We start from the raw sequence: 72,089 nt of genomic DNA on the forward strand, positions 1-72,089 counted from the left end.
GCTAAGGCTTTGATACTATAAAAGGTTTTAATTAATCATATATTTCATTAATCACAAAATTGTATTCATACAATGATTTTAGAGGCAAAATAAATACAACACCAATAAATGACTAATACAATCCCATACATAACAGACTAATACAATCCCATACATAATAGACTTACTTCTCTTCGCAATGCACAAGCCAAAACAATTAAGATGTTCAATTTGAGTCTTAATTTTTTTATTTTAAATTCATTCAATTGTTTGCATTTGTAAAATCAAATCGTTTAATGGTTCACTTAAAAACCTATTAATCAAGTTATTTTAGTGTGTACTAGAGAAACTAAATAAAATAAATATTTAAAATTATATAAATTAAATAATATATATAATTAAAATTATATGACTGAATAATATAAATATTTAAATTAATTAATGATTTTTAATAAAAAATAAAAAGTTTTATTGTATAAAGTTTTATTAGATAAAAAAATGTAAACATTTAGTTTCATTTACATTTATATTTAAAATTTAAAATTTTAGATAATAAAATTAAATATTTTCAATTTGTCATAATTATATTTAAGAGCGATGTTTTAAATTTAAAAAAATTAATGGTAAATTATAATTCAAAAATTAAAATTTTATATTAATAAAATTTAAAGTTCCTTAATTTAAATTTCATATTGAAATTAAATATGTTATATATTTTATATAATAAATATTATTACAAATGAATTCCTATTAAATAAAATATCACTTATTCATACTATATATTAAAGTATTTCATTAACCATTTATACACAATGATATAAAATATGTGTATTTTCATATATAAAAAACTCTATTTCATATCAATAATATTAAATAAAAAATATTATATATTTTAGTCTATAAAGTTTCTATTTCACATTTTAAATTTTCATAAATTTATGATATATATATATATATATATAAGTGAGAATGAAAGGTAAACAATAGGATTGATAAGAGGCATTGTTGAAAAAATTATATGTATTTTAAGTATTATTTTATTAGTTAAACAAAATTTTATGAATTATATTATAATTTATTATTAACTTTTTTAAATTCAATTCTGCATTTTAGCTATGTTCATGACAAATTGAAAATTTTTTATCTTATTATTCAATATTTAAAATTTTGAATATATAAATGGATATAAATATTTAAATTTTTTTCAATATATCTTTTATAAAATATAAAAGGATTTAATTAAATAATTTTGAATCAAACTCTATACGAAAAATCGAATACGAAAGAATAGAGCGAAAAAGAGAACATAAAAAAGGCAAGTGGCACATGTTTGTCGCTAGCCGGCAGAGAGGAGGTTTCGCCTTTGCGTCTTCTCTCCGTCTAGTGTTGTATGATTTTGTTAATTATTCAGTCGAAGTGTGTTTTAGTTACAATATATGGTTGTGTTTTGTTCTCAGTTGGATTTTTAGATTTGGATTTTCAAAGGTCATTCTTGTTCATGAGACTCGAAACCTCACTGGTGCATTCAGTGAATAATGTTCCCGTAACTTTGATAAGCAATGGGCTCTAGCGCATCTCCTCCCCTATGGTGTATGCGTGATTTTTTGGGTTTCAAGCTTTCCCTTAAATACTATTTAGGTATGTTTGGCTGTTGGGTGGGTGGTTTCTGAGTTTAGCTTGCAGATTTCTTGCTCATGCTCTTGTTGCTTCTTAGTATAGAGTTGGATGTTGATTTTAGTGGTGCCTTAGTAATTTGTTTTGTAGATTGATTTTGACATGCTATAAATCTTTGCTTTTTTTCTCCCGCGATGGCTGTTGAGGCTGTGCTAACGATGCTTTGCTTTGAGATCTGATGGCTGTGGAAAACGGTTAAGAGGTGCTATGAGTTGTGGGCTTGATTTGGGTATGGATTAGCGGTTTGGACTTATTTCGTTAGATTTAGGATTCTCTATTCAGTCTGCTCGATCTTAAATCGAAATTAAAATTAAAAGAACTTCTTTACTTTAACCGAATCAAATTAAGTGTCAAAATAATGAAACTGATTTCAGTTCATTAAGAGTAGATTTCATTAAAAAAATCAAATTCAATATACCCCACTCCCCATCCATTAAATTTAATTTTGAATCGAACCAAATCAAATAAATTAAAAATTAAAATTTAAATATTTATAAAAATCAAACTAAACTAATTTTAATTAAAATTCAAATTAAATCAATCTAATTCAATTCGATTTAATCAATTTTAATTTTTAATAAATTTTTTATTTTCTTCACTTTATTTTTAATATTTTAAAATTTAATTAAAATATTTTAATTTTACTATAATTTAATTTATTTATAAAAAATATATATTATTATTAATAATCGATTTAATTTTTAATTTTTTAATTTTTTTTAATTAAAATCAAATTAAATTAAAATAATTAAAATTTTTAAAATTAAAAATTTAACCTAATCAAAATAAATAAAAAATAAAATGAATTTTTAAATTAATTATTGCATAATTTTTCAATTTGAAGATAATACTGCTCAACCTACCCCATGCATTCCACTCCTATATCCAGAACTTCCGAAGAGCCGATATACCAATTAGCAGTAAAGTGCTCACAAAATGAATCAAAACGCAAAATAATCAAAACTCAAAGAATACATACCAAGAAACATTTCACAAATAAAATCTTAAACATCAAACCCAATATACCCAGTAATGCAATTAACAGTAAATTACTCACAAAATGAATCAAAACGTAAAACAAATTAAAGCTCAAAGAATCCAGATCAAGAAACATTATACAAATAAAATCTAAAATAACAAATTTCAATGATGCAAACTCAACTCAATACCAAAGAAATTTCTCTACACAAATATACAACTACCATAAGAAAACTCGTAATTGGAACAGATTTGGAGAAAAAACAAGAAGCATGTGCTAGTGAGAAGACCCAAAAACGACATCAGGTTCTATGGTTGCAGGAGTGAAACTAACCATCCTATATCATTTATGTTCTGAATCGCAATAGTTGAGAAGAAGAAGAAGATGAAACGAGGTCTGTCTCATTTACGCTCTCAATGGATTGTGGGATGGCCATGAGGAGGGAGAAAGCAAAATGGGACATGTACAAAGAATGATTGTGAGATTGGAGGGTTTGCAGAACATAAGAGAGAGAAGAGAAGAAGAAGAAGAAGAAGAAGAAGAAGAAGAAGGGGGAGGGGGAGGAGGAGGAGGAGGGAGAAAGCAAAATGGTAGAATGTACAAAGAATGATTGTGAGATTGGAGGGTTAGCAGAACATAAGAGAGAGAAAATAACGCTAGGGATTTGAGGGAGAAGGCCAAAAGGCAAAATGGGAGGGCGGCTCGGTTTCGGTTTGGTTTTGCCATTAATTTTAATTAATAAATCAAACCGAATTAAAAATTAAAAAAAAATTTAAAATAATAACCGAACAAAATTGACTATACTTAAAAATCAAATTAAAATAAAAAATCAGTTTAATTTATTTTAATTTTTTTATTGAAATTAAAAACTGTTCAATCCTTCTACTCCTTCCATCCTCAATTCCCAATTAAAAAAAAAAAAAAAAACAAGAAAAATATATTTTGTGGTCCATTTTGAGCAACCAGAAACAGCAATTCAGATTTCTGTGTTCTTCCGGAAGGTGAGGAAGCCGATCTCATTGGATTCTCATTTCTCAAGAAAGGTAAGTTAGAACTTATAACTCTAACCCCATACTGAGAAGGGAAATAAAAAGAAATTAAAGAGTAAAAATAAAAGAAAATAATAGAATAAAAATTTAATTTAAATAAAAGAAAATAATAGAATAAAAATTTAATTTACTTTCTTTTATTTAAATGAATTCTTAAAATAAAGGGAGAAATATAATTTCTCTTTTGAATAAAAATATATTAAATGATTATTATATTTTTATAAATAAAAAAAATTTAGAAAATGAAGGTATTTTTTTAATACTCATTTCTCTCCAATTCTCATCTCTCCAAGAGAGATGTTTTGGGTTAAAAATGATTTGAGAAATATAAATTAGTAAAATATATATTTTTGTATTCATATTTTAATATTTTTATTTTTTAGATATTTTAATTTTATTAAAGACCTAATAAACACTTAAATCATAAAAGAAATATTACTTTTAAATTTTAAATATTTAAAATTTTTAAAAAACATTATTTTAAATCTCTAAACTGTAAAAATATATATTTTTAAATACAACTTTAAAATTATAAATTTAAAAATTACTTTAAAATATAATTTTAAAATTATAAATTTAATTATTAATTTGAAATTTTTTTTAAACACAACTGTAAAATATTGAATTTAGTAAAATTATATTTAAAAAATAATATTTTTTTAATTTAAATATTTATTAAGTCAAATGTTTATAACGTCAATTCCTCTCCTTTCGATCCATTTCTCTCATTTATTTATGTCCAAATAAGATAATTTCTTTTCTTTTCTCTTCTATGCATTTTCCTCTGTCCAAACGGAAGCGTAAAGGCCAAAGTCGAAGGCCAGAGTCTAATCCCTTAACGAAATTTGAACAAATGGGTTTTGCCGCCCTCGCATCCGCACCCACCGTCACCCAATTCACTCCACATTCCAACACCAGACCAATACCGCCGCCGTTACACCTAATCCCAGGTCAAAATCCCGTTAATCCGACCTCGAAACCTAATTTTCCCCTTAAACAGCAATCCGATAAAAGTATTGACCTCACTGTTGCATGGACGAACTCCATTTCCCGCCATTGCCGCAACGGCCAGCTGCCAGAAGCGGCTTCACAGTTCACCCAAATGCTTCTCGCTGGCGTTGAACCCAATCACATCACATTCACGACTCTTCTGTCTGGCTGTGCGGATTTTCCCTCACATGGCAAATCTTTGGGCCCTTTGATTCACTCGTATGTACGGAAACGTGGGTTTGATACGCGTAATGTGATGGTGGGTACTGCTGTTGTTGATATGTATGCAAAGTGTGGTCAGGTAGAACTAGCAAGGTTGTGCTTTGATGAGCTAAAGATCAAGAATTCAGTGTCTTGGAACACAATGATGGATGGATACATGAGGAATGGGGAGATAGAAGATGCGATTGAGTTGTTTGATGAAATGCCTGAGAGGGATGCAATTTCTTGGACGGTGTTCATTGATGGATTTGTTAAGAAGGGTCTTTTTGAGCAAGGATTGGAATGGTTTAGAGAAATGCAGGTTTCTATGATGGAGCCTGATTATGTAACCATTATTGCAGTTCTATCTGCCTGCGCAAATTTGGGTGCGCTTGGTTTAGGCTTGTGGATACATCGATATGTGTTGAAGCAAGAGTTTAGGGACAATATTAGGATAAGTAATTCATTGATTGTTATGTATTCTCGATGTGGATGCATTGAAATAGCTCGTCAAGTGTTTCACAAAATGTTGAAGAGAACTTTGGTTTCATGGAACTCCATTATTGTGGGTTTTGCTACTAATGGGTTTGCAGAGGAAGCATTAGAGTACTTTGTGCTCATGCAAAAAGAAGGATTCAAGCCAGATGGAGTCAGTTTCACTGGAGCACTTACTGCTTGTAGCCATGCTGGTTTGGTGGATAAAGGGCTCAAGTATTTTGATGTCATGAAGAAAGTGTACAAACTCTCCCCCAGAATTGAACACTATGGATGCATAGTAGATCTTTACAGCCGTGCTGGGAGGTTAGAAGATGCATGGAGTGTAATAGAAAATATGGCCATGAAGCCAAATGAGGTTATCCTGGGATCATTGTTGGCTGCTTGTAGGACTGGTGAAAATGTTGAATTAGCTGAAAGGTTAATGAACTATCTTGCTGATTTAGATCCTGGTGTTGACTCCAATTTCGTGCTGCTTGCAAATATATATGCAGCAGTTGGAAGATGGGATGGGGCAGGCAAGGTTAGGAGGAGAATGAAGGCCCTTGGTATCCAGAAGAAGCCAGGGATTAGTTCAATTGAGGTTGGATGTAGCATTCATGAATTCGTCGCTGGGGATAAATCTCACTACGAAACTGAGCATATTTATGAAACGCTACAGCTTTTGTACCATGACTTGAAATTATGTGGCTATGTTCCTGACACCATAAATGATGTGTATGAAAATGATTGAAACACTATCACTTTCTCACTGAGCTTGCGAGAAAGTTTTATCAATAGTTGTTCTGGCAATAGGGAATATATTAATATTTATAGATTCACCTCCCATCAACAATGGTGATAAAAAAAAAAAAAAAACTGAAGATTTTCAATCATACAATAATATCTTATTGGTTTCTATTAATGGGGACTGCCAAAGTATGCGAACTCAATTGAAGCAATTCTTCGGTGACAACCAAAAAAACATAATGATAGTGCAGAAAAATCCTTTATCAATGGATGAAAATAAAATAATAATATATATTAAATCATATATGTTTTAAATAATTATAGTATTTTAAATTATAAAGAGTTAATCTTATTGAATATAAAATTATATTTTCAATGAAAATAAAATTAATCTAAAAAAAATTAAAAGTATAAATAATTGTTTGAGAATAAAATTAAAAAATTTAAAAATTATACATATATATTTTATAGAAATAAATAAAATTAGTTTTAATTAAATAAAATTATTAGTTCAATAGAGAAAAATTCATTATCAAAAGTTTTAGAATACAACATTGGCTAAATGTAATTTTGTTTAGCGACAATTGTATCATCGCTAACTTTATTAGCAACCAGTTCAAATTTAATTATATATTTGCAACTAATTAGATATTTGTAGATTACATAATATATAAAATTTTTAAATATTAACATTTATTAAATTTAATGAATAATGTTTAGTATAATGAGTAATTTAATTCTACTAAATTTAAAATTAATAACATTAAATACTAAATTCACTTGTATAATATTATAAATATTTTTTTACTCTAAATATAGATTATAATAAAAAATTACTATGAATATTAAATAAATTATTTTTATAATTATTAAATATCATATATTATAAAATAAAATATATAAAATTTATCGTAATTATTAATTGGAGCTATATTAGTATTTATATTATTTTTAATTTCCTTATTTTTCGACATAATATAAAGAAAATTTAAATAAAAATTAAAAATATTCTCTTTTAATTCAATTTTATTATATTATATTATGTAATATATTATTTCTCTCCAGATAAAATTTTTTTATAACACTCGAAAAAAATCATAGATAAAAATATCCATCTACATAAATATAATATAATCTTTTTATTACAATTTTTAAACTCTTAAAAGCTTCTAATAAAATTTTTAAAAACTTTACTGCAATATTTTTACAAAAATTAAACTCTAATTAAACAAATTAATTAATTTTAATAAGTTTATATAAGAACAATAATAATTACATAATATTTAAATTTATTTTTTACTTTTTAAAAATAATCACAATTAATTTAATTTAATTTATTTATAATTTTATCAAATTATATTTTATCGATATATATAATTTAGTTAATGATTATATATATATAAAAATAATAATAACATATATATATACATAAGAACAATAATAACAATTACAAATATATACATATACATATAATTAATTTTAATAATTTATGTTTATAAATTTTATTAATATGAAAATAATAAACTTTTAACACAGTTGATCATCTTTCGAAGTGGAAGAAAACTCAAGCTCCTGACAAAATAAAAAATCAACAATATTCACACCTTCTGAATTTTATCCTGGGAAGAATCAGATTACATAGACAATCTAAAATTAATACATCAGCCAAACAGAGTACATTCTCAGATGGTAGGTCGAAACCGATTCATATTTTGAGCTACATTTATCATTTTAAAAAACGGCTCGCTAAATGATAGAGAAGAGAGCTATGTACAGCATTTACAAAATGTCATCCACCACTTCACTCATGCATCATTACCACAACCTTTGCCAGCTGAAAATCCCATCCCACACAAATGGCAAAATACCGGGGGAAAAGAAAAGAAAGAAGGGGAAAATAAACATAAGAAGAAAATGAGAAGTAATGTGAATACTGGTTTTCTATCGGCTACTTGATATGGAAGAGAACATGTAGCTGTACAGGTCATCAGATGCAGATTTGAATGTTACATGAAGGATATCCCTAATTTAGTGAACATGATCGCAAATGGGGCCTTCCACTGCACTAATAACTGTACAACCACTGAACATCAGAGGCGGGAAACATAACCATTAGATCTGGCCTGGAAAGAAGACTCCAAAATTCCTGCAAAAATTTCCATCATTTGAGCGTATATTTGGCTAAGATTGTTTCTACAACACAGTAGATAATCACAGTTGTTGGGGATACAGAAGAGCAAAATACAGGGCAGATCAAACCTCCCAAGTAACAACTAATCCTATTTTTCCAAATTGTATTAACAAACAGCAAGAAATGTGCAACTCTCCGTAAGCCTCAAACCAGAGCTTCAAAATCCCAATTGGCCAATTCTGTGCTGTGATTTAGCAATAATCAACACTACAATCAGGATCTGTTGCCTGTTTATATTTTGAATTCAAGTAAGAATAGTAAGAGCAGGAAGCCGATATGCATAGTTTCGGGGAACCAAGCTTGGGATAGGAAGTAGAAATAGATCCATGAAATCCTAAAAACTAGATGTGCTTACAGGCTTGTCTAGCTGTAGGAAAGCACTAATGTCATAATGATCGCTATTGCACAGTAGGAACATAGGAAACACATGGAACAACGGGTGGTAATATAATTTGCAGGACATACCATATCAAGGAAATAAATTAAAAATCTTTTCAGCATTTTGTTTTTGTCCAAAAGTGGAACTAAACTAGTTTTATTTTAGCTTTGTATGGCGTGAAGACTCCAAACTCCAATGCCTCACACACAGCAAAGAAGGAATAAATAAACTATAACACCTTCGAAAAAAAATTCTGCAATGCAGGTTCACGGTTTCACAGGCAACTCATAACACAGATCATTGCACAAATAGGGAAGAACATTTGGGATAATATCTACTCCAATTTACTCGAACAGATATTCCATTGACACTCCCCTTTCTATCAATTTTAGCTTATCACTTTTGCACTTTGCTACTAGATTTTTTAAATTCCCTTTGTATATATTTCTTCAAAGGTTATTTTGTCAACATGGTAAAAGAATTGTTAAGAAAAAGATGAAAAAAGGGAATCACCAACACAAAAAAAAAATAAATAAAAACAACTAGAGCAACCATAAAACAGTGTACTACCTGCAAATTTAACTGAATGAACTGCTGCTTACCCAACCTTAACAAACAACAGCTTAGTCCAAGATTCTAACACATTCAGCCCAATCAAAGGTCAGCTTTTTGGCACTTGCAGAAGATTCTTCATACAGACCTGAGTGGAAAATTATCCACTAAATGAAAGATCCACATGAAATACTCAGCACCTTAACAAAAAACTAAGCATTACAAGCGAAGATGAGAACAAAGAGGTGGCACAACAACCTTGAAGAACATCTACCAAACTACACCGAGAAGATAGAACCAATGGTAGTTTGTCCAAGGACTTTAGAACTTCGATCAAGGCCATGAGAAGCAACCTAACAAACATAATTATTAAATTAATCAATTTAAACTTCTTTTCTTCAGTAGGCTGGGTGGTTTTTTTTTTTTTTCTGGCTTGCTGGGGGAGAAGGGGCATGGGATATTAAAAATGCCAAAATCTCTCCCTCACCATGTATGTTAGAGCAGCATAACGCTCCTCATTCAGATACAGTGGCTTTCCTCTATGCATTTCAATATCCTGCAAGAAAGCATCATGTATCAGACATTAGAGTAACAAAATGAAAATCCTTAAAACACCAATATAAAATATAATAATACACTGCCTATACCAGAAGTGCTCCTCAACATTGGTTGGCAGTCTTGCATATAAATAAACGATCCACTGGATTTCTTTTTCTATTTTCCTATTTCATCTAGAATTTAGGCTTTCCTATTTTACCTAGATTTTCCTAATGCATTTCGATTTGTTTTCTAGACAGCAGATATATTTTCCCAGTTAGTTTAGGGGTCTCAACTCCATAACACCCAACTAGTTTTATGTAATAAACAATTTCTCTCGAACACTAATGTCTGTTGTGTATTTTTCAATGTTATCAGGGCAAGCGATACTAAGGCAATGGAGTACCCTATGGAGGATACAAGAGGCGAGAGGTGTGTATGTCTGTGTGTGTTTGCACGGGCGTGTGAATACACAAGTATGTATAGATATGTATGCATGCATATAATTATAGATATTGTATTACTTCTTAATTAGTTAGCATAGTTATAATATTTGCCAAATGAAACAAAACCCACAAGTATGCAGTTTCAGTCAATCAAGCAAACCCTAAAAAAAAAGTGAAAAAAAAAGAAGCTTTGCATACATAGAGATATTTAACTTCATAGAGATAGCACCCAAGCTTCATTATTAAACTCTTTGCATGCGTCAAGCTAATATGACCAAGACTAGCACCAACCAAATACCAAGGAATCTCACACAACAGAGCAGAGAAATTGATTCATGCATAGGACCATCCATTCGTTTTATGTTGTGCAGCCACATTTATATCAGTCAAGATTACTGGGATGGTTAAAAAAAAAATCTAAAACACACAAAAGCATGGAAAACTCCATGTTCATGCTCACACCTTTAGCAAAGTAGAAAAATTAATATACCTCTTCACCAAATGCATCCAAGTAAGGAGATGGCCAAGGAGCCTGTCGTGCACATCTTTGTAGCAGAACTGTAGTTCTCTGCAATGACAAAACTATTATTGTTCTCCACTTCTAATAGTAACTAGCACAAAATAAATAAATAAATTGAGTAAAATACACCAACTGAATAGAGCTTGCCAGAATAGAGATATACCTTGATCAACAAAAATACACATATCCCAGCACCACAAGCCATTGCATGAGGTTGGCATCCACTTTCCCTTTGATAAGAAGCAAAAGGATTATTGTATTAGACGACTCAACTTGTCGTTAAAATTAGAAGACATCTAGTCTACCATGTGATGAAGATCCAATTAGAAATTCCTGTAGTTTTAAGTCTTTCAGTTTACACAACAAAGGAAGAGGAGAAATGGACAACACATATGCAAGCTAATGAAAAGGATCATAGCTATCCTCCAAGTGATGTAGAACCACAAGAAAAATCAATGGGAAAACCACAGAACTCCCAAATTTTGATTAATTCTTAATTGTCAAATGTCAATAATAATAGTTTCCCCAAGATACCTAGATTATTTTATAATATCCTAAAATAAGAAGCTACCCTTCGACACAAACATCTAAGTAAGTAAAATACTACTCTACTGAATTTTCCATACTCCTTCCTAAAATACATAGGCTAAATATGCAGCAGAAGGTCCCACTCCCACGTCAATAAGAATGTAGGTGAAATATACATATATGATCTCCTTTGAGTTTGTTCATTTCTTTCTCTTTACAACTATTGACTTATTTGCCGATTCTAGGTTTCAATTCGTCCAACAATCTCTGCAACTATAGGAGTTCACAAACACCTTGTGCCATCGCTCTATATTCCGCCTCAGCATTTGATTGAATAACAACACTTTGATTTTTACTTCTCCAAGTGATAAGATTTCCTCCCACAAGTGTATAAAAACCACTAGTCGACCTTCTATCATCAACTAATCCAATCTGCATCTGTGAATCCATGTATGCAGAGATGACCGTGTTTAGAGAATAAGAGACCTTTTCCAGGAGCAGATTTCAAATATCGCAAAGTGTGAAAAACAACTTGCATGTGAGATTCACGATGCATAAACTGACTGCATATGCTGCTGTCTGGTCGAGTATACGAAAGATAAATCAGTCTGCCTACCAACCTCTGATATCTCCCAATATTCACTGATTCACTGATCCTTACTCGTAACTTGTAATTGCTCTAACAATGAGACTTTATGCTGGTTTACAGCCTAACATATCAGCTTCTTTCAAAAGATCCAGAATGTATTTTCTCTAAGAAATAAATATTCCCTTTCTTTAATCTGACAACCTCAATTCCCAGAAAATATTGAAGTTTTCCCAAATTTTTAATTTCAAACTCTCGAACCAAAAGGTTTTTCAGCCTAATCATCTCTTCAATATCAACCCCGGTCATTATTATGCTATCAACACAGACTATAAAAAGAGTAATTTTACTTTTAAGATCTCTAATAAATAGAGTATGGTCAGCATTGCTCTATTGATAGGCAAAAAAAATCATAGCTCTACTAAATCGACCAAACTAAGCTCTGGGTGATTGCTCCAACCCGTACAAAGCGCTTTTTAACTTACACACCTTTCCTTGTATTTTTTCATCAGCAAATCTATAAGCTATTTCTATATACACTTCCTCCAAATTTCCATAAAGAAATGTATTTTTCACATCAAATTGTTGTAAGTCCCAATCAAGATTGAGAGCACAAGATAGCACTACTCTGATTGAGTTCATTTTAGCAATAGGGGCAAATGTCTCTGGTAATCCACTCCATAAGTTTGAGTGTATCCCTTGGCAATTAGTCTGACCTTAAATCTTTCTATTGATCCATTTGCTTTGTATTTCACAGTGAACACCCACTCATTTGCAGCCAACTGGTTTTTTTCAGATGGAAGAGAGATCAACTCCCAGGTCTAATTTTTAGTCAAGCCTTTCATTTCTTCAATCATTGCTCCCTTCCAATTAGAATTTTTGAGAGCTTCATTCCAGTCCTGTGACATAGACACAGGAAAAAGACAAGGCAAAAACTCTATAGGATGAAGACAAAGGACCACAAGAGAGAAAAATAGAAATAGAGTGCTTTGTGCAAGATGTAACTCCTTTTCTTTGAGCAATTGATTTATTTAGATCGTCAATGGACTCAAGATTTAAGGATGACTCACCAGATAGAGAAGAGGAAGATTCATGACATTTGAGTAGGCTGCAGAATAGCTTTTTCTGCTTCTGTTGTGTCTCTTCTTGAGCATCTCCTTAAATCTGGTTTATCCAAATGCCCAATTATCTTTTTCTGATCACCAATAGTCTCTCCCTATATAGTAGTCTCCTCTAAATTAAAACGCACTAAAATTATAGAATTAGAAATCATCACTTTTCTCTCATTGTTCTTTCCCTGAAGAGGTGATGGGATAGTATTAAAATAAGGTTCAGACTCTCTAAAGTATTTTCTAAAGCATTTTCTAAATGGAGGGCGGTAACATTTGTAATCCTTCTGTGTGAGAGAATACCTAACAAACATACATTTAAGAGCCCTCGGATCGAGCTTTCCACCTGTCGTAATATGAATAAAGCACGTGCATCCAAACACCTTTAGTAAAACAGTATAAGCATTTTCCCTGTAGCACCTCTAAAGGGCTTTAAAGACAAACTTTGAGAGGCATTTTATTAACGAGATAAACTGCGGCTAAGACTGCATCTTCTAATAGGTTTTTGGAAGGTTCATGGTGAAAAGAAGAAATCAGCCTACTTCCAATAGGTGCCTATTTTTTCTTAGCAACACCATTTTAGACACTAGTGTAAGGACAACTAGTTTGATGCAGTATCCCATTGGACTCCAGATAAACTAAAAAACGGTCATCCCTGTACTCTATACCATTATCAGTTCTCAAAACTTTTATCTTAGCATCAAATTAAGTATAAAGCATCTTGTGAAAAGATTAAAAGCAAGAAACCACATTACTCTTTATCTTTATCAAATAAACTCAAGTCATGCGAATACAACAATCAATATAAGTAACAAACCAACGATTACCAGATAGTGAGACTGTTTGAGTAAGTTCCCAAACGTCATAATAGATGATTACAAAAGGGACCGTACTCTAATTGTTACCGAAAGGATAAGAGGTTTTTGTATACTTAGCATACTCACAAGCATCACAAACTAAAGAATCACATTGAACTTCAGAAAATAAATTAAGATAAAGTTTCTCTAAAATAAAAAATGATGGATGTCCTAACTATCTATGTCATTGTATGATTTCCTAGTTGACATCATGATTTTTTCCAAAAAGAGCCAGGTGAATTCAAACCCAGATTCCCTTTCGACATATATAAGTCATTGTGTAGTCTATCATAGTCAATCCTCTTTCTAGTTTGAAGGTCCTGAATAACACAATAGTCAGAAAAAAAACTCAATTTTACCATTAAAGATTTTGGTAAAAACACTGACAAATAAAAGATTAAATTAGCAGAAAAATGAAAAACATGGAGAACAGAAGTAGCTTAATATTGAAAATACAATCGATCGATCTTGTTCCAGAGATAGGAATAAAAGAAACATCAACTATTCTAACTGTATAGACATGGAAGGTAATTAAGGAAGCTTTTAGAGGAACCTGTCATGTATCTATTTGCACTAGAATCAATAATCTATGGAACAGTATAAAAAACACATACATCACCTCCATTAATGCCTTTCTTATCTGACATTTTAAAGGTAAACAGGGGCTAGCAACACAAAGACAGGAACAACCAAGTTATTGTTAAAACACCTGGAAAAAGGCCAGTCAGAAGCGCAACATGCTGGAAAGAGGGCCGAAAAGGAGCGTCGAGGGAAAAGGATGCCGGAGAAAGGCTCAAGTGTCGACGCGTGTAAAGAGATGCAGAATGTTGTGGCGTCGCATGAGGACATTCACGTGCTCGGAGAAGGGTCGCGTCTCGGTGATAGGCTGAAAATTCGATGAGCTTTTCTTGGTACAGGTAGTGTCAAACAACACCCTTGATATAGTCACCTAGAAGCTTGACCTATTAGTTAACCTAACTTTTTGTAACAGATTTGAAATCTATGCCAATTCAAGTGGCAAGGCTCCGACACCAGAAAGAATTTTGGGAGGAATTTTAAATTTTATTCCAATTGAATTGATCTTTACAAAGTTTGAGTATTTATACACAAAAAATCAATCTAAATTAGGAATATTTATAATAAAAATAAAATCTCTAATATCAAACCCTATAATCAAACCTAATTAGGATTATATCTGAATCCTCCTAATTAGGAACTTTCTATGTTGGTCAACACTGTGACCAAGTTAATTAAATGTTACCACTCTCTCCTTGGTACACATCTGCCAGCCTGATTGAGAACAACTATGTTGCTGTTGAGAGCAAATATATCTCCAAAATAATCAAGTAGATTTGAATAGAAGGATATATTTAAACAAAAATAAAATAAAATACCCAAAAAGCTACTGTAGAAGAGAGAACCAAATGAAAACGCATGTACGACATTAATATAATCCTGCATTTACCTTGTTGTTCCTAGTCATTTCTATTTCACTTCTCCAATTATTTCACCTCTATGTTTGATTCAATGACTTCTGTGTACTTCATCATCTACTCTTCAATATTCGGTTTATTCAAAATTACCTTGGCTTTAAACACTAGCTTAAAGTTAAAATGACATCAATCCAATATCATTATCAAAAGTGTCCCTAAAAAAATGTTGTTGGAACAACCAAGAAAGTCATTACATATTAACATATGTATATTGCACAACAAATTCTTGTTAGACTTCTCGAAGTTAAGAAACAATTCAACATAATTCAAATATCCACACAAAGCATAGGGAGCAAGTCGTAGTCAAAGTGAAACTAAGCAGTAATATGAACCTGCAGCACATCTTCCAGTTCGGGGAGCATAATCTACCACATAACAGGCATAGAGCAGGTTCATCAATGATAGTCTTGCAGTCAGCACAACGTTGTTTTATATACCTGAATGAAGCGCACATATGATTCAAATCAACTGCAATTTCTATGAAGAAAAACGTCCTAACTTTGATGTCACTGAAAAGTATAAAAATCATTACGAACCTCTCAAGTAGATCCTGGTATACATGAGGAAGCTGCATCAATTTGAATGGAACTACAGGTGTGGAATGCAAAACAGATTGAAAACCAAAGAATTCATATTCCTTCTGAAAGTGACGTAACCATTTCATAACTAAAGATCGTATTCCATGGTCCTTGAAAACAACATCCAGTGGTGGAATCTTGAAGATCTTTTCTAGTTTCTGAACTTCATTGAGCTCAACTATGCCATCATCCATGTAGTCCACTGTGTCATCATCGAGGGCATGCAGCACATGATCCCCATTATGGAATGGTTCTGAGAAAGAAGTGCCTAACAATTTCCAAAGCAATGCACACCTCCTCAAATAAGGGAAACTCAATCTACGAATTGCATCTATGGTATTGGAATATGTATCCATATACTTTGAAACAAAATACTGCTGGATCCATCCAGATTCTTCTAAAACTCTGGTGATGTCAGAAATCAGGCAATCATTCAAACCTGGTTCCCTTGTATATTGATGCTGCCCACAACAAGTAAGTATACCCTGCATTCCAATGAACATCAATTAGAAAGTTAGTAGTAATGGTATGTCAAATTAATAAAGCACAAAAGTGAAGGTATCATACCTGAGTTATAGAGACTATATAGAAGATATGGACAAGGGATAACAAAGATTCCTCGCATGAAAAAAATGGGTGTGGAAGACAGAAGAGAACCCACATCAACGACGAAAAAGCATCATGACTAAGGATGGGATCAGATGCTCGCTTCCAAAATTGCATGTCAGGATATGGTACTTCTTTCTCGACATGTTTCAAAATGGATGACATATCACCTATACAGCAAACAAAAAAATTGATAAATTAGTGTTTCAAAAATTTGAAAATTAACCTAGTGGTCTCCTAAATCCTCAACATTTTGCATCTTTTCAATCATATCCCATTTGATTCATTAGTATCTGAAATTTTTTTCAAATCACGTGCCTCTGTTGATCTAGGGAAGAAAATAGTAGGATTATGTGGACATCGTATCAGCCAAAAAGGCACAAAACATCCTTGTCTATACTTATGTCCCCTTCCCAAACTGAAAAACTGTTGATACTCCCTACTTCACTCAAGTTGTTCGTCTCCCTCACCAATACCACCACCTGGAAAAACAGACTCTAGATCTTTTTCTATGATTAAGGAATCTGTTAAAAACATATGGTTAGGGAATTAAAAAAAAAAAAAAAAAAAAAACAGATGCTCTGCAAAGAGCAAGTACTGAATGTCCAAAAAATTCAATGGATACAATTGAAATTTTTTTATACTCACAAACCAAAATGATTAGGTTAAAAGATTAGAATATAATTGAGAAAATAAAAGATTTATGAGATCAAGAGGCATTCAAAAATATTTAAAGAAAAAGAATACAAATACATTGTTTTTACACCTAACCCAAGCTGGGCATTAAGTATAAGTGACGAATTACATGCCATCTAATAGATATTAGGCTAATCAATACAATATTGCTTGATTCATCCACTGTGATTCAGAGATCAGTTTATTACTATTACATCCATATTGGCTGAACATGACATGTTGGAAGAAAAGGGGGTAGGAAGAAATTGCCATTCAAAGTCATTTTGGCTTGGGGAATGACAGATGTACTCAAAATATAAAAAGCTTGCTTATATTTTTGGACAGCACGAGCTTTTGGTGGATAAAAGGAAGGTTTAATTCACGTGCCTACTATTATTATTGTTAAATTTGGGACAGGCTTAACTCATCCAAAAAAGCTAGTTCAAGGGATAGGAGTGCCTATAGCACATATAAGGGGGCATATTACCCCTTTCTACAACCAACGTGGGATTCAACACACCCCCTCACGCCCAAAATTTTACTGGTGTACATATTTATAGGAGGTCCAGCATCGGATGGAGAGGCTCTGATACCATGATAAATTTGGAATAGGCCTAACTCACTCCAAAAGCTAGCTTAAGGGAAAGGAGTGCCTATGGCCCATATAAGGGGCACATTACCCTTTCCACAACCGATGTAGGATTCAACAATTATCACTTTGGATAGCTGGTAACTTTGAAGAAACTAACCCACTGGCAGCTCTACCTGCAACTTCTCTTTTCTTTTTTTCTCACTTCGTAAACTGTATAATTTTTTTATACTCATGCAAATAAATATTTATTTCTCTAATATCTTGAGTATTTTGCTTGATTCCTTGATATTTGACGTCCATATTTTGAATTTTAGGTATAATATTTTAATTTACTTAATTGAAGTCTTGATTTAGGATAAATTAATGACAGATGGTTATGGATATTTATATAAAAATATTTTGCAAGTCATAAGTCTTCTACAATACGGATGAACTTAAGGTTTTGTTGGAAGTTCCATCAGTGTTGTCGCCTTGGTGCCTCTCATTGAGGCGCTTGCCTTGCCTCGCAAGACAAGGCAAGGCAAGCGAGGCGTTGCCTGGTGCCACATCTTTTTTTTAAAAAAAATTTAAGGGTTTTCAAATTAAAACCCTTCCAGCCAAGAGTCCCAATATCTGCTGCCTTCTCCAAACAGCAGCAGCCGACTGACACCACAGGTATGTGTCGCGTCTTGTCTCCTCTTTCTTCTTTTTCCTTCTCCTCCCTTCCTTCCTCTACACTCTGTCGACCGAGTCTCCTTCTGATCTTCTCCCGATCTCCTCCCTTCCTTCCCTCTCATTATTCTCCTCTCCACATCATTGTCTTCACTCTCCACTCTCTAGCCTGTCTCTAAACAGAATAGGTATTGTTGTGAATCTTGTGATGAATAAATGTTTATTTAGAAATTAGTTATAATGAGTGTTGTTGATTTATGATTTGTCGTTCATTTATTTGTGAGAATTTTTGTTTATTTATTGAGAACAACATTGAATGGGTCATGGGTGTTATTGATTTTAAATTGTTGCTTATTCATAATTTTGACGGTGTTGAAGTTGAAGTTAGTTGAAGAGATATGAATAATAAATATGACTAATTGACTATGTGAATATTTTGTTGATGTTGAAGTTATCTTTGAAAGTTTGATGAGTATTGAGTAATAAATTAGGCTAGTAATTCTACCTTGATAACTCTGAGTTCCATAATAATAGAGTATTCTATAATTTACTGAAATAAATTAATTATATTTATTTAAATAATTAAATTCTTACTATCAAGTTCAGATTTACAACAATAATAAATTTCAAAATCAGTTCTAACTTTTTAGCTGTATCATTAAGTTTGGAAATGTATTTAATTATAACTTTGTAAGTAACATTTGATACTACGTCTATTTGGGTGTCTATTGATTTGACATGTTGCATATTTAGTTCTATCACCGTGTTACTAAAGATTTTAGCAATTTTGCTAATGGTCCGTTAAAAAAAGCAAAAAGGTCCAATTCTGTTATAACATTTCAAGTCTAGCTAAAATCGGTCAAAAATATAATATGTTTCATCATTTTAAGAAACCTTTGTGATACTATTTTTGTCTTTGTAAATTGGTCATGCAGATTTATCAAGATTCCAGATGTTCCGAAAAATTCATAATCCATAGTTCATAATCAGTGCCTACATTATAATGAGTTATTCAAATCAAATAAAACTAGCCCAAAAATAATTTGAAAGCTAAGAAGAGAACAGAACCTATAAATACAAGAACAATAGAAGCTCTTGAGAAAGCAAAAAGCATCAGTCGTATACTGAGTGCATAAAAGCCACAAGGTAACAACTCACCTCCACATCCATAAGCACTATCAGCATGGTCCATCTCAACTCCCGAACAAATGGACTCAGCAAAGATCTGAATGCCTCTAAATCTTTGAAGCACATGAAGAGAGCTCTTACTTCTCAAACTATTCACAATCTTTAGCAACAATGAAAATATAAATCCATCAGTAGCTTCAAGTTCCTTGTACAAGCCATTAAGACTGTAACTTGGAGTCATACAAGTCCTACCACAACGAGCAGCGATCTCCATAGATTTAAGGGAATATGTAAGTGTGTCCCACATAATTACATAATGGTTTGCCTTCTTGGATCTTGAGAACTTGTCCTGCCTGCTTGGAAAGTACATTTTGCAGAGAACATGAGAAATTGAATTAAGACTTTGCTTCATTCTTTCATTTCTTTGCAGGGGAAAAATCTTCCAAATATCTCTCTTCTCCACATAGTTTGCAGCAGATCTTAAGAGAGCCAAGGCCTGTTGCAGCCAAAGCAAATTACTTCCCTCAATTGATGTAGCTAAATGTCCTACAGCATTTGTTGAAGTAACAGTTGATATCTTAGGCTCCGTCCAAACCCTCTGGAAATCCCCAGGCAATGAAGGCAAGACAGAATTGGCAAGCCGACGGCACACAGGGCAGAGAAATTCACCCTTGAAAAAGAAAGTAAAGTACAAGTGAGTTTTCTTTCAGTGGAAAGAATACCACATCAACAGTACAGAACCTTCAAAAAAATGATGTTAGTACCTGATCAGGGTCAACAATATGCCCTCCTTCAAAAATAATTCTTCTTGCATATCTGTATAAACAATATAAAGACATTATCTTAATCCTGTTCATTTTCAAGAAGTATGTACATCTAATAGCTTTACAGGCATTATATTAGTGAGACATTTATAAAGAATGGATAATCAGCAGAAAAAGAACAAAAGCATCCCAGATAACTTGAGTATAGTTATTAAAGGCGCGTCTCAAGCATGCCTCAAGCTCAGGCTCACCGGACTCCAATCCTAATGCCTTAAGCACCTAGGCTTGCACCTTGATCCAGGTGCCAGGCTCTAGGAAGACAACGCACCTATATTTCCACCTTTGGCAAGCACTTCCAATAACAAAAAACCTTCTTGACTTAAAGATTTGCCAATCTATCAAAAGCAAATATTAATGACCGCAATGTTTTCGGACTTAGTATTACTAGTGAGTAGTGATAACTAGTCGCTTTTAATTTCTCCACATATGTTGCTTTCAATATAATCTTATCATCCTTCTCATCTTAATTGCTTGTAATACTCCTTTATTTATACTTTATTTAAAATTATCCTTTTTAAATATCAATGGCAACACTATAGGAGTAATTCAAAATAGTATTATGATATTGCTTCCTTTTTTTTTTTTTTTTTTTTTTTATAAACAAGACATGTCATTTAGGTCCTATGCGTCTTGGTTATTGGTTATCTAAAATTGCTATTTTATTATTATTATTTTTTTTTTTGTGCATCACTTCGTTCATGTAGGCGACTGCCCTTTGCACCATGCGTGCAGGCCCGAAGATTCCTGAGCATCATAGTGCACCTTGAGCCTTTAATAACCATGAACTTGAGAGTCTAAAGCAATCTCTTTGATACTTGTAATATAAGGGATAATGAGATCTTCCCCCTGCCAAATGGCAAGATAATTACAAAATGCTATCAGGCAACTGCCTTGACCAGCCAAAACAGACGGTTAAACCACGAATAGGTTGCACTAGTTTTGGGTTCAATGAAAGATACAGAAGATAGCACAATCGCTAAGTGAGAAGCTGAACCAAGCTCCTTAGGTTCAGATAGTTGAACTGACCACCACCAAGCCGCTAGGATAACTGTGATTTCATTGCATCTTATATTTAAGAGTACAAGATATTCAAAAATTAAAAAGATTACATTATGGATTATCAAAATGCTTATATTCTATTATATTTTATAAATATATGATAAACATATATTTATTGCGACCCCAATTGAATCCTAGTTTCATCCTGATTAAACCTTTTGACCATCAAGCTTATGCCTTATCTCGTTCTATGATTAGGCCAGTTTCTCAAATATTGATTAAAACTAAAAATTAAATAAGATCTGACCGTTAATCTCTACATTTTCTTACCAATGGCACTTACCTTTCCTTCAATGAAGATAAATATCGATCAAGGCAGCCCTGGTGCACAGCATGTCCACAGGAAGACAAGTAAACCCCATCACAATCAGCTGGTCCAAGTCCATAAGACGTGGAAACCTGAGAAGTGGAATCCACCCTAGCAATGTCATCAAGAGTATCTTCAGAAGATGAAGGGTGCTCTGTCCTCTCTCTCGAAAAGGCAGCTATGTATTTTCCAAGCAACACAGAATCAGAACCCTTGCTGCCTCTAATGTAACCTTCATCTGCTGAAAATTCTGCATTCTTGACTCCAGAACCGGAAAGTAGAATATTATCACTCATCTCTTTACGAATGGCTTTGTACATATCTTGTTCTAGTGTCTCTAGGGTACATGCAGTTCTATCAACTCCATTCTTCAATGAGCTAGGGGTTGCAGCATTCCTGAATGATGGAAACTGAGCTTTCACAAATTCTAGAAAATTACTTATTTCCCCAGGTTGAGCATAATCAGCAAACTCATTAATTGCATTTTGAACCAGCCGCGCTAATTGATTAGATGAAATCACTCCTGTACCGCTTGAAGAAGAGTTTGAGCCAGCTTGATCACCTACTTTGTTTGTAGCTAGATTCAGAACAGCTTGCTCCTTATCAGACGGCCAATCTTGATCCCAAGATGGGGGACCTTTGTCAATTAAGCTCAAAAGCTTTGATTTCTTTATGAAAAAAGGTAAAAACATATGTGGAAAATCAGTTGTTGCAAGTGAACAATATAAATGTTTCAGCACTAGAGTCAATGACTCAGAACAATATATACACAAATGACTTGCTTACCTGAAGAAGAATCAAGAAGGACACAGGACTTTTGGAATTAGGATCATGGCAAAGGGAACAAATATCTTGTGCAGACTCTTCTAGATCTTCCCTATCCTTGTTGCTTTCATCTAATCCAGATTTTGAATCATGATCAGAAGCAGAATTAATGCTCAACAAAAACTTGGACTGCTCAGCTCTCATTTTTGCCTGCAAGAAAACCAAGCAAGCTCCACGAATTAGATGTTAAAAGAATAAGTTCATATTGCTTCAATAATTGTCTTCAGTCTTATTAAGAATACGGACCAGACATAATTCATCATAAATAAATGGACTTTAAATTTCCCATGAGAGAACTAAGTAATCTTCAGTCTTATTAAGAATACGGACCAGACATAATTCATCATAAATAAATGGACTTTAAATTTCCCATGAGAGAACTAAGTAATCATCCATGTACGCAAAACGAAAGAGGAAAAAGGAAAAACATTGGTAGTACCCTTCCTACAATCAAGTGTGACTTTCCATATTTGTCTTGTTTGATGTAATAATAATAACAACAACTACAATAACAAAAGTAACAACATCAGAAGGAATCTAGACAGAAAATGTACAATGAAATCTCACCAATATAGCAGCCTGTCTCTCTCGGGCTTTGGCCTTGCGCTTCTCACTATCAGAAACTGATCCTGCAGTATGCACATCATTACTAGGAAGTGCTTTTGATAAATGAATGACCACTTCAGGTGCGAGCTGTTGCAGTTTAGCCATGCACCCAGAATCTACCTCTGCAAACCTCTTCAATAAGCTTTCAATCAAAGAAGAAAAGTTAGAAGAGTCCGCTTCCAAAAAGTTGTCTGCATTCTCTCTCTTCTGCATCCTCATCAATGATACAAGAAGTGACAGCAAACTCTGTTTACCAGCACCATAATTTAATCCATCGTGAATTTCTTCACAAGCAAATGCAAGCATGGTAATGGAATCTCCATTGGAACATGACATGCCACTAGGTTCTCTCCACTGCAAACAAATGTCTAAACCCAATGACAGCAAGTGTAAAGCCATTATAAGAACATCATCAGGTGCCCGTGTTGCGTTCAACTTATCAGAGAAAACAGCATAAAATATAACAGCTCTGATAATTTTTAGGACCACTTTACAAGTGGCTATTCCAGCTACACCCTTGAGAGGAGGATGAATCCTTGTCCACCTGGGCAGCTGAGTGGTCATTGCTGAGACATTACAATAGCGCATGTATCTTTCTTCTGCCACTTGCAAATCCCTTGAGTTCCATCGAGGATGATACAGATCCAGGTCTTTCCAATATGTCCAGCGTAAAGAGTACATTCCCTAAAAGATGTAGAGATATACAAGGACAACTTACAGAAATATCAACACAAAATCCCAGATAAAACATATTATAGGGCACAAAACAAACCTGATTGAAGCCAGATGGATTAGAATACACAGCAACTGAATCTAAAATTTCCTGAAGTTGGTCATACTTTGAAAGATCCCGAGGCAAAGACTTCACCAATTGACTATGTGTAGCATCTCCAATGGCTAACTTTTGAACTAACTCTCTTTTCAAATTTTCAGCAGGAGTTAGCCCTGAAAATCGCCTTTCTTGAACAATTTGCATGATAAGCGTAAGCATTTCCTGCACCAGAACTGGTTCATACCTGAAGGGACAGTTGTTCATGCCTTTAACTTCAATATTATACAATCAAAGAGATCAAATCAAATTCAACATGCCCACAATCACACAAGGCAACAAAAAAGCCATTATCCATTAAAGAAACTGGAAAGGCAAGAAAGCAATAATGTTATAGACGCATTTGTTGGAAAGCTTTACCAGCAGCACAAGATTCTTGGCAAGCATGATTAAGAAGCTGATTGATTATCCACGTCTTATCTTCATTATCTTATCTCTTCTTTTAGGATCAAAATTATGTTTATCTGTTTCATTTTATCCAGTAAGAAAATTATTTGTTTTAGAACTCTGTTACTGCTTGTAAAAGTCTCTTATTTATAGAGATGGATTCAAGGAATAAAGGAAGCAATTAATCACAAAGAACCTGAGATTAAGACTCTCTCTCTCACTGAACGAATCTTGAGGTATTGGAGCTCCCTCCAATGAGCTCTATTCGCATTCACCATAGGTTCAGCAATCAACACGAAAAGGCAGAAACAGAGGCAAGGGCAAGGCTGTTGCAGAGGAAGACTTCTCTGTCCATAGGCCCGTGAGTCCATGACATGATCCATTACCAGGGAACTTAATAACTTGGTATCAGAGCCAACCATTATTCAACACAACAACTGAAATCATTGCTCCTGGAAATTCAAGCACAAAATGATGCTAAAATGGCACAAGTTGAAACTCAAATCCAGAGCTTATCGCAACAAATGCAGGAGCTGTTTGGAAACCAGAGCAGAAGCTGCAGGAAAGAACCTGGAACAGGATCGTGCAGCAGTAACAAACAGCCAAATTCACCTCAGGAGATGGTCGACAGGACTGAAATGAGATCTGGGGCTGGAGTGGTGCCACAATACACTAAATTAGACTTTCCTACATTTGATGGTTCCATCAACCCCCTAAGTTGGTTGCATAGATGCAATCAATTTTTCTTGAATCAAAGAACACAGGAAGGTGATAAGGTTGGATTGGCAGCTTTCCATTTAACAAGTGAAGCCCAACTATGGTTCTACAAGCTGATCAAGAGGAACCAAGAATGACATGGGACACTTTTAGAAAGTTTTGCAAACTGCAATTTGGACCACCTCTTCGAGGCAATCCATTGACGAATTACTTGATCTTAAGCAAGTGGGAACTGTTGTAGAATATCAAAAAAATCTTCCAGATTTTGTTAGCCCATGCAACAATAGTACGTGTGGACCAACAAGTGGACCTCTTCACAGCTGGTCTAATCTAACAGAAAATATACAGCTAGATGTGGGGATGCAAAATCCCCCCAATCTTGTGACCACTATGAATCTTGGCAGAGCTTTTGAGAGGAAGCAACAATTGGGCAAACATGCTGGTCAATGTAAGAGTGCTTAGTTTAATTCCAAACCTCCATCCATGTCCACAGCAAATTCTGGTGCAGCCAGCAAAAAACCTCTTTCAAACATGGACAGCAGTTCTCCTCCCTTCCTAAAACAATTATCGCAGGCAAAAATGGCTGCAAGGAGGGCCAAAGGGCTTTGTTATAACTATGATGAATCATGCAGTTTTGGTCATCAATGCGAGAAGTTATTTTAGCTGGAAGTGGCAGATTCAGTTGAGGGGCAAGACGATTTTGAGAACACAACACCAGCCATTTCATTAAATGCTATTACAAGGCTTCAAAATTCCACCATGCAGTTGGTAGCTAAGGTGAGAGGTTCTCCTATCAAAGTGCTAGTACATTCTAGGAAGGGATAATCCTTTCCTCACCTATATTGTTGGTTAAAAAATAAAAAGAATGATGGATCATGGAGGTTTTCCATGGATTACAGAGAGTTAAATGCCAAAACAGTTAAATATAATTTTCAATTCCTGTTGTTGATGAGTTGCTAGATTAACTCCATGGGCAAAATTTTTTTCACTAAACTCAACCTTCATTCTGAATATCATCAAGTTCGAATCACTTCTGGAGATGTCATAAAAACGGCATTTCGAACACATCATGGACACTTTGTATTTTTTTATCACGCCATTCGGCTTGATGAATGCCCCATCGACTTTCCGCCCTTGATGAGCAAGGTATTCCAATTTATTTTTGAAAATCTGTCTTAGTTTTCTTCAATGATACATTAATTTACAGTAAGACATGGGTAGTGCATCTTCACCATATTCGGTTATCTTTCAGTTGCTTCATGCAGACAAACTCTTCTTGAAGAAATCTAAATGTTCCTTTTGAAGGAGCAAGTCTCCTACCTGGGTCACATTATTCATGACCAAGGTGTGATACAAACATGACATCACAGATGGGCCAAGGGTCGAGTGGGGCCAAAGAAGTTAAGAGTATATTCAAGAAGGAAGGTGGTGAGACATTCGCCGGCCTAGGGGAAAGAAGATTCTGGTGCTAAGAGAATGGGTACTACAGAATGACAGTTGTCATAGTTAGTCATGGGGGACTGTATAAAAATAAAGATCTCATTATTAAAGGGTATCTTTTCTTGTCATTTGTATTACGGCCTGTGGCTTGGGATGAGAGAACATCTCTCTTGGTATTGTATTGTTGTTTGCTATTTGGTTAATGAGTAAGAAATAGCAAAGCCATTGTTGCTGTTGAAGTTAACGTTGATTATGAATTCTTTGTTCTTTCTTTCTTTTAGTATTCATATTCTTAACTCTCTATCATTTGGTCTAACCTACCGGATTATATTCGGGGGTTCATGCCAACAACAAGGATGGACTCTAAAATCGAAAATATAGAGAAGAACTTGATGGTTTGATGGTGTTAGAAGAGGGAATCTTAAGGCTATCACAAGAAAAAGCTGTCATGAAAGAGGAGATTATTCAGACTAGAAAGCTGGATGTTTTGGAAGGAATGTTGGCCACCTTGTTTAAGGGAAAAACTTCCAATGGGACCTCGGATTGCTTGCCAACTTCACCAGCAAGCAGCAACGTGGTTGGAGAGTCATCAATGCAACGGTTCAAAACTCCTGTGGAATTAGCTCTTGAGCAACAACTATCGGTAAAGCAGATAGAGTTGCCTAAGTTTAACGGAGAGGACCCTGTTGGTTAGTTAGAGCGAGCTGACCAATATTTTGCCATTAGTAGAACTCCCACCAATATGAAGGTTTAAATGATTTCGTGTGCATGGAAGGATCTTTTTCACATTGGTTTTGATGGTTGAGCCAAAGGAACCCAAATATGACTTGGGAGCAGTTTTCTTATGAGTTGTTGCAGAGATACAATGGAGAATTTTGATAAATCCTTTTGTATGACTTGCTGCCGTCAAATAGGAAAGTAGTGTTAATGAATACATAGAAGAATTTATCGCCAGAGTTGCGCAAGTACAAGGGATGATTAGTGACCAACATTACTTGGGTTATTTTCTCAATGAGTTTAAAATCAAAATACAAGCTCAGATTCACTGTCATGATACCACAGACGTTTATCGCACCATGACATTAGCTTGTGAGGTAGAACGGAAACTCTCACATGCTTAAGATAACCATGGAGATAAAGGGAATGACTAAGGATGAAGTCGATGAAACTCTCACATGCTTAAGATAACCATGGAGATAAAGGGAATGACTAAGGATGAAGTCGATGAAACAAGAGTTTTGGGCTTGGATCTCATAATGGGTATTCTTCTTCAAATAAATCCACTAGGAACTAATTCAATTGGGCTTTCCAAGATGTTAGACAAGCCTGCCTCCAATGTTCCTCGATTGGCAAGTTCTGGGAACGCCCATCAGAATAAGAATATGGGAAATGGAATTCTCGTTGGCAAAAAACACACTATTTTTTAAAGCAAAAATTCATGGACCTCCGTGTGAAGGGATTGTGCTTCCAACGTAAACAGCCTTACCACCCATCCCATTGCATGAGTGCCCAAATAAATCACTTCGAACTCTTTTAGTTGGGGAAGACGAAGATGTGCCGTCAGAGGATATTGAGGAATCAAACACATGGCAACTATTGGAGGTATCTAATGAAGGGCATTTTGCACAGATGGACTTGCTATTCTTTTTGATTGGAGGTATTACAGGACCTAAATCCATGTAGCTTAAAGGTCGCATCCAAAATCAAGAGATTTTGATTACGATTGTAAGTGGGGCAAGCCATAACTTCATTACCCCTAATTAGCAGAGAGGCTTTCTCTTCCGGTGTTTCCAACCCCACCGTTTGGAGTCAGATTAGGCAATGGGCATCGAACAGAATCGAATGGGATTTGTCAGGATGTGCAATTAGAGTTGGGATCTATAGTAATGACCATTGATTGTTTCTTATTTCCTGTAGGGGGAATCGATTTGATTCTGGGAATGGCTTTGGCTTACTACTCTTGGTGACATGCAGGTCAACTAGGCTCAACTCACAATGTTGCTCATGAACGGCGGCAAGTCAGTAAATTTAAAAGGGGATCCTTCGTTAGCCAAATCATCAATTCTATTTTCTAATGTGAACAAAGCTATAGTTGTGGAGTATTATGCCCTATTACTAAATCTGTTGGGTGAGATGTTTGTGGGAGTACAAGAGGGTGAATTGAACGAGTTCTAGCAAATTCAACTGCAAGTGCTATAGCCGTATGAATCCATTTTACAGAGCCAACAGCCTTCCTCCAAGTCGAATTACTAATCATCCCATTCCTCTCCTACCTGGCACATCTATTAAGTGTGGGGCCATATAGATATAGCCACTGGCAGAGAACAAAATTGAGAATATGGTCGCGGAAATGCTTGCCCCAGGAATAATATGGCCCATCACTAGCTCTTTCTCAAGTCTCGTGCTTTTAGTCAAGAAAAAGGATGGAAGTTAGAGATTCTGTGTGAATCATAGGGCATTAAACGAGGTTACAGTTCCAAAGAAGTATCCCATACCGCAAATTCAAGACGCTCAATGAGTTACATGGGTCCAAGTACTTTTCTAAGCTTGATCTCAAATCTAAATACCACCATATCATAGTTAAAAACACCAATTATATCGAAGGCTGCTTTTAGAACACATTCAGAGCACTATGAATTTTTATTAATGCTTTCAGACTTATGAATATATTGGCAACTTTTCAATCTACAATGAATGAATTATTCCAGCCTTATCTCCATCGATTTGTACTGGTATTTTTTGACGACATTATGGTGTATAGTTCTTGGACTGAGCACCTCCATCACCTCTAGATTGTTTTGCGATTATTGAAAAAAATGCCTTCGTGGTTAACAGAAAGAAGAGTTCTTTTGGCCAAACTCCGGTAGTGTATCTAAGGCATATGATTTCAGGGCAAGGTGTTTCAATGGTTCCTACAAAAATTTCTTGCATCCTTAAATAGCCCACTCCAGTCTCCCTAAAGGAAGTTCGAGGGTTCCTGGGACTTATTGGGTATTACCGACAATTCATCAAGGATTAGGAAAAATTGCTCAACCTCTTACGAAGTTGCTTAAGAAAGAGAATTCTGCTTTTATCTAGGATTTCTCAGCAAAAAATTGCAGGATCACAACAACACCCGTTTTGATAATGCCAAATTTTCAAGAAACTTTTACTTTAGAATGTGATGCTTCCAGTCGTGGTCTTGGGACAGTGTTGATGAAGGGCAAGCGTCCAATTGCCTACTTCAGCAGGGCTTTGTTCGCTTGCACCTTAGCTAAATCTATTTATGAAAAGGAGTTGATGACCCTGGCATTAGCAATTAACCATTGGTGGCCATACCTCATTGGAAGGAAATTTGTGGTCAAACAGATCGGAAGAGTCTACGCCACCTGCTTGTATCCCTGATCAACAAAATTGGGTTGCGAAGTTGTTGGGATATGATTTTTCAATTCTCTATAAGCCTAGTAATACAAATAAAGCAGCCAATGTTCTATCTCGTTGTGGAGAGGAGCTTGAGTGCAACATGATTTCAGTCCCAGTCATGGTTTTAAATAAACGCCGTTACGTAACGTAACAGCCGTTATGTAACGGATTTTGGGGAGGCCGTTATCCGTTATCCCATTATACAACGGCCACTCTTGATCTGCAGGCGTAACGGCCGTTACGGCTGTTACATAACGATAACGGTCGTTACCGACCGTTACATAATGGTAATGGCCATTATCAATAATTAAAATTCTTTTATATCCTTTATTTTCTGCTCCCTATTCTCATTTCATTAGTTTCTACACTTTTCAGCAGCTTCAAAGACTATATTTTTTAAGTTTTCTCTTCCCTTTCTCCTTCAAATTTCAATCTTCCTTGCATATTTCTCGTATAAACTTAGATCCATTATAAACTACTCTATTTCCGAGCTTATTTCTTCTAAAAGGTTAGTTAAATTTTATCTATTTTAGTTTTTAATTGTTGTTTTTTTCCTTTTTTTGTAAGTTTTTGTGTATTAAAGTGTTAGTTTTGAGTTAAAATTATATTTTGAGCTATTAGTTTACTCGATCTATAAAGATTATGTTGATTTTTCTTATTTTAAACCATATGATGTTTAACTTAAGTTAAATAATCTATATTTTATATATTTATGTTTATTATACATTTGTATACATTGTTTTGAATTAAATCTAATCAATATCATTTTATTTATGAACTTTGCAAATTTTTTTAAAAAATTTGCGTAGCGCCAAGCCGTTACCATTACGCTACGGTGTTGTCTGTTTCCGTTACCCACGATTGCGAACGTGGCCGCGACCGCAATTTAAAACTATGGTCCCAGTTTGGATTGATTGGAGCATATTAGCTAAGGAACTTCAGCAAGATACTCACCGGCACAAAATTATTACTGACTGGAAGTCGAACCTCACGCCCATTCTCATTACTAACTGATCCAGGGTCGCCTTTTTTATAATGGCACTTACTATTGCCTTCCACTTTTGTCCTTACTCCACAGCTATTGCAGGAATTTCATTCCACCCCAGTAGGTGGACATTCTGGGGCCTATAGAATTTATCGCAGGTTAGCTTCTAGTATTTTTTGGAAACGAATGATGCAAGATGTTAAAAACTTTGTTGCTGCTTGTCTCATTTGACAAAAACAGAAATACCAAGCTACCAATCCGGCCGGTCTTCTCTAGCCTCTGCCAATTTCCGGAGCTGTGTGGGAGGACATCTCCATGGACTTTATCACTAGGCTTCCACGATCCCATGGATTTGACTGCATATTGGTGGTTATGGAAAGACTTTCTAAATATGCACACTTCATGTGCCTTAGACACCCTTTTACTGCCAAGTCTATTGCTATGATTTTTTCAAAGGAAGTAGTGTGACTCCATGGCATTTCTAGCTCTATTGTTAGTGACATAGATCCATTATTCCTCAATACCTTTTGGCAGGAGCTACTTAAGCAGTAGGGAACAACGCTCAGACTGAGTACAGCTTATCATCCTGAGACGAATGGTCAAACCGAGGTCTTAAACAGATGCTTAGAGACATACTTATGATGTTTCTCATCCAAGTAACCTAAGCAGTAGTGAAGTGGATATATTGGGCAGAATACCAGTTCAATAACAGCTTTCATAGTGCCACAGGAATGACTCCTTTCGAAGTTGTTTAGGGTAGGCCACCCCTCTCCATTCCTAAATTCATGCTGGGTTAAACAAAGGTTGAAGCTGTGGAGCAAGAATTGATGGACACAGATAAGATATTACGCCAGTTGCAATATAATTTAACTTGAGATCAGCAACATATGACTAAAGTTGCCAATCGTCATCGCCTGGATGTACAGTATCAAGTGAAAGATTCAGTTTTCTTGAAATTTAGACCCCATCAACAGCCCTCACTTCATCCTCGTGTAGCTCCTAAATTGGCGGCAAAATACTATGGTCCTTTCAAAATCCTTGCTTGAGTTGGCTCTGTTGGCTTACAAATTACTACTTCCTCTTGAAACACGAATTTACCCTGTTTTTCATGTATCGCAGTTGAAGAAAGTCGTTGGTAATCACCCTGTTGTCACCGACCTTCCTCAAGATATGTCATGGATGAGCAAATTACAGAACCTACAGCTATTTTTCAGAAACATGAAATGGTCGTTGATGGTAAGACAGTCACACAGGTCCTAATTCATTAGCGTGGTCACACTCAAGATGAGGCTACTTAGGTTAATCACAGTGATTTTCTACTCCAATTTCCAGATCACAACCTTGAGGACAAGGTTGCAGTTACTCTGGGTGGCAGTGATACAAGCATGGCATCACAGATGGGCCAAGGGTTGAGTGGGCCAAGGGTTGAGTGGGCCAAAGAAGTTAAAGAGTATATTGAAAAAGGAAAGTGGTGAGTCATTCGCTGGCTTAGGGGAAAGAAGATTCTGGTGCTAAGGGAACGGATACTACAAAATGACAGTTGTCATAGTTAGTTATGGGGGAGTGTATAAAAATATGGAAGTCATGAATAAAGGGTATCTTTTCTTGTCATTTGTTCGGCTTGTGGCTTAGGACTAGAGAATATCTCTCTTGGAATTGTATTGTTGTTTGTTGTTTGGTTAATGTAGAAATATAATAATTTTTATTATCTCACAATAGAGATTACAATCTATTTATACATGAGAGACAGTATCTAAACAGGAAGGAAAATCAAGCCTATGATTATACAATCCCTAAGATTAAGCAACTGGCCCATCTATCAATATTTACTTCCTATATTAACATATTTACTTTCTATAACTTATAACACTCCCCCTCAAGTTGGATCATAGATGTTAATCATGCCCAACTTGTTACATATATAATCAACTTGAGTCCCATTCAGAGCTTTAGTTGGACCTTTTCACGAATAAAATGACAATCAATCTCGATGTGTTTAGTCCTCTCGTGAAATACTGGGTTGGAGGCAATGTGGATAGCTACTTGATTATCACACCACAACTTAGCAGGCACCGAATTTGTGAACCCAACTTCTTCCAACAGTTGACGTACCCACAAGATTTCACAAACGGCTTGTGCCATGGCTCGATATTCAGATTCAGCATTAAAACGGGAGACCACATTTTGCTTCTTACTTTTCCATGAGACCAAGTTACCTCCCACAAAAACACAATACCCAGTAGTTGACCTCCTATCAACTTTCGAGCCTGCCCAATCAGCATCAGAAAAGCATTCAATATTTGAGTGCCCATGGTTACCATAGAATAGGCCTCGCCCTGGGGCCCCTTTAAGGTAACAAAGAATCTGTCCCAGAGCATCACACTGGGCAACAGTAGGAGAAGACATAAACTGACTTACCACACTCACTGAATATGCAATATCAGGACGAGTCACCGTCAAATAATTCAGCTTGTCAACTAATCTTCTATACCTTCCAGGATTTGCAAATGGCTCACTGTCTTCTGTGGTAAGATGAAGGTTAGGGGTCATTGGAGCACTACAAGGCTTAGCATCCAATTTTCCTGTTTCTGCCAACAAATCAAGAACATATTTTCTTTGAGATAAGAAGATGCCTTTCTTACACCGCATAACTTCGATTCCCAAGAAATATTTCAAGGAACCCAAATCCTTTGTATGAAACTGTGTTTTAAGAAATTCTTTTAGGGATGTGATGCCAGCAATGTCACTTCCTGTAATAATGATATCATCCACATATACTACAAGCAGAATTACTCCATTATCAGAATTTATATAAAACACTGAGTGATCACACTTACTCATCTTCATTCCAAACTGTTGGACCACCTCACTAAACCTGTCAAACCATGCCCGAGGACTCTGTTTCAAGCCATAAAGGGATTTTCGAAGTTTACAAACCTTACATGACTCCCCCTGAGCAACAAAACTAGGTGGTCGCTCAATATAAACCTCCTCCTGAAGATCGCCATGAAGAAAAGCATTTTTAATATCCAATTGATGCAAAGGCCAATCATGAGTAGCCGCAAAGGAAATAAACAATCGAACAGATGCGAGCTTGGCAACTGGGGAGAATGTATCAGAATAGTCAACTCCATAAGTTTGTGCACAACCTTTGGCCACTAAATGGGCCTTGAGGCGAGCAATAGATCCATCAGGGTTTACTTTCACTGCAAACACCTATTTGCACCTAATAGCCCGCTTTCCTGGGGGCAAGGACATCAACTCCCAAGTACCATTAGTGTCAAGGGCCATTATTTCCTCTTCCATTGCAGCACGCCAACCAGGATGGGACAAAGCCTCAATAACAGTTTTGGGAATTGAAATAGAATCTAAAGCAGTGACAAAACAACGAGAAGAGGAGGATAATTGATCATAAGAGACACAAGATGAAATAGGATAAGTGCAAGTACGTTTACCTTTGCGAAGAGCAATGGGCAAATCCAAATCAGACAGTGAAGGATCAGTGGGAGCAGGATCGGTCGACGAAGAAGCGGGTAGCGGAACGGAGTCAGAGTCCTCTAAGCGTCTGGAATACACATGAAAGATGGGAGGGCGACCTGGCACATGAGCAAAAGGTGTAGGAGTAGTCTGAGGAGACAGAGAGCGAACAGTGTATAACAAGAGGTCATCTTCCTCCTCTTGGGTGTTACAAACAGATAATGGCGGAAAAAACGGAGTGGACTCAAAGAATGTTACATCCGCAGACACAAGATACCGATTTAGATCAGGAGAAAAACAACGATACCCTTTCTGACGTCGAGAGTAGCCAAGGAAGACACATTTGAGTGATTTGAGATCCAATTTAGTAACTTGTGGACGAACATCACGAATAAAACAAGTACAACCAAAGATACGTGGCTCAATAGGAAACAAAGATTTAGTGGGAAACAAAATGTTATAAGGGATATCACCATGAAGGATGGAGGAAGGCATGCGATTGATCAAAAAACAAGCAGTGGATACAGCATCAACCCAAAAACATTTAGATATCTTCATTTGGAATAAGAGAGCTCTAGCTACTTCAAGAAGATGTCGATTTTTTCTTTCAGCAACTCCATTTTATGAAGGAGTGGCAACACAAGAGGACTGATGAAGAATCCCTTTTTGTAATAAATAAGATTGAAATTCCCCAGAGAGATACTCTTTAGCATTATCACTTTGCAATATATGGATGGAAGTATTGAATTGGGTTTGGATTTTAGCATAAAATGCACAAAAAAATAGAAAATAATTCTGAACGACTCTTCATTAAAAATAACTTAGTACGAGAGAAATCATCAACAAAAGTAACAAAATACTTAAAGCCAGACTTAGACACAATAGGACAAGGACCCCAAACATCTGAATGGACTAATTCAAAGGGGGACGAAGCCCGCTTATTGACTCGAGACAATGTAGGTAAACGATAATGTTTGGCAAATTGACAAGACTCACAATTTAGAATAGACAAAGAATGAAACTGTGAGTATAACTTCTTCAAAGCCGAGAGAGAAGGATGCCCAAACGACAATGAACATCAAAAGGTGTTAAACGCGTGGAGCATACTAGAGATCGAGGAGATCGAGATAGTTGCTGATCCAAGACGTAAAGACCCTCTGACTCACTCCCTCTACCAATAATCTGCTTCGTCGAAAGATCCTAAAAAACACAGTGATCAGGAAAGAATGAAACACAACAATTCAATGCACGAGTGAGTTTACTCACGGAAAGCAAATTAAATGCGAACTTAGGGAGACATAACACAGAGGATACAGAAAGAGAAGGAGTTAAGTTGACATGACCAGAACCCATGACAGAAGATTTAGTGCCATCAGCAAGAGTAACATAAGAAGGCGATGTATGAGACTCAAGATTGGACAAAAGGGTAGAATTACCTGACATATGATCGGTAGCACCAGAATCAATAACCCATTTGGAGGATGAAGACACAAGACATGCAGTAGAGTTACCTAACTCGGCAATTGCAGTGATAGAGGAGGAATTAGAGGATTTTAGAGATGCTTGGTATTGGATGAATTGTACATACTCATCTGCAGATATCAAAATTCCCTGATCGGAAGATCCATTCAATTTGTGTTTCGTGATTTTAGTCATCATAGGAATCACATCAGTTACGGTGGTGGTTTTAACTTCAGCCATAAGGACAACCAACCCAAAACGATAGCAATAAAAGAAACACAGAATTAGAAAACAGTACCCGGCGTAAACAGTACCGATGAACAGTACCACGTGAACAGTACTGATGAACAGTATCACATGAACAGTACCCGTGAACAGTGCCGGTGAACAGTACCCGAATATGAATAGTACCTAAAACACCTCCACCCAAAACCCGAACGGCAAACAAACTTCAGATCTGACAAGGTGATGGTGTGGCGACTCTAACGACGGTGAGATCCAAATGTTACCCTTTATAGGTAACCCAAATGATCAGAGCCCTAAGTCTCCAAAAAAAATTTAAAACTTGAGAGAGAGAAAAAAAATTAAATCTCTACGAGAAAGGCTCTGATACCATATAGAAATATAATAATTGTTATTATCTCACAATAGAGATTACAATCTATTTATACATGAGAGACAGTATCTAAACAGGAAGGAAAATCAAGCCTATGATTATACAATCCCTAAGATTAAGCAACTGACCCATCTATCAATATTTACTTCCTATATTAACATATTTACTTTCTATAACTTATAACAGTTAACGAGTAAGAAATAGCAGAGCCATTGCTGCTGTTGAAGTTACTGTTGATTCTAAATTCTTTGTTCTTTCTTTCTTTTAGTATTCAAGTTCCTAACTTTGTATCAGCGTGTCTGTAAATGCAATTAAAACTAATGCTATCATCCAATGGTGGATACCTCATTCCATTAAAGCAATGCAAAGCTTTTTGGAGCTTTTTGATTATTATAGAAAATTTATCCATGACTATGGGCAAATTGCAACTTCGCTAACTCGATTGTTGAAGAACCATTTTAAATGGGAGGGAGGGGGAGATTCAGCCATATTACTCTACAAGCTCATGTTATACATTTACCCAATTGTGATGCAGAATTTGAAGTTGAATGTGATGAATTCAATTTTGACATTGGCATTGTCTTACAATAAGGAGGCCACCCCATTGCCTTTTTCAATTGGAAATTGGAGGAAAGACAACAAGTCTTACTTTATCTTCTTCTGGCGTTACAACTATATCAAGAGATCTTCATTGCCATCAAATGTCGGAAAATCCAACTTGTGCACCTAGGAACCGCTCCCACCCTAGGTCGCCTCTATCCTCTCTTCCAGCCAGTTACCCAAGTTGTTTTGGCTGGGTATTGCTACTTGAACTCCTTCCTACCTCTTTTCCACTCCACCTTTATTGATGTCGAGATCTTGTAATTGTCTATCCATTTTGGACCCTGTTTGTTGGACTCAGCCTCCATTCGTGATTCTGCTTGAACAACTCGCACTTTTGTCATTGCTTGAGCTTCTTGCAAAAGATCCCTCAGTTCTTCTCTCCGATTCAAATCGTCCATCTCAATTAGCTTTGGTACCATTTGTTAAGCTCTTGTGCCAAGGATCGAGTGATAAGACAATTGAATTCAAAATCACCTTCAACAGCAACAGCCTTGCCTTTGTTCCTATTCCTTCCCCTATGTGTAGAACTATGGTGATTGATAAGGAGAGCTTGTTTGAGGGAGCTATTAAACCTCAAGACTCGTTTAAAAGGAAGAGAGAATCTCAAATCTCACAAGGAATTATAATTTATCTCATTCATGCCTTTATTCATAATTGTAATCTCGTTGTTATAGTAAGAATTACATGGCTTGAATAGACATCCTACTAACAACAAAGTCTCAAATAGATAATAATCCTACTAAATAAAAATAATTCCAAGATAATCCTAATATGAAGATAATAATCCTAATCTGAAAGTATAACTGAGTTTAGTTGTTGCCATCTGCTGCATGTTTATCACCAAGTCCCACGTTCTGCTGCTTGTTGATCACCACGTGTTATGGACTCTTTTCTAGTATTTGATTTATTTTAGCATTAGATTGCTAAGTATTTGATTTATTTCAGGATTAGATTGCTTTATCCTATATTTTAGGATTAGATTGTTTTATCTTATTTCTTAGTTTTCTTATTCCTCAGGACTCCTATCTTAGTAGAATTGTGTTAAACATTAACACTATTCCTTATATATGTTGCTAAAAAAAAAGAAATAAAGTAAGGAGATTTATTTCATCTAAATTGAGAATTGAACTCTCTCAACGAGTTTAAAAGGTCAGAGCTCCCTTTGTGAAACTCAAAACAACAACAATTGGGCAAGGAAAGAATTAAGGAATCCAACGGACCGTGGACACTGATTTTACTGTAAGCAACTGCGTAAGCAAACCTGTGATGTGATCCATAACCCGAGACCATAACAAGCGTCATGGGAGATCAAAATAATCTACAGCAAAAGTTAGAATCCCATGTCAAGCTCTCTTAAGAATGTTACCAACAACAATGTCAGAAACAAAGAGAGATTCGAGAATTACTTAAGACCATAACTACGCAATTAACTTTGGCTCAAAAACTGAACAAAGGAAAATTCAAGATCCTGAAATGGGAATAAGCAGCAGCAACAACAACCAATCAAATTTTCCAAACAACAACCAATCAAATTTTCCAAAGAGAAATAAAGATCAGATTGATGTTAGCCCTAGAACTACAGTAGTGTCGCGCTACACTAAGCTGGACTTTTCTACTTATTAATGATGGCACAGAGGACCCATTGCGGTGACTGAACCATTGTGATCAAATTTTTCCAAAATCAAAGAACTGCAGAGGCCGACAAAGTGAGACATACAGCATTCCACATGATTGGAGATCCTCAATTATGGATTTTCAAACTAGACCAAGAACTAGGAATAACTTGGGACACCTTTAATAAAAACTATTGCCACTTGCGCAGGTTCACTAAGAAGCAATCCTTTGAGTGAGTTAGCCAACTTGAAACAAACCAGCAGTGTGAAAGAGTATCAACACAAATTTCAGGCTTTATTAGCAAGGGTACACTCAATTACAGGTCCACAACAGGTGGAGATATTCACAGTTGGATTAACTGAATTGATTAGAATGGATGTGGAACTTCAAAGTCCACCCAATCTTGCAACGACCATGAGCTGAGCAAGGACCACAGAGTTTGATGCAAAATGGAGATATAGGAAATTTTTCACCAATTGGGGTGGGAAATAAACAATATGCACCCTTATCATCCACATTACTCCAAAACTAAAGCACCAATAACACTCCAACAATGTCCATAGTTAGTCACAACAATAGCACTCAAGGCCTTATGGTAAAAGGTGAAATGGCGGATAGACGTGCAAAGGGGCTGTGTCACAACTTTGATGAACGTTATACTGCGGGTCATCAATGTAAGATGCTATTTTGGTTACAGGTCGACAATAGTGAAAGTACACACTGAAGTAACAGTCCAGAGGTTTTAATTCAATGAACCTTTGAGCATCAGGACAAGCTTTTTGTCTGGGGGGAGTGATGTTATGGACTCTTTTCTAGTATTTAATTTATTTTAGGATCAAATTGCAAAGTATTTGATTTATTTTAGGATTAAATTATTTTATCTTATCTCTTAGTTTTCTTATTCCTTAGGACTCCTATCCTAGTAGAATTGTGTTACACAGTAACACTATTCCCTATATATATATATATATATATATATATATATATATATATATATAAGGCTACAAGCAAATTTATTTCATTTAAATTGAAATCTGAACTCCCTCTCAACGAGTTTAAAAAGTCAGAGCTCCCTTTATGGGGCACACAACAACAACAATTGGGCAAGGAAAGAACCAAGGAAAACCACCGGCTTCGGCCTTGGATACTGATTTTACTGTATGCAAACTTATGACGCGAGCCATAATCCGGGACCGTGACACCACGCCTTTTGTAGTGCTTGCAATGAATGATCCATAACACACACACACTGCCCTCTATGAGTACTTGATTTAAAACAACAGCAGAATACTATTCCCTAGTTTGAGGATAATGAACAAAAAAATACATAATCCGACCTTCAATCTGAACGCTAAACATCTCAAACATAAGAGCCACCATCCTTCTAAAGAATTTAAATCACACCCCTCTTCCTCCTCCAGCTAGACTGTCAAAAAATTAGGAACTCATAATAGAATATGAAACCTATGAAACAAACATTTCATGTTGACACACAGGTACATCATTCAGAACACAAAACATCTAAACACCATATTTTTCTATCAGAGAAAAAGCTATGAGGAAGTTTACATACTCGGTAGATCTCTCAGGGCTCAAAGAATGGTAATCTGATAGCCCAAAGCATTCTATAATTCTATTGACGAAAAGGTCAGCAGGAGCCAATGCAGCACAGCACTGCAGGAGAAAAAGATCAAGTTCTAAACCTTGTTCAGACCTGCAAAGACAAACCACCAGAGGTACATTAGGTACTATTGTTCTCAATAGACTCCCTAACACAATGACGAGCAAACTGAGAAAGAAAATTGGGTGAACTAATTAAGAAAAATTTTACTAAAATACATGAATCAAGTGAAGCATAAACCCACCATCGAACTGAACGGTACCACTCAGAAGATAAAATGGCAGCATCACCATTCCTCCTCCACATTCCAGAATGAACCTGAGCACAAAACACCCTATTGCGCAATGGATGCTCCATGACAAATGCAGAAAACCCGTTAGCGTGACATCCACCAAGGACATTTCCAAAGAAATCACCATCATACATTGAAGATGATGGGGTGAAAATGCTTGCACTAGATGCACTAAGCACCTCAGATTCACCATAACACCTTCTTAATGCCTTTTGTAAGAGCAATGAAAGTAATCTGTGTAAGGGAATGTGAACAGATACATCCTGTGAACTAACATCATAAACTATATTTGGCCAATCAGATGAACTCAAAATATGCAAGGAGTCTAATTCTGTGGAAGTATTTGCCTCCATTGAGCTCTCATCAAAACTGGCAGTATCATTGTCACCAGAAACCACTGCATTGCTATCCTGCCCTATATTTTTAATATTTTCTGCACCCATAAAACGCTTCCTACTATTATCTTCAATTGAACAAGCAAATCCACTAAAAATATGTTTGCCTTTACTAATCTTAGATAAAGTTTTCTTCAACAGTAAAAAGTTGCTATTGGAACTGCTGTCAGTACTTGAAGATGATACAGCCCCATATGTATGATTAGCTCCTAACCAATTGTCAATGGCCCGCAAGCAATCATATATTAACCTTGTTGCAGACGAAGGTATGAAAGAACTAGCAAAGGAATCTGATTTATCTTCAACAACCTGCATTGCTGAAACAACTGAAAGGTTCCTCCCTGGAACACCACAAGCTGAGCTTTCCTCAGATAACTTTCCTACTTTTGCAAGTCTCATGCTATCTTCCTCATCCACATTTTGTTTACTCATGACAGAAAAAATATTATCCGTCTCTTCATTACTAGAAAATGCTCCATCCACCAAAAGAGAATGAATATTGGCAAAAGAATGATCTAAAACAAAAAGCAAATTCACATTATCATTTTCCTCCTCAGGGGGTTGGCCATTTTCCCTCTTTAGGGGACTCATTCCTTGCAAAAAAGACAGAAGTCCCATCCAAGTTCTCAAGATATCACGCTGGGCGTTAGTTACAAATTTAGGCACAATACCATGGCTCATAACAAATCGAATATCTTCAACCACACGAATAGTCGTCTCATACAAAGCTCCCCACTTGCTAACCTGCAAGATAAAGTAATCAACGAACTTTGCATAGGATAGAGAAACAAAAGACAATGACAGGAAAAATTTACACAAAAGTTTAAGGGTGCACTCAGTAGGGCTATTTTTTTATGGTTTTTAGTTTCACTGGAAAACACAAAAAAAAAAGGTTTCGGATTTACTCATGTTTCTTTTATCATTATCACCTTCTTTTGTTCTCTCGCACTCCTCTAATCCCCTCAAATAGAAATATTGTTTTACCTAACCTACCACCAACATCATCCATCATTTCTTCTGATAAACCATCATAGAACAGCACCAGATATGTATTCAACTCCACAAACCACCCAAGGCCAGCAGTTTGGAAAGGGAGGAGAAGAGGAATACAATCTCTTGCAAAGAGAACTGCAATTACTAAGGCAAGATAGAAGCTAACCTACAAAATGAAATTTCAAAGAGAAGGCCATAAAGAAAATATGGTCATATTACTTAAAATATTTACATTAGCATCAAGTCAGATTTTAGTGTGTCCCTAAAACCTGAGAGGAAATTCCACAACCTGCTGTAGATTGGCATTTTGCTACTCAGATTTTCCATTTTCATGTCTTACAGCCTAATTTCTTCATTTTTAAGGCACATGACCTTCTAAGAACAGTTCAGTATCAGAATATATATGGACAACTCCAATCGCTAACTAGAAGAATGTAGCTATCAACAGCTGATATAAGATAAGAAATGAAACAAAAGGACTCCATTAGAGAAGTGAGTAAAGTTTGATGAAAACTTGGGGAGATCTTAGTAACAATTACATCCTCAAAGAAAGACTTTGCATTCTCAAGTTCTCATGGCAGTAAAACAGCCATAGGAGTAACTTGAAGCTTCAGGTCCTCTTGTTCCATTAAATCAATCTCTCCCTTCTTCTCTGTTCTTCATCCTTTTTTTTGGGGAATATTTAACTTTAACATTACTTAAATTTCAACAAAATATTAAAAATTCAAAAGAATAATAATTTTTTTTTTTTACATTGTCAAGCAAAATACATGAATAATTTGTTCTCCAGAGGGTTCAATTGGATAAAAAATAAAAGATGCCCAAATGGAAAAAATAATATTTTAATTTCTAAGGACCCAATTGTACATAATGTATATGTACACAGGGAGGGGGCTTTGAGCCAAACTTCCAAGACAAACTGCCTGATCAAACAGAAGAAAACAATAAAACAAAGAAAGAACAAAACTAAAGATAGATCAGCACTATCCACTAATCCACCTAACTCGCATGCCTAGTCCAAAGTAATGGGTGACGAAGGCTGATATAGACAAAAATATAAATTTAAGGTGTCAAAGCCAACAGTAGTAGGTTGAGAAAACTTTTTTCTTCATGATTCTTATAAAAAATAACAGCAACAAAAGATAGCTGAAAATTTTAACTTGCTTCATCTTGCTTTCAATTGAAAAGAGCCTCTATGAACTTCTTTGCAATCATAATCAATTAAAAACCTATTCATTGACTTTATCATCTGTGATTCCTTATTATGTGAAACTAACAAAGCTCCAAAATGGAAAATATAGTTATTAAAGGCAAGCCTCAGGATCAAGGCTCACCATGCTCCAACCTTAGAGCCTCTACAGGAGAAAGGCAGGCGACATTCACTGGGCCCTCACCTTCTCAAGGCTCTAGAAAGGCGTGTCTTTCTCATTTCCACCTTTGTCTAGCACTTCCATTAGCAAAAAAACAATACTCAACCCAAAATTTGTCATATCTGCTAGAATCCTATATTAGTGCATTTTTTGTGAAGTTGTCAAAATTAGTACAGCTAGCAATAACTAGTCACCAAAATCTCATCAAACCACCACACCCATCATCACAAATCTTACATATCATTATGTGGGTTCTTTATTTCAGTACATCTTTTTTGATATTTCTTTTTTATTTTTTCAAAGAATATACTAACATACTATTTAGGTAATTTACTTCTTGATTATTTGACATTAATATGTAATTTGGGTCCTCTATTTCTAGGTTATTTAAAATTGTTTTTTTTTTCTCTTTTTTTTTACACTATTCGGATTCTTTTGTGAATATCAAAAATCAAAGGTATTTTTGCGCATCCAAAATTTAAGTTTACGTTAACAAGTTCCCTAAAAAGGCGATTAATTGGTAAAATCATTATTTTCATACTTTTTTCTACTTACTAATGCTTTGTTGTGTATTGGGAATTAGATAAGTTTGGTTAAATAACGACATCTGTTTTTTTTTAATTAAATATTTTTTTGCTGCACCTCGTTCAAGCATGCACCTGCACCTTGAGCCTTTGCCCTAAGACCCCTTTGTATTTTAGAACGCCTTCAATAATATGATGTATAAGTTAGAACAACCGAGAATATTATTAAAGGAGCAAGATTCATTAAAGCGCAAAAGTGTACTAAAGCTTAGGTGCATGTATAAATAAGGGAGGCTCAAAAAAATTTTTTCTTACAAGAAATTATAACTAAAATCAAATACTCATCTATATTGCTCATTTAACTAAACTTGTTACATAACCCATATGCAAAGCATTAATAATAAACATAGAGGATATTTCTTCTCTTTAAGAGAACACTATAAGAGCTTTTTAAAATATAAAACAAACTCAATAGTGGGACATTCACAAACAAATCCAAATAAACCCGTTAAGTGTTGTTAGAAAAAAGGAGAGAAAAGGAATTTTAGCCAACCTGGTATGATTCTTTTTTTTTTTTTTGGGTAAACAAAGGGAATATGATCAAGAATTATATGACCTAAATAGCATGTTAATGTCTTCTTTGAAAATAAATAACAAAGAAGCGATCTCAGGAAAATTCTCAAATAAATGTCATTAAAAAGGGGGAAATTTCAGATAAACTAGAGATTTAACAGAAGGTATGAGTATTGGGAGAGGGATTAAAGAGGCATGATTGCTGGAAATGGAAATATGGGTGGACGCCAATCTTGGATGTGGTGGTTTAATGAGATTTAGAAGGCTTGTTATCACTAGCTACACCTAATTATGATGACTTATTGGAGCGTCAACACAATATTCTGGTGAATTAGCAAATTCCAAGTCTACTGATAGATGGAAGTGCCCATTGGAGGCGGGAATTATATCTAGAGCCTTGCACCTAGGCACATACACAAGCACTTGTTAAAGGTCGCCTACCTTTCTCTTGTAGAGGCTTTAGGGTTGGAACTTGTGAGCCTCGATTCTCTGTTTAATAACATTGTTCTCAACGAAATGGATTGCAATGTAGCAAGTTGCAAAATTACACGATCAATAAACAGAAATATCATTGGTGAATGGTGCTCAGTGAGGAACCAGCCATCAAAGATTTTATGGTCTTAACTGGAATATCATGTTAGGGTTCTGATTTGAGAAAGAAGAATAACTACAGTTACAAGTATTATAAAGAAAAAAAGAATAAAATTTGTTGTTTGTATTCGAAGCTATGAATAGGACTCTAGGTACTGTAGCGGCAGCAGGAAGGAGAGCAAGAGAGAGAAGAGAGTAAGCAACATGCAAGATTTAATCATACTGGGATCAAGTCATCAAGAATCTCAATCTACAAGAATTCTCAGCCAAAGCTAAATAGGTTAGGGAAAAACGATTTCAAACATTCCTAATGATAATAAAATTCCTGAATTGCACGAAACCTTATATATCTTAAACAGAAAATAGAAAATTTAGATGAACATTCTGAATTTCAAGATTAATCAAATAAAAAATAATCCATATCTAATTTCCTAAAAAACACTAAACCGTAAATTTTCTCAATAGAAAAAGTACAAGAAAAAATTCTGAATTTTATAGTTAATAATTAGATCAAAATAATCCCTTAATTCCAATTTTCCTTGAAAACATCACTCAGGACTTGAGAAAGAAAGCAAGCCCACAAGCTAAGTTGAGCAACAAGAGGCCCAACATCATCATACAGAGAACACAATTATGCAACTTTCATTGTTGCAAAGAATTTCAATTGCTATCCATGGCTGTATTTCAATTCAAAGTATCAGAAGTCTATGCCCAGACAAGCCTAAGGAAAGGAAGCAACAAGCAATACCAGTAATTCCTAATTCAATACAAGACACTAAAGAACACCACAGTTCTAGGACTACAAAACTGTACTAAAGACAAACCCATTAAGTGTGTATTATATATATATCCACACCATGGTTTTAAATTGCGGTAGCGGCCACGTTCGCGGTCGCGGTCGCGGATAACGGAATCAGGGTAACGGCCTGACACTACGCAAATTTTTCATAAATGTAATGATATTGATTAGATTTAATTCAAAACAATGTATACAAATGCATATTACACATAAATACATAAAATATAGATTATTCAACTTAAGTTAAACATCATATAGTTTAAAATAAGAAAAATCAACATAATCTTTATAAATCAAGTAAACTAATAGCTCAAAGTACAATTTTAACTCAAAATTAACACTTTAATCCACAAAAACTTAAAAAAAAGAAGGAAAAAACAAAAATTAAAAACTAAAATAGATATAATTTAACTAACCTTGTAAAAGAAATAAGCTTGAAAATAGAGTAGTACTTATATGAGAAATATGCAGGAAAGATTAAAATTTGAAAGAGAAAGGGAAGAGAAAACCTAGAAAATATAGTCTTTGAAGCTATTGATGAAGCTACCGAAAAGTCTAAAAACTAATGAAAATGAGAATAGAAAGCAGAGAGAGGAAGGATATAAAAGAATTTTAATTATCGAAAACGACTGTTACCATTACATAACAGCCGTAACGAATCATGTGGGCCGTTATATAACGGGGTAATGTGTAATACCCGGCTAGACTCCGGTATCGGAATTCCTACCGTCCGGTGGAATCTCGGATGTCGGAGATCTCTAGAAGGGTAGAATCATGTTTTATAAAAATGTTTTAATGTGTTTTATGAAATGTTTTCATGTTTTTATTGGTTTTGAGCATGAAATTTAATGAGTTTTTGCATGAAAGGTCTTTGGAGGAAAACCCAGGTTCGGCCGCCGAAACTCACTTTCGGCCGCCGAACTTGCATGGACTTTGGGAGGCACGTTAGGCCCCCGAAAGTCTAAGTGAGGGAAGTGCAGGTTCGGCCGCCGAACCTTATGTTCGGCCGCCGAACATTGCATGGATGCGGAGGCACATTCGGCCCCCGAACGTGGCCTGGCCAGCCACTATAAAAGGGTCCCCTTGGTCCGCACGGGCGAGCTTTTTCTCTCCCATTGTCGGCCAAGGTGAGTCTCCACCGTTCCTCCCTCGATCTTGAGTGTTTCCTCTAGATCTTTCATGGTTTTAACAAGGTTTCATCTTGCTTTGAAGTTTTTGAGCTTTTGAATCGAGTTTTGAGCAAGTTTTGAGCTTGGAGGCCCAAGGAGCTAGATTTCTCCCAACTCCAAGTTAGATCGCCTCTACTCTCGATCTTCAAGAGGTAAGAGTCGATCTTGAACTCTTGTAATGTTTTAAATAAGATTCATGCAAGATTCATGGGATTAAAGGCATGTTTAGTTCATGTGTAGGTTTATGGGTTTATGTTGTGATTTTGAGCAATGTAGCTTGATTGTGTATGAATGAAGTGTTGTAGATGGGGTATATGCATGTTTGAGACCCCTAGAAACTTGTATGTGTGTTTTGGTTGAGAAATATGCATGATTTATGGTTTTGGGAGGCAGGAGGTTCATTTGAACCAAGTTTCTGCCGTTTGGCAGAAACCAGGTTCGGCAGCCGAAGGGAGTTTCGGCCGCCGAACCCCTCTTGTGGAGGCAGCTTTCGGCTGCCGAAGGTGCCCCCGAAAAGAGACTTTCGTCTCTGTCTGGCACTTTCGGCCGCCGAAGGTGCCGCCGAACCTAGCTGAGTTTCGTCTCTGTCCAGGACTTTCGGCCGCCGAAGGTGCCGCCGAAAGTGCCCTGTTCAGCCATTTCATGCATATTTTCTGTGATATTTTCAGGATGTTTTAGGGGGTTTTTGGGGAGTAGTTTGGAGTTGTGTTCAAGTATGTTTGGTCCCTCATTTGAGTCCACCTGTGTAGGTTCGGACCCGAGGAACCGAGGACCCCAGCAGTGAGTTCAGCTGCGGTGTTGTCAGAGTCAGCCAGAGGTGAGTGGAACTAAACTGAATCTTTTAAATTAAATGTTTTATCATGTTTCATGCATCATGATTATGCAATAGGATGATTGCATTAGTTTTCACGAATATGCCGCATTGCATAAATTGTTGTTGATGTGGGTGAATGTTGGATGACCCAATTAGTCCAAGACAGGAAGACCAGGACCCCATGCTACGGCCTGGCACAGAGTAAGAAAGACCAGGCCCCAGTCTACAGGCCTGGCACAGAGTAATGCACGGTTATGGGACTCCAAGACCAGGAGCCCAGAGGAGGCCCTGGAAAATGGTAAGTAATGTATGTTATGACAGGAAGACCAGGCCCCATTCTACAGGCCTGGCACAGAGTTAACTTGGACTATTTGGTGACAAGTTCACCCAACCCTTATGTGAATTGTCTGTGTTATGATGCATTCCATTTGAGCATAGTGTTAATGTGTTTTACTAGCTCTACTCACTGGGCTTTTAGCTCACCCCTCTCCCTTTACCCCCAGGCTTGCAGGTACAGTATAGAGCGGGAGTCCGGATAGAGTAAAGAAGTCATGTTATGTAATAGCTAGTAATGGACATGATCAAATTGTAATGTAAAAGTACAGCATAGTTATGTAATGAGTTTTATGGATGTTAGTGTGTGCTTGACCATAGAATGTTGTATCCCTTTTCATATACATGATCTTAGAGATTTTGAAAATGTTTATGTAAACCAGCTCAACACAGGTTATGTTACCCCTTGAGGGCACAGATGAGATCTCACAGAGGGATCAATGTTATGTTAATGTTTATGCACAGGTTGAGTTTGGTTGATGAGTATGTAAAGAAAAGTTTTAATTTTTATGTATGTTGATGATCATGTATGGGATTATACAGGTTTACAGGTTTTATGTCAGGCTTGCTACGGGTCCTGGCGGCCTTAAGTCGACCCGGATCCTAGCGCCGGTAGCGGTCCGATTTTCGGGTCGTTACAGAATGGTATCAGAGCCCTAGGTTCATATGGTCGGACCTAGAGTGTCGGGCTCATAGAGGTCATAGAAGGTCAAGCACAATAGGAAAAGATCATGTCCACTAGGATAGGATGTGGAGTCCTGTCTTGCATGATGATGTGAAATGCCATGATAATATGCATGTGCATTAATGATATGCTATGATATGTGATGCGGGTTCATGTGTGCTCACATGAACCATATGATGCTAATGTTTGTGCTATGTGTACTGTTTTTCAGAAAACAGGATGAGAGGAACTCGTCGATCAGCAAGATTGACTGGAGTACCACCTGAGGATGAGGGCACGAGCGCCCGTCCTCCAGCATTGCCTAGGGCAATGTCTAGCAGGTCCAACAGGGACAGAGTAGCAAGAGACCCTAGAAGGTCTTTGGATCTGGGTAGAAGCAGATCAGTAAGAGGAACAGTGCAAGGAGGAGCGTCTGAGGATATGGAAGTAGATCAGAGGAGGGATGGCAGTCTCGGTGTGAGCATGCCGGAAGAAGGCATGGGAGAATCAGAAGGAGGCGCTCAGGCCTCGAGTTATGTACAGCCACCTCACTACCCACCCTATTCACACCATCCAGGGTATTCGATGGGAGGTACATCGGATTACCCTAGTTTCACCCCTTATCCCACACAGATGCCATACCCACCATACTACCCACCGTACTCTCAGTACCCAATGTATCCACCTCCACCCTATTATCCAAATCCAGCAAACCCTACCTCAGAAAATGTTGCACCATCTCCACCACCTGCAGAACCAGCAGCCCCAGTTGTTCAGCCACCTAGATCTAGCTCAGCCAGTGGGAGCAAGGTTAAGATGACAGACTATATGAAGCTGGGTGCTCCCCAGTTTGAGACCGGTGATGATCCGTTCGTGTACTTGGAGCGGGTCAAGGCAATTACAGATGAGATAGGGGCGGATGACAGTAGAGCCATTCAGATGGCCGGGTTCACGCTTAAGTGCAAGAAGGCACGAGAGTGGTTCAAGAATTATGTGAACCCGAAAGTGGACAGCATGACTTGGGAAGAGTTTGCAAACGAGTTTGCAGGATGGGCTTTCCCTGATAGTTCAAGGGAATTGAAGATGATAGAATTCGAGCAGTTGAGGCAGACTGATGACATGAGTGTAGACGAATATACCGACAGGTTTATGGAGTTGCTGCCATTTGCAGGGCAAGACCTTAGCACAGACCAGAAGAAGTCGAGGAGGTATATCATGAAGCTCCACCCCAGGTATTCCTCCTTGGTACAGTCAGCAGATAGAGAGAGTTTTCACGCCATAGTAGACATGGCTAGGAGAATGGAGGCTAGTGCCATCGTTCAAGGGACAGTTAAGCAGACAGTGGCACAAGCTTCTGGTTCTAAAACTCCGGGAGGGGGAAGGGTAGATCCCTCTACCTTGAGTGCAGCAGCTTCAGGCAGTAAGAGATGGGGTAAACCCAAGGGTAAAAAGAACAAGTTCTGGAACAAGGTCAAATCTAGTCTGGGATTTGGGAGTGGCTCAAGCTCTGGTGCGGATAATGCTTTATGTGCGAGGTGTGGAAGGCCACACAGGGGAGTATGTCGGTTTGGGACAAACACTTGCTTCAGATGTGGTCAGGAGGGGCATATGGCTCGAGATTGTCCAAGAGCGGCCCCGATGGCTCAGTCCCAGCAGACAGCTTCAGGCAGTGTAGCACAGCCAGCAGCTCCAGCCATGACTCAGGCCAGTGGCAGAGGCAGAGGGAGAGGAGCAGCCTCTTCTTCAGCGGGTTTCAGAGGTGAAGGTCCGTCAGCCCCAGCACGGATCTTCACAATGACACAGCAGGAGGCAGACGCATCCAACACCGTGGTGGCAGGTAATCTCGTCATTGGATGTTCGGATGTATATGCATTGATGGACCCTGGTGCATCTCATTCATTTATTGCTCCGAGAGCCGTACAGAGGTTGGGGTTGATGATCTCTGAGTTAGAGTGTCCTCTCTGGGTCAGTGGACCCAAGTGTGATCCATCAGTGGCAGAGTCAGTCTGTCAGTGTAGTCCTGTGTTTGTTGAGGGGAGATGCATGTCCGCCGACCTTGTGGTTCTAGATTTGACAGATTTTGACGTCATTCTAGGGATGGACTGGTTATCTACCCATGGTGCTACCTTGGACTGCAGGGACAAGGTAGTCAGGTTCAGAGGTCAGGATGGATCAGAGGTTGTCTTCAGAGGAGACAGGAGGGGTACACCTAGAGGTATGATCTCAGCTCTTCAGGCTCGTAGGTTGCTTAGGAAGGGATGTCAGGGGTATTTGGCTCACGTGAGAGAGCTAAATAGTCAGGTTAGAGAGCCCGCCTCGGTGCCAGTGGTTAGAGAGTTCTTAGATGTGTTCCCAGACGAGCTGCCAGGTTTACCACCTGCTAGGGAGATAGAGTTCGAGATAGAACTGATGCCTGGAACCCGACCGATCTCTATCCCTCCCTACAGGATGGCGCCAGCAGAATTGAAAGAGTTGAAGGAACAGTTGCAGGAACTGGTAGACAAGGGCTTCATCCGACCGAGTACCTCACCTTGGGGTGCTCCAGTTCTGTTTGTGAAAAAGAAGGATGGATCTCTTAGACTTTGTATCGACTACAGGCAGTTGAACAAAGTCACTACTAAGAACAAGTACCCATTGCCGAGGATCGACGATCTATTCGACCAGCTAGCAGGAGCGGGTTGTTTCTCCAAAATAGATCTGAGGTCCGGGTATCATCAGTTGAGGATCAGGGAAGAGGATGTGCCAAAGACAGCTTTCAGGACCAGATATGGGCATTTTGAGTTCCTTGTAATGCCGTTCGGGTTAACTAACGCCCCTGCAGCATTCATGGACCTCATGAACAGAGTGTTTAGCCAGTACCTGGATCACTTCGTTATTGTCTTCATAGATGATATCTTAGTGTATTCCAGGAATGCAGAGGAGCATGCCCATCATCTGAGGTTAGTTCTACAGACCCTAAGGGAACATGGCTTGTATGCCAAGTTCTCTAAATGTGAGTTCTGGCTGAGGAGTATTTCATTCTTGGGGCATGTAGTGTCAGAGAATGGGATTGAGGTAGACCCCAAGAAGACAGAGACTGTGGCTAACTGGCCTAGACCCACTTCAGTGACAGAGATCAGGAGTTTCTTGGGTTTGGCAGGTTACTACAGGAGGTTCGTTCAGGACTTCTCAAAGATAGCAGCTCCTCTGACCAGACTAACCAGGAAGAATCAGAAATTTGTGTGGACCGACCAGTGCGAGGAGAGCTTTGAAGAGCTTAAGAAGAGGTTGACTTCAGCACCAGTTTTAGCTCTGCCATCTAGTGGAGAGGACTTTACAGTCTTTTGTGATGCGTCCCGTGTGGGACTGGGTTGTGTGCTTATGCAGAATGAGAGGGTGATTGCTTACGCTTCTAGGCAGCTAAAGAGGCATGAGTTGAATTACCCCACACATGACCTTGAGATGGCAGCAGTAATCTTTGCGCTCAAGATGTGGAGGCACTACCTCTATGGGGTTAAATGTGAGATCTTTACAGATCATAAGAGCCTGCAATACATCCTGAGTCAAAGAGACTTAAATTTGAGACAGAGGAGATGGGTAGAGCTGCTGAGTGACTATGATTGCAAGATTCAGTATCATCCGGGTAAGGCGAATGTTGTGGCAGACGCCCTAAGCCGGAAGTCACTAGGCAGTCTATCCCATATCACGGCAGAGAGGAGACCAGTGGTGAAGGAGTTTTACAAACTCATTGAGGAAGGTCTACAGATGGAGTTATCTGGTACAGGTGCCTTGGTTGCTCAGATGAAAGTGACACCCGTGTTTCTAGAGCAGGTGGCTCAGAAACAGCATGAGGACCCAGAGTTAGTGAAGATTGCCAGGACTGTTCAGTCAGGCAAGGACAGTGAGTTCAGATTTGACAATAGGGGGATCCTCCGCTATGGGAGTCGATTATGTGTACCAGATGACATAGGGCTAAAAGGAGACATTATGAGAGAGGCTCATAATGCAAGATACAGCATTCACCCCGGAGCCACCAAGATGTATCAAGATCTGAAGAAAGTTTACTGGTGGCCAGCTATGAAGAAAGAAGTGGCACAGTTTGTGTCAGCCTGCGAAGTATGTCAGAGGGTGAAGCTGGAACATCAGAAGCCGGCTGGAATGCTTAACCCGCTACCTATTCCAGAGTGGAAATGGGAGAATATAGCTATGGACTTCGTAGTGGGGTTACCGGCGACGTCCAACAGATTGGACTCCATATGGGTGATTGTGGACAGACTCACCAAATCTGCTCACTTCATCCCTGTCAGGAGTGGCTATTCTGTGGACAAGTTGGCGCAGGTGTACGTTGATGAGATAGTCAGACTGCATGGGGTTCCTGTTTCTATAGTGTCAGATAGAGGGCCCCAGTTCACCTCCAGGTTTTGGCGGAGTCTGCAGGATGCCATGGGTACTAGATTGGATTTCAGTACTGCCTTCCACCCCCAGACTGATGGACAGTCAGAAAGGACCATCCAAACCATAGAGGATATGCTCAGAATGTGTGTGCTGGACTTTGGCGGTTCTTGGAGGCAGCATCTACCTTTGGTGGAGTTTGCCTACAATAACAGCCATCATGCTAGCATTGGGATGGCTCCATATGAAGCTTTATATGGAAGGAAGTGCAGATCACCTGTTTGCTGGGAAGAGGTAGGAGAGAGGTCCTTAGCAGGACCCGAGCTAGTAGAGGTCACCAGCAGGGTGGTGCCCATGATCAGAGAAAGAATCAAGACAGCTGCAAGCAGACAGAAGAGTTATGCAGACATCCGCAGAAGACTAGTAGAGTTTCAGGAGGGGGATCTGGTATTGCTCAAGGTGTCTCCAATGAAAGGAGTGGTTCGGTTCGGGAAGAAGGGTAAGCTGGCTCCGCGGTACATCGGACCCTTTGAAGTCTTGCAAAAGATTGGGAATGTATCGTACAAGCTAGATTTGCCTGCTTCAATGGGGAGAATCCATCCGGTTTTCCACGTTTCTATGTTGAGAAAGTTCGTGTCAGATCCGGGCAAGGTTCTTAGTGAGCCTGATGTGGAGATCCAAGAGGATCTCACCTATGTTGAGCAGCCAGTACGGATCATAGACACCCAGATTAGAAAGCTAAGAAACAAGGAAATTCCGATGGTGAAGGTCCTTTGGAACCACCACAATATTGAGGAGTGTACCTGGGAGACACGGGAGTCCATGCTCCGGCAATATCCTCATCTCTTTTAAGGTTAGTCCCTATGTGTTGTATGTATGTTATGTTGATTGCTATGCATATACTAGTTGAGGAACATTCGGGGACGAATGTTCTTAAGGGGGGGAGAATGTAATACCCGGCTAGACTCCGGTATCGGAATTCCTACCGTCCGGTGGAATCTCGGATGTCGGAGATCTCTAGAAGGGTAGAATCATGTTTTATAAAAATGTTTTAATGTGTTTTATGAAATGTTTTCATGTTTTTATTGGTTTTGAGCATGAAATTTAATGAGTTTTTGCATGAAAGGTCTTTGGAGGAAAACCCAGGTTCGGCCGCCGAAACTCACTTTCGGCCGCCGAACTTGCATGGACTTTGGGAGGCACGTTAGGCCCCCGAAAGTCTAAGTGAGGGAAGTGCAGGTTCGGCCGCCGAACCTTATGTTCGGCCGCCGAACATTGCATGGATGCGGAGGCACATTCGGCCCCCGAACGTGGCCTGGCCAGCCACTATAAAAGGGTCCCCTTGGTCCGCACGGGCGAGCTTTTTCTCTCCCATTGTCGGCCAAGGTGAGTCTCCACCGTTCCTCCCTCGATCTTGAGTGTTTCCTCTAGATCTTTCATGGTTTTAACAAGGTTTCATCTTGCTTTGAAGTTTTTGAGCTTTTGAATCGAGTTTTGAGCAAGTTTTGAGCTTGGAGGCCCAAGGAGCTAGATTTCTCCCAACTCCAAGTTAGATCGCCTCTACTCTCGATCTTCAAGAGGTAAGAGTCGATCTTGAACTCTTGTAATGTTTTAAATAAGATTCATGCAAGATTCATAGGATTAAAGGCATGTTTAGTTCATGTGTAGGTTTATGGGTTTATGTTGTGATTTTGAGCAATGTAGCTTGATTGTGTATGAATGAAGTGTTGTAGATGGGGTATATGCATGTTTGAGACCCCTAGAAACTTGTATGTGTGTTTTGGTTGAGAAATATGCATGATTTATGGTTTTGGGAGGCAGGAGGTTCATTTGAACCAAGTTTCTGCCGTTTGGCAGAAACCAGGTTCGGCAGCCGAAGGGAGTTTCGGCCGCCGAACCCCTCTTGTGGAGGCAGCTTTCGGCTGCCGAAGGTGCCCCCGAAAAGAGACTTTCGTCTCTGTCTGGCACTTTCGGCCGCCGAAGGTGCCGCCGAACCTAGCTGAGTTTCGTCTCTGTCCAGGACTTTCGGCCGCCGAAGGTGCCGCCGAAAGTGCCCTGTTCAGCCATTTCATGCATATTTTCTGTGATATTTTCAGGATGTTTTAGGGGGTTTTTGGGGAGTAGTTTGGAGTTGTGTTCAAGTATGTTTGGTCCCTCATTTGAGTCCACCTGTGTAGGTTCGGACCCGAGGAACCGAGGACCCCAGCAGTGAGTTCAGCTGCGGTGTTGTCAGAGTCAGCCAGAGGTGAGTGGAACTAAACTGAATCTTTTAAATTAAATGTTTTATCATGTTTCATGCATCATGATTATGCAATAGGATGATTGCATTAGTTTTCACGAATATGCCGCATTGCATAAATTGTTGTTGATGTGGGTGAATGTTGGATGACCCAATTAGTCCAAGACAGGAAGACCAGGACCCCATGCTACGGCCTGGCACAGAGTAAGAAAGACCAGGCCCCAGTCTACAGGTCTGGCACAGAGTAATGCACGGTTATGGGACTCAAAGACCAGGAGCCCAGAGGAGGCCCTGGAAAATGGTAAGTAATGTATGTTATGACAGGAAGACCAGGCCCCATTCTACAGGCCTGGCACAGAGTTAACTTGGACTATTTGGTGACAAGTTCACCCAACCCTTATGTGAATTGTCTGTGTTATGATGCATTCCATTTGAGCATAGTGTTAATGTGTTTTACTAGCTCTACTCACTGGGCTTTTAGCTCACCCCTCTCCCTTTACCCCCAGGCTTGCAGGTACAGTATAGAGCGGGAGTCCGGATAGAGTAAAGAAGTCATGTTATGTAATAGCTAGTAATGGACATGATCAAATTGTAATGTAAAAGTACAGCATAGTTATGTAATGAGTTTTATGGATGTTAGTGTGTGCTTGACCATAGAATGTTGTATCCCTTTTCATATACATGATCTTAGAGATTTTGAAAATGTTTATGTAAACCAGCTCAACACAGGTTATGTTACCCCTTGAGGGCACAGATGAGATCTCACAGAGGGATCAATGTTATGTTAATGTTTATGCACAGGTTGAGTTTGGTTGATGAGTATGTAAAGAAAAGTTTTAATTTTTATGTATGTTGATGATCATGTATGGGATTATACAGGTTTACAGGTTTTATGTCAGGCTTGCTACGGGTCCTGGCGGCCTTAAGTCGACCCGGATCCTAGCGCCGGTAGCGGTCCGATTTTCGGGTCGTTACATAATGGGTAACGGGTGACGACCCCCCAAAACCCATTACCCGTTACGTTATGTGACAACCGTTACGTTACCATGATACACACTCATCCATGTGCAATTAATGGCACCCCATAAAGAATCTAATCATGAAGCAAGGAGGATCAATGATTAGATTTGGTGTTTTGAGCTGCTATCTTAGAAAATCAATACCTTGAATATGATAATTGAAGTCAATTAAATTTCTGCTAAGTTAAAATTAACATATTTTAGTTAAAAATTTTTAGACTTTTTCCAACAGCATCTAAAAGAGTGCTTCTCCAAAAGCATATCCAAACCTCAATACCAAATAGGATCCAAAGCATATGCAAACAAGCATCACAGGACATACCTGTAGGCGACCATCTTCTCCTGCACAATGGATAAATATATCTCCTAAGCATCTCAAAAGCATGGCAAGTAGGTTCATCTCCTTCACAAGTCGTGGGGTTAGAGTGTGCACTGTAAAGATTTGCACCGAGAATGTTGATAGCAGTGGGTATTTCCTGAGAGCATCATCAGTGCCTTCTGTTATGACTTCGCATACAACTAATGGGTAATAACTTAAAAATACTTTACCAAACTCATACTTAAAGACCGGTTCTCCCAGTAACTTCAGAAGCAGCTCATTAAGTTTCCTTGCAACACCTTCACTCAAAAACCTCTCTGACCTTACCAAAATCTCCAATAAACCAACCACTAAGATCACCCTCCTAGAAACAAAACTAAGCAAACTCTCACTTTGCTTGCAGAACTCGAGCAACATCTCAACCACCACATACGTTAGCTCATTTGCAACCTTCTTTGGCATAAAAATGCAGTCACTTGTTTTAGGATTTTCCTGGCAAATGATTTCAGCAGATACAAGTTTATTTTTCCAACAAATGAATAAAGCATCAAGCACAGGCCCTACAGAGTCTGCAAACTCCTCTGGAAGAGGTTGTATCTGTTCGGCACCTTTGTGTTTTGAGCAGAAGCCCTCCCGTTTCCATGCTGTCACATCCCCACAATCACAACATCCTCCACCTGTGTAAATAATAGAATAATCATGGTCCTTGTGGTTTCCATTCTGAAAACAAGGAACACAAATGGCACAAGTTGGATCATGTTCACATGTTCGACACCGATATGCAATATCATTATTTCCCCAAACTGCCCCACAAACACCACGACTGGTACTCATTTTGGAAAGGTTTTTTAGAGCGACTGCTGGTTCACCCAGAAACATGATCCACTGTAACCAACACATGCATTCCCTGAACTGTTGTTTCATCGTTGGGTTCAGCACCTTTTTTAATCCTGCCTTAGTTTCCTGGAGATTATCTGCTACATCCTCATCAGGAGGTAAAATAGCAGATACTATATCGGGAATCCAGGTTGGATTATCCATGACAAAAGCAACTATACCAGGATACCGTCTTTCAAGGTACTCCTCAGGAACTCCAAGTTGAGCAAGCCTCTGTTACAAAATCGTGAGCAAAATAACTACATGTGAATATACCACTGACATAACCACTAAACAGTCCACTGCAACTGTCATGTAGAAGCACAATTGAATCATAACAAAATGGGGAAAAAATTGAACTTAATTTTGCCGTGCCACATGAATCAGTGTCTTCTTTCAAAACATCAAACTTAGTTATAGCAACTCAATTTCTTCACTGATGAAAGACACTGAACATATAAGCAAACTGGAAAATCAAATAACTGGAGCAATCAAGTAATTAAACACCCGTAAAACTAAAACCAGCAGAGAAAAAATAATTGGAAAAATCACCAAACAAAATCTAATAGACAAGCCACAGTCATACCCGAATAACTCGATCACGGCGCTTGAGAGTTTTAGGTTCAGCAGGCGAATCGATATCCATGTTATCCATACCAAGATGGCAAATACGCAGCAGCCAATCTGAGCAACAGAAGGGCAAAATACACCGAAATCCCCCCAGGATTGCGAGCCCTAAAAGGATGTAGGTAGGGATTTATAATTATTTTTCAATTTCAATACTATCTGCGACCATTAATTTAACCAAAACTCTGAACACCACCGCCACACATCTCTGAAGTAGTCTCTGGATCTGAATGGGTTTTTCACAATCGGAGGACGGTTCAGCAATTATCTGGAAGAATCTGTGTAGATAAAGCAAGTAATTGCGTGAAAAGAGCGCTTTTCTCAAGTATCATTTGTATTCTTATTTTGGCTTTTGTCTGTCATTTATTACAGTGCCATTTGGTTCCTTCCTTTTATTTTTGCTTAACAACGTAGCACGCTCACGACAACTAATGTGCTCCCTCCGTGCCAGATACGTGCTTATGAGTTGAGGATTCTTTTCTTTTAAGACATAAATTAAGAAATTTTAATAAATAAAATTGTAGTAATATCACGAGAAGCAAATTAGAAATATGTCTGGTGATATTGAACGGTTAATAAATAATATTAATTTAATTTTTCTTAACTAGAAAATATAAAAAAGTGTTTGGAAAAAAATGGTATAATTTTATTTATTTTTTCTTTAATATTTATGATGGGTCAAAATAATATATTATAATATAATTTTTACATTAATAATTTTTAACATGTTTAGATCATTATTTATTAATAATGATATATTGTAAAATATTATAAACATGATTACTTCAAATGAGCAACACACTTTCTGGTGTGGAAGATCGGTATAAACCGCAACCACAGAGATAAGTATGGAATGCAATTGATTTTAATTGGTTTAAGGTTCCTGCACCGTTAACCTGGATTCCCAGAGTTAACTCAGATTGGTATACGTAGAGAGAGAGAGAAAATAGTTTGCCGTCAATACGGACTTACACAGTATCAATTGTATAATACAGATATTATTAATACAAAATAGAAATACAACTTACTTAGTACAAAATACTTTAAAATAATACTGCTACAACCGTGTTGTAGTAAACAGCGGTTTCCTTACAATTTGTTGAAAAAGAAACTAAGTTAAGCATTGAATACATAAAGAGATTTGAGAGAGAATTTCTTGGTGAAATTTCGGTGTGTCCCTGAATGGTCTGGAGTTCTCCTTTTATAGGCCGCGGACGCCAAAATTTTCTTCAATGGAATTGAGCGGTCCGTTACTGTTTGGTACTGTTTGGTAACTGTTCATGTCGGCCACTTGTCGGCATCTTGCGTCATGGCTTACGTCATGGTTTTTATCTTTGTCTGCCATTTGTCTGTAATGCGCCATGGGTTCTACCATTTATGTTTGTCGGCCATGTTGTCGGCATTTGCTGTGTCTGTTTAGTGGGTCCTACACATCTTGTGTAAAGAAATCATCATTGTCATCTGCTAAGTCTGCTAGGGATGGTGATACAGAAGAGCTTCTGGTTTCTTGTAATTCTTCAAGTAATTTTTCATATTCTTGTTCTAAGGTGCATGCTGCCATTTGAACCATAATTTGTTTTTTACGGGCTAAAAAGGTCTCTTGTTTGGTAATTGCAGATGGGTTTAGAACTTTGCAATATTGGGGGTAGTTTGTAAAAAACTGGTTTACTGCTTTTGGGCCACAGGCTTCTTGGTCAGTTTTAGCCCACCATTTGATTTTATATTTGCGGACTAATATAGGAACTTGAAAATTATCCAAGGTTTGATCCTTAATTTGGTATTCAATCATAAGGATCCATGGTATATGAAAGTAATGAGAATATATAAGCCATTTTGGAGAACAAATGATATTGTCTGGTAATTTATTGTTTTCAAAGAACTGAGTCTGTGCAAGCTTAATGTGGTCAGGAATAATGGTTTCAATGATTCCAAATTTATGCCACCATTGGTGAAACCAATATGGTATAGGATAGGTGAACGTGTCAGATATATAGAAAAAGAATGAAATAGATAATTGGTCATTTTGTTTGAAAAAAGTTCTTTCCCAAGCTATCTGATAATCATAGTAATTATACTTAGCATTTTGTCCATTGGTCAAAGTAAAATCTTTGGTTCGATGGGGCTCTTGTCCCCATTCAGTCAGAGTCCATACTTTTAAAAGTCTGACTTTGCAGTATCTTAGTTTGGTATGATTCTTTGGGTCATAATTATTTTGAATGAGAATAGAATTGGTATGAACTAATAGGGCCTCATAATATGGTTGGGATTTCTGAAAATTATCTGGGAGATAATAATGGGTTTTTGGGAAAATGGATTCACAAAGTTGGTAAATATTCAAATTGGGATTTTGGGCCCAATATTCTGGTTCTATTGTAATTACAAGGTCTTCAGCATCTTTATATGTATATTGGGTTTGGTCTGTTTGACTTAAAGATGGTGAGCTTGCCGAAGCTATTGGGCTTGGTGAAACTAGTCCGGTTACTATTTGTTTGAAAGTAGATGGGGGAATTGGTTCGGCTTGTAAAGGGCTAAATTTATTTAATGAGGTAAAGTATGGTCTTAGGGATCTGGGCCGAGGATAATTTGGCTGTGTAATTAAGGCACTAGAAATATGACCAATATGTCTATTAATAATACTAGTAGTATTTGTATACAATGGTCTAGGAGTAGCAAGCTGTCCTGTAATATTTTGTCCAGATGTGAGACTTTGTATAGAGCTATGCCCTGAAGTAAATAATTGCAATTTGGTCGAATTTGTTTTAGAAATATTGGTTTTTGATCTCAAAGAGATCTTCTCAACTTCCTTGCCTTTGTCTGTCATGGCCCTGCAAAAATTCTCTGGTTAGGAAATCAGCAATGGAATTATCAGTTCCTTTAATATGAATAATTTCAAAATCAAAAATAGATAAAAATGCTTCCCATCTGGCAAAAATATGTTTAGCTGCTAAATTTTTTACATCCTTTGTTAATACGTCTTTTGCAGCTTTACAGTCAACCCGAATGGTAAATTTCTGATTTAAAAGATCACTTTGAAATTTGGTTACACATAAAACTATGGCTAAAATTTCCTTTTTTATTGTAGAATATTTTTCTTGAGTTGGATTCCAGACTCCTGAATAATATCTTATAATATGGTATTTATTATTGATATTTTGTTTTAAAATGCCGCCATAACATTGGTCAGACGCATCTGTTTCTACAATTTTGGGAATGTCGGGATTACAGATGTTTAGACAGGGTAAAGTCTTCACATGTTTTTTGATTTCTTGTATTATTTTCGTATGTTCTTCTGTCCATGGTTTAGGATTCTTTTTCAATCTATTGTATAAAGGTTTACATAATATTCTTAAATTTGGTAAGTGTAATACCCGGCTAGATTCCGGCATCGGAATCCCTACCTCCGGCGGAATCTCCGTTGGAATCTGGAAGTTTTGAAGATGCCAGAGGTTTCTAAAGGGGTAAAATGTGTTTTCTAAAATGTTTTTACTGATTTCATGGTTTTAAATGAAAAAGAATTGAGTTTGAAAAGAAAAGACCAAGGAGGCAATTGCCAGGTTCGGCCGCCGAAAGTGAAGTTCGGCCGCCGAACATGGGAAGGCTTCGGGAGCGCCTTTGGCCTCCGAAAGTCTTGTTTGAACGAGCCAAAGTTCGGCCGCCGAACATGCATGAGTTTAGGGGGCACGTTAGGCTGCCGAAGTTCTCTGACCAGGCCACCTATAAATGGCCCTCAGATCGGAAATGGGCGAGTTTTCTCCCCATTCTCGAGCTCAGGTGAGTTTTTGTCCTCCCTTGGCCGTTTTCATGTTTTTCTTCATCTCCTTCATGTTTTCATGAGTTTTATGGCTATTTTGAAGAGTTTTAAAGCTTGGATCAAGGTTTGGAGAGCTTGGAGCTTTTGGGGCTTGGATTCTCCACACCTCAAGCTTTGGGTCGCACCAGCCCTCGATCTTCAAGAGGTAAGTGTGGATCTATGCTTTCTTTTTTGTTTCATGAAGTTTTAAGTAAGTTTTAAGAGGTTTTAATGGTTGAGTATGAGTAGATATGCATGTTAGGCATTATGTGGGTTTTTATGCACATGTATGTTTATGTGATGTTATGAAGAAGTTTTAAGCTAGTTTATGCTTGTGGGAGTGAGTATGCATGATGGGGAGAGAGTATGTGAGATTATGGGTTGTTTTGATGGTTTTGGCCTATGTGGGTCATAAGCTATCTATGTATGTTTTGATGTTGTTGTTGGAGTTTAATCTAGTTGTTAAGCTCATTTGTGCATGGTTAAGGGTTTATGCATGTTTTGGTAAGGTTGGGTGTTTGTTTTGGGGTATTGGAAGGTTTGGGAGGCTTGAATGCATGAGAAGCTGAGTTCTGCCCTTCTGGGAAGAACTCAGGTTCGGCAGCCGAAAGTGGCTTCGGCCGCCGAACCTGCCTTTGGATGCATGGTTTGGCCGCCTAACCTTGCCCCCGAAAGCTGAGTTTTGGCTTGAAGGCAGACTTTCGGCCGCCGAAGGAAGGATTTGGCCGCCGAAAGTGCCTGACTTTCGTCTCTGGAGTGGGACTTTCGGCCGCCGAAGGTGCCGCCGAAAGTGCCCGAGTTTCGTCTCTGGAGGGAGGGTTCGGCCGCCGAAGGTGCCGCCGAAAGTGCCCTGTCCAGCCTTTTCAAGGTTGTTTTCTATGCATGTTTAAGTGAGGTTTTAAGGGGTTTTTGGGTAGTTGTTTTTGAGTTGTTTAGAGTGTGTTGACACCTCATTCGAGTCCACCTGTGTAGGATCGGACCCGAGGGACCGAGGAGGCCATCAGTGTTAGCAGTTGCAGAGTCTGTTCGGCGTCTGCCAGAGGTGAGTAGAACTAAACTTAATCTTTATTTTATAAAATCAAATGCCTAAAGCATGCTCATGCATCATGTTTATATGTAATAGGATGATTGCACTAGTTTCACGAATGTGACGCATTGCATAAATTGTTGATTATATGATGAGATGGGTGGACCAAGGCGACCTCAATAGCCCGTAAGTCTGTCATTGAGTCCTTGTTAGTCGGGCGAGTACATGTAGGAAAGCGCAATGAGAGCTCCTTCGGGGCCGAGTTATGACAGAGGGAATGTTGGGGTCATGTCTAACCCTGAGGGGAAGGACGTTTCGAGAACCCTCTAAAATCACCCGCGAGAGGAAGGAAATGCTAGCGTGAACTCAAGCGGGAGTGAAAAGGATTGTTGTGTAATAGTTGTGATGTGACGCATTTCATGAAAGCATGTAATTAATGAACTGTTTTCTTTGTTTCTACTCACTGGGCTTTTTAGCTCACCCCTCTCCCCTAACCCCAGTGTTGCAGGTTTGAGGTTGATCGGGAAGTCTCAGAGCAAAGGTTAAGCTTATGTAATAGTTTTAGATTAGCACATTTAGTGTGGACATGTATTATAAATTGAGATAATGATTTGTAAGAGAATGTAATGTAAAGTAGAGCAGAGTTATGTTCATGGATTAGTACTGTGCTTGGCCCTAAGACTTGGTTAGTCCCGGTTCAATACATGATGTATGTAATGTTTTAGATGTTGAGTTGTGTTGAACTAATCTTGTGGCATGTGTTGTTTACCACGTTATGTTATGGATGAGGACCCTTGTAGAGGTCTTGTGTTTGTGGTTTGATGCATGCACAGGTTAGGTTCTAGTTCTTTGGATGTATCCCAGCTTGATGTATGTTATGTTGACCCAGCTAGAGTTTTGAGGGCTCTAGAAAAAAGGGGGTTTCTTTATGTTTCCAGTTATGTTGCATACAGGACAAGCTCAGTTTATACATCATATGTTTCAGTTTTTTATGTTAAAGTTTTGTTCATGTATGGGATTTGACCAGGTGATAGGAGGTATGTTTGGCTTGCTACGGGTCCCGGCGGCCTTAAGCCAATCTGGATCCTAGCGCCGGTGGCGGTTCGGGCCGTTACAGAGGGGTATCGGTTTCCGGGTCGTTACAGTAAGAAATCAGCAATATAATTTAAGGATCCTAAAAATCTTTGTAATTGGTTTTTATCTTTAATTATGTCTGGAAATTTGTCGGCAAACTCTATACTTCTCTGTATTGGTACTATGGTATTCTGATATATTTCATGTCCTAAGAATCTAATTTTTGTTTGAAATAATTTCATTTTTGGTTTTGATAAAACTAAGCCATTTCTTTTTACTGCTTTATAAAATATGTTTAAATGTCTAATATGTTGATCTATATTTTGACTAAAAATTAAGACATCATCAATATATGTAATTATAAATTCATATGGATTAAATATATCATTCATTATCTTTTGAAACTCACTTGGTGCATTCTTGAGTCCAAAAGGCATAATATTCCATTCGTATTGTCTAAATGGTACTGTAAAAGCAGTTTTGTATTTATCTTGTTCAGCTATTTGAATTTGCCAGAAACCTGACTTCATGTCAAATTTTGAAAATATTTGTGCTTTGTATAACCTATTTAATAGGTTTTGTTTATTTGGTATAGGGTATCTAATCCATTGTAAAACTCTATTTAAAGGTTTGTAGTTGATGACTAATCTAGGTGCCCCTCTTTCTATTTCTGCATTTTTAATTACATAAAAGGCAGCACAAGACCATGGTGATTTACTAGGTCTAATTAATTTTTTATCTAATAAATCTTGTATTTCTTTTTTGCAAAATTCTAACATGTCTTGGTTCATCTGAATAGGTCTGGCTTTAGTAGGAATATTTTGTTCTTTGAAGTCTGGTTCGTATGGTAATGTAACTATATGTTGTTTTCTATTCCAGAAAGCAGTTGGTAAATCTGAACATAAATCCATTTCAAATTTGTCTTGGATTTCTTTTATCTGTTGTTGAATATTTGGTTTTTTTAATTGTTCTTCTATTTTTACAGATTGTAAATCTTCTTTTAAAAATTTAATTTGATTTTCTAAATTATTTATTTTACTTATATTTTCTTGTTGAAATAAATTTACATCATGGTAATTAATTGGTGATATAAATTTAAATATAACATCTTGTCCTAATACATTAGTTTCTAAACCTAATTGTGTGACTTTGAAGGGATATAACATTTGTAAAAATGGATTTCCTAATATAATTTGTGTATTAAGGTTTTTTATCAACATAAAACTTGTTTTAAAACAAACTCCATTGTTACAAATATGTGCACTTGGTATCTTATAATCTATTTTTACCTTAGTTGAATTTGCTGCTGACAAGGTCTGTCTAGTTTTTTGGAAGTATTTACTTGGTATAATCCCTTGGTCTATACAATTCATGTCTGCTCCTGAGTCTAACATAGCTATGGTTTCTAATTTAAAATCTTTAATTGTCAACATAATTTTTACATACCATTTTTGGTATCTAATTCTAGTAATGTCATTAAATTTTAAATCTTTATCACTCTCATTGTCTGAATCTATTTTTTCTAGGTTTTGTTCTGTTTTTATGTTATCTTTTCCAGAACTTTGTCCTATTTCTAGATTTTGTTTTCTGTTTTGATTTTGTTCTAAATAATCACATCTTAATTTTAATTGTCTTACTTCTAATTTTAATTGTTTTATTTCTGATTGTAGATCCATGGAAGAGATTGTTGTTACTGATTTTTTGTGTTTAAACATTTGTTCAATGTCTTCGAACTTAGTTGGTGGTTCAGTTTCTTGTTTTATTTCTTCATTAATTAATTTTGTTAATTTTTTGAAGAATTTTCTTTTAATATTTGAGTCTTGTACTTGTTCTATTTGTTCTAATACCTGATTGTATTCTGTTAAAACATTTATTTTATTATTACAATTACAAATTTCTCCTTTACAATCATGATCACTATCTGTACTAGTTATTGTGTCTGAAGAATTATCATTATGATAGTCATCATCTAATTCTGAAGAAGATAACTTAATTTGGTCAATCTTTTCTAACAATTGTTCTATATTATCTATTTTTAATTCTAAGCCTAATTCATGTATTTTTCTTCTTGCAGGACACTCTTTTGCATAATGTCCTTTTGGGTTACACAAATAACAAGTTATGTTAGTTTTATCATTGGATCTTCTAAAATTGTTTTTCTTATAATTATTTCTTTTAAATGGTCGTTTGTTAAAAGGTTTTCTAGTAAGCTGTTTATCATATTGTTTATTATATGACTTCCTCCTAGGGTACTTATATTGTCTATAAATTTTATCTTTAAAAGGTCTATATCTTTTAGGTTTCTATTTCTTTATGGTTCCGAATCCAAATTGTTCACACCAATTTCCTAATTCTTTTCGAGATTGTTTGTTTTCCATTTTTAATTTTTGTTGTAATTTCATATCTCTGCATAATCTGATTCCTGTTAAATTTACACATGTTATTAAGTCTCCATATGTTAAATTATCATAAGAAATGTGTCCAAATTTTTGTTCAATTGTTTCTTTGACTTTAGTTGAAAATAATCTAGGTAATCCTGTTAAAAATTTTTCTTTCCAATGGTATGCATTTGGATCTGCTAGTGCATAAACTCTTTTCAAGAAATTGTCTTTGTACCATCTAAAATTTTCTAGTTTTCTACATTTAAGATTTTGTAATATTTCGCTATTCCTTTCTATGTATAAATCTAAGTCTCCTATAAAATGTGATATAATATTGTAAACTAGGTATGCTAAGGTAAAAGATTGTGGTTGTCCTGTCGTTGGGTCAATAACGGGTTCTCCTGTAGTACTATCAATTCTTCTTGCTGTTAGTATATTGGTTTTTATTTCATTACTGAGTAATTTGTCCCACCAAGTTTTTAGTACTCCGGTGAATCCTAATATTATATTTTCAGCTGCATCTCTTTCAGTAATACCGACCCTTTGTTTATAAATATTTCCTACGATGACCATTTCTTTGGTTATTTGTATTATTTCTATTTCTGATAAATCATCTATATTCCATTCATAAATATTCTTTGCATTATATTGTTTTTGTTTTCTATCTAAGATTTTTAAATCATCTGGTCTATTATTTTGCCTTTCTATGGTATTTATGGGAACATTAAGTTCTTGGTCAGAGTCTGATATGTCTAAGGGATTGTATATGGTTCCATCATCTGAAGAAGAAGTTTCATTATATTCAGTTAGAATGGTGATTTTTCCTTTATCTTTATTAGTTCCTGGTTCTTCTATCTTTATACCTCCTGAGGTGCTAGTTTTTGGAGACTTACTATGTTCATTTATTATTTTTTGTAATAATTTTGACATATCATTTAATTCTGTTTTTGGATTTATTGTTACTGTATCAATGGGATTTTGTGAGGGTGGTATCATTTTTGTGAAAAGTTTGTTAAGTTGTTTGTTAGCTGGATCTATGTCATATGGTTTTGGATTACTATAACGTTGGGATAAATATGTTGTATTTGGTTTAATATTAATGGGTGATGGAGTTGTAGGTGTTTCTATATGTTCTATATCTGTTATGGCATTATGGTTTCTATCTATTTTTTCCTCCATTCTATCTAATTGAGTTCCTATGAGATGTAAGGCTACATTTGTCCAATTATTTTGTAAATTAACGTCTCTTATGTCATTACTCTGTATATTTTTAGTATTTATAATTGGTTGCATTCCATAAGCAATTTGGTTCTTTTTGAAGAACACTCTATCCATGGGTGGTTTTTCACATTCATGACATATCTCACTTGGTTCACCATTATCATTAACTTTGTGCCATTTATGTATTTTCTTTTCTAATATATTTAACTTATTTTCATGAAAATATTTTAAGTATGTAAAAAATGGAATAGTTTTCTCTACTTGTTCACAAAATGTAAAAAATTGGTTTTTAATTAAACTTTGTTCTTTTTTGGAATAGGTTTGTAAAAATATGTCTCTTTTCCCCCGGTTTTTATCTGACATATAGTCAGTTTGAATTTGGTCTCTGTCTAGTGGAAAAGTCTGGGTTAAGGTATTAATAGAAAAATTACTATCTTCATATGGTTGACTAAATTGGCCTTGTCGAAAGACGCCTTCTTGTATTTTGATACCTTTGGTAGGTTGTGGGATGGTTTGATGATTAAATGTTTCTTCTATAGGTTTGGTTCCAGAGGTTTCTCCAACAACAATTTCATTAACTGATCCCCATATAATGAAAATATTAACATTAGACATTTTAACTCATAATTACAATATGCTTAAAGGATCACATATTTATGAAGTATTTTATAGAATGAATTATAAAATAATGAACACAGGATTATGTCCAAATGCTATTGATCATAATAGACAAACAGGAGAAACAATTTTCTGGGAAATTGACCAAACTAAAGCAAACATAAATATACCAAAAACTATACAATGGAAAGATATTAGTTTACCAGATAGCTGGAAATACCCAGTTAGCACCATACCAAAATTACCTGCAAAAGAAAACAAGGACATAGATTATATCATACAAAATGATGATGGTTCAATAGAATTGAAATATAAAAGATCAAATTCTTTTAGACAAACCAGTTCAACCATTTATCAACCATCTAGACATTCCTTAGGATCTTCCCAAAGAAGACCCAATATTGAGATTAATACAGATACTAGTATTTCTGACGAAACTACTATCCCACCATATACAGGACCTTTTGTTGGAGAAACCTCTGGAACCAAACCTATAGAAGAAACATTTAATCATCAAACCATCCCACAACCTACCAAAGGTATCAAAATACAAGAAGGCGTCTTTCGACAAGGCCAATTTAGTCAACCATATGAAGATAGTAATTTTTCTATTAATACCTTAACCCAGACTTTTACACTAGACAGAGACCAAATTCAAACTGACTATATGTCAGATAAAAACCGAGGGAAAAGAGACATATTTTTACAAACCTATTCCAGAAAAGAACAAAATTTAATTAAAAAACAATTTTTTACATTTTGTGAACAAGTAGAGAAAACTATTCCATTTTTTACATACTTAAAATATTTTCATGAAAATAAGTTAAATATATTAGAAAAGAAAATACATAAATGGCACAAAGTTAATGATAATGGTGAACCAAGTGAGATATATCATGAATGTGAAAAAACACCCATGGATAGAGTGTTCTTCAAAAAGAACCAAATTGCTTATGGAATGCAACCAATTGTAAATACTAAAAATATACAGAGTAATGACATAAGAGACGTTAATTTACAAAATAATTGGACAAATGTAGCCTTACATCTCATAGGAACTCAATTAGATAGAATGGAGGAAAAAATAGATAGAAACCATAATGCCATAACAGATATAGAACATATAGAAACACCTACAACTCCATCACCCATTAATATTAAACCAAATACAACATATTTATCCCAACGTTATAGTAATCCAAAACCATATGACATAGATCCAGCTAACAAACAACGTAACAAACTTTTCACAAAAATGATACCACCCTCACAAAATCCCATTGATACAGTAACAATAAATCCAAAAACAGAATTAAATGATATGTCAAAATTATTACAAAAAATAATAAATGAACAGAGTAAGTCTCCAAAAACTAGCACCTCAGGAGGTATAAAGATAGAAGAACCAGGAACTAATAAAGATAAAGGAAAAATCACCATTCTAACTGAATATAATGAAACTTCTTCTTCAGATGATGGAACCATATACAATCCCTTAGACATATCAGACTCTGACCAAGAACTTAATGTTCCCATAAATACCATAGAAAGGCAAAATAATAGACCAGATGATTTAAAAATCTTAGATAGAAAACAAAAACAATATAATGCAAAGAATATTTATGAATGAAATATAGATGATTTATCAGAAATAGAAATAATACAAATAACCAAAGAAATGGTCATCGTAGGAAATATTTATAAACAAAGGGTCGGTATTACTGAAAGAGATGCAGCTGAAAATATAATATTAGGATTCACCGGAGAACTAAGAACTTGGTGGGACAAATTACTCAGTAATGAAATAAAAACCAATATACTAACAGCAAGAAGAATTGATAGTACTACAGGAGAACCCGTTATTGACCCAACGACAGGACAACCACAATCTTTTACCTTAGCATACCTAGTTTACAATATTATATCACATTTTATAGGAGACTTAGATTTATACACAGAAAGGAATAGCGAAATATTACAAAATCTTAAATGTAGAAAACTAGAAAATTTTAGATGGTACAAAGACAATTTCTTGAAAAGAGTTTATGCACTAGCAGATCCAAATGCATACCATTGGAAAGAAAAATTTTTAACAGGATTACCTAGATTATTTTCAACTAAAGTCAAAGAAACAATTGAACAAAAATTTGGACACATTTCTTATGATGATTTAACATATGGAGACTTAATAACATGTGTAAATTTAACAGGAATCAGATTATGCAGAGATATGAAATTACAACAAAAATTAAAAATGGAAAACAAACAATCTCGAAAAGAATTAGGAAATTGGTGTGAATAATTTGGATTCGGAACCATAAAGAAACAGAAACCTAAAAGATATAGACCTTTTAAAGATAAAATTTATAGACAATATAAGTACCCTAGGAGGAAGTCATTGTAACGACCCGAAAATCGGACCATTACCGGCGCTAGGATCCGGTTCGGCTTAAGGCCGCAAAGACCCGTAGCAAGCCTGACATTCATCCTGTAAACCTGTATAATCCCATACATGATCAACAACATGCATAAAAATTTAAAACTTTTCCTTCCATCATCCAACTCAACCTGAACATACATGTACATAGTCATGATCATAATCATGATCTCTCTGTGGGATCTCAACAATGCCCCAATGGGCGATACAACATGAGATGAGTTGGATTTCATGAACATTATAAAACATTTTTGATCATGCAATAAAAGGGATTTCTCATACACAATGTCAAGCACAATATCTAATCCTCAATATCATTACATGACTGAAACTGTACTTTTACATAACATTAATACATTTATCATGTCCACACTATCTATTACATAAACCAGACTTCATTACTCTTATAAACCTCCTGGTCTACCCTGTACCTGCAATCTTGGAGAAAAATGGGAGAGGGATGAGCTACTAGAGCCCAGTGAGCAGAATAATAAAAACATTTAAATCATATGGATCATGGAATGCATCACATCACAGCTAATCACATCAAGGATGAACTTGTCACCAATAGCCCTCTACATGGTCCAACTGTGCCAGAACGTAGAATGGGTCCTGGTCTTTCCCTTACATATCATAACATAACAGTGTCCAATTGTGCCAGAACGTAGAATGGGTCCTGGTCTTTCCCTTACATAGTGCCAGCGAACGTAGAATGGGTCCCACTGGTCTTACTTTCCGTACCGTACATATCATATCGTCATATCATAGATCGAGGGCTATGGATCATCCAACATTCATCCACATCAACATTTAACATATGCAATGCAACATATTCGTGAATTCTAATGCAAGCAACCTAATTCATCACATGGCATTCATGATGCGTGAAACATGCTAAAAAGTTCATTCTTTGCTTTAAAACATAATAAGTTATTCCACTCACCTCTGGATAGCTCTGACCAGACACTGGGGCAACAGACTCACTGCTGGGGTCCTCGGTTCCTCGGGTCCGAACCTACACAGGTGGACTCAAATGAGGGACCAAACATACCTGAACATAACTCTAAACTATTCCCCAAAAACCCCTTAAAACATCATGGAATAATCATAGAAAAACATGCAAGAAATGGCTGAACAGGGCACTTTCGGCAGCAGGTTCGGCGGCCGAAAGTCCCTCTAGAGCCGAAAGTCAGGCAGGTTCGGCGGCACCTTCGGCGGCCGAAACTCCCAGACAGAGGCGAAACTCATGCATGTTCGGCGGCACCTTCGGCGACCG

At 36.7% G+C, this 72,089-nt stretch overlaps 2 protein-coding genes across 10 annotated transcripts; one reads left to right on the top strand and one right to left on the bottom strand.

Moving 5' to 3' along the window:
• Positions 1-4,411: 4,411 nt before the first annotated feature.
• LOC110622289 (pentatricopeptide repeat-containing protein At1g05750, chloroplastic) lies at positions 4,412-6,188 on the top strand. The gene has a single exon (XM_021766755.2). It carries the CDS (start codon positions 4,454-4,456, stop codon positions 6,098-6,100), a length of 1,647 nt encoding a protein of 548 aa, XP_021622447.1. The 5' UTR covers positions 4,412-4,453; the 3' UTR covers positions 6,101-6,188.
• Positions 6,189-7,677: 1,489 nt separating this feature from the next.
• On the bottom strand, positions 7,678-58,643 carry LOC110622224 (E3 ubiquitin-protein ligase PRT6). 9 transcript variants are annotated; one of them, XM_021766659.2, is made up of 20 exons: positions 58,225-58,643; positions 57,004-57,872; positions 56,766-56,919; positions 40,542-41,728; positions 40,250-40,390; positions 23,918-24,161; positions 23,107-23,829; positions 22,501-22,689; positions 21,691-22,382; positions 20,289-20,340; positions 19,555-20,194; positions 16,440-16,648; positions 15,831-16,357; positions 15,627-15,731; positions 10,885-10,951; positions 10,692-10,769; positions 9,706-9,774; positions 9,477-9,571; positions 9,237-9,385; positions 7,678-8,242 (listed from the first exon to the last, which is right to left on the bottom strand). In XM_021766659.2, the coding sequence occupies exons 1-18, from the start codon at positions 58,291-58,293 to the stop codon at positions 9,497-9,499; spliced, it is 6,090 nt and encodes a 2,029-aa protein (XP_021622351.1). In that variant the 5' UTR covers positions 58,294-58,643; the 3' UTR covers positions 7,678-8,242; positions 9,237-9,385; positions 9,477-9,496. The 9 variants fall into 9 exon arrangements, with proteins under 9 accessions (XP_021622351.1, XP_043816449.1, XP_021622350.1 ...); XM_043960514.1 differs by adding an exon at positions 14,511-14,750 and having other exon boundaries at positions 9,237-9,366; positions 56,766-57,872; XM_021766658.2 differs by having other exon boundaries at positions 9,237-9,366; positions 56,766-57,872.
• Between the last annotated feature and the right edge of the window lie 13,446 nt (positions 58,644-72,089).

This window comes from Manihot esculenta, chromosome 9 (assembly GCF_001659605.2).
Source record: "Manihot esculenta cultivar AM560-2 chromosome 9, M.esculenta_v8, whole genome shotgun sequence".
Taxonomy (NCBI): Eukaryota; Viridiplantae; Streptophyta; class Magnoliopsida; order Malpighiales; family Euphorbiaceae; genus Manihot; species Manihot esculenta.

Excerpts from the sequence above, each read along its gene's own strand:
- LOC110622289 (XM_021766755.2), top strand. The coding sequence starts at position 4,454 with ATGCATTTTCCTCTGTCCAAACGGAAGCGTAAAGGCCAAAGTCGAAGG.
- LOC110622224 (XM_021766658.2), bottom strand. The coding sequence starts at position 58,293 with ATGGATAACATGGATATCGATTCGCCTGCTGAACCTAAAACTCTCAAG. Across the intron at positions 22,383-22,500 it reads CCTTCTTGATTCTTCTTCAG|AAATCAAAGCTTTTGAGCTT; the intron begins GTAAGCAAGTCA and ends TTTTTCATAAAG. Across the intron at positions 16,649-19,554 it reads TAGTGCTTATGGATGTGGAG|GTGATATGTCATCCATTTTG; the intron begins GTGAGTTGTTAC and ends TTTGCTGTATAG.